The 72,089-nt window shown below is 39.0% G+C and overlaps 4 protein-coding genes across 4 annotated transcripts; 3 read left to right on the top strand and 1 right to left on the bottom strand.

Annotated features, from left to right (window-relative positions):
- Positions 1 to 8,342: 8,342 nt before the first annotated feature.
- On the top strand, positions 8,343 to 8,885 carry LOC110932547 (ethylene-responsive transcription factor ERF104). Its single transcript, XM_022175874.1, has one exon. The coding sequence runs from the start codon at positions 8,343 to 8,345 to the stop codon at positions 8,883 to 8,885; it is 543 nt and encodes a 180-aa protein (XP_022031566.1).
- A 38,338-nt stretch (positions 8,886 to 47,223) lies between these two features.
- On the top strand, positions 47,224 to 49,406 carry LOC110930676. The gene is made up of 2 exons (XM_022174028.2): positions 47,224 to 47,893; positions 48,651 to 49,406. Exons 1-2 carry the CDS (start codon positions 47,332 to 47,334, stop codon positions 48,776 to 48,778), a joined length of 690 nt encoding a protein of 229 aa, XP_022029720.1. The 5' UTR covers positions 47,224 to 47,331; the 3' UTR covers positions 48,779 to 49,406.
- Positions 49,407 to 51,730: 2,324 nt separating this feature from the next.
- LOC110932546 lies at positions 51,731 to 57,563 on the top strand. The gene is made up of 2 exons (XM_022175873.1): positions 51,731 to 51,831; positions 56,918 to 57,563. The coding sequence occupies exons 1-2, from the start codon at positions 51,731 to 51,733 to the stop codon at positions 57,561 to 57,563; spliced, it is 747 nt and encodes a 248-aa protein (XP_022031565.1).
- Positions 57,564 to 61,817: 4,254 nt separating this feature from the next.
- On the bottom strand, positions 61,818 to 63,725 carry LOC110930675 (homeobox-leucine zipper protein HAT4). Its single transcript, XM_022174027.2, has 4 exons — positions 63,484 to 63,725; positions 62,775 to 63,094; positions 62,587 to 62,666; positions 61,818 to 62,479 (listed from the first exon to the last, which is right to left on the bottom strand). The coding sequence occupies exons 1-4, from the start codon at positions 63,632 to 63,634 to the stop codon at positions 62,131 to 62,133; spliced, it is 900 nt and encodes a 299-aa protein (XP_022029719.1). The 5' UTR covers positions 63,635 to 63,725; the 3' UTR covers positions 61,818 to 62,130.
- Positions 63,726 to 72,089: the final 8,364 nt, after the last annotated feature.

The raw sequence follows: 72,089 nt of genomic DNA, 5'->3' as shown, positions 1-72,089 counted from the left end.
GGCCAGTTGTTTTGAACAGATAGACTAACAACACACCGAACAGTAACCATTTTGACAACATGGGAGAAAGTTTCCTCAAAGTCAATCCCTTCACGTTGGTTAAACCCCTTGGCAACAAGCCTAGCTTTAAATCTATCTATTTCACCTGTTGACTTATACTTAACTTTGAACACCCATTTACATCCAATAGGCTTAGTGCCACTACGGATATCTACTTTCAACCCACCTTTGATCTTTTAGGGCTTCCTTATAGGTGTGAGGTTCACTAATTTTATTTATATTTGCAGCAAAACATATATTCTCACTAGGTAGGTTGGAATAGTTAACAACTTTATCATAGCTATATTTGGCATTGCCAACAATAAAGTCATCAAATCTTTTAGGGGCTGTTGAGGATCTAGAAGATCTTCTAGTGGGAATGATACCCTCGGGAAGGTTTGACTCATCATTTACACTACTAGACTCAGCCCTCACAGGATCAGTTTCATTTCCTAAGGACTCATTACCCTCAGATATGTCATCAGTCCCTGATGATTGCTGAGTATTACTATCCACAGGGAATTCAACCTTATCACTGTGTTGCTGTGTCAGTGTAGTTGAGTCAGTGGAGACCTTCTCTTCATCATTGGGATTTAGATCACTTGAAAAATCAAAGGTATCAAAAAAGTTTAATTGATTTAGGTTATCTGTACCTTCTAGAATGGAATGTGATTCCTTTTTAAAGGGAAATGTGGTTTCATGGAAACTAACATCCCTGGAAAAGGTGAATTTTTTTTGTTCTAGACTCCACACCTTATATCCGTTTTTAAAATTTGAGTATCCCATAAAAACACATTTTTCAGCTCTTTCTTCCCGTTTATCTGGGTTATTTAAGATAGTGAAATAGCAAAGACAGCCAAAGATTTTCGAGTGATCAAGAGAAGGTTTGAAGCCAAACAGTTTTTCATAAGGAGAACACCCATGTAACACAGAAGAAGGAAGCCTGTCAATTAAGTAAGATGCTGTAAGAACACATTCAGACCAAAATCTGAGAGGGACATTGGATTGAAATAACAATGCTCTAGCAATATAAAACAAGTGTCTATGTTTTCTTTCCACGATACCATTTTGTTGTGGAGTATAGGTGCAGGAGGTTTGATGGATGATACCTTTTAGTTTGACAAAAGCAGTCATTTGAGAGCTGGTGAACTCAGACCCATTATCACTCCTAAACACTTTGATATTGGTTTCAAATTGAGTTTTAACAAGATTGTAAAAACTTTCTATATTTTCAAAAACTTCAGACTTATATTTCATCAGATAGACCCAAACAGATCTGCTAAAATCATCTACAATAGTAAGGAAGTATTTGTATCCTTCCACACTAGTAACCTTGTAGGGACCCCAAACATCTAAGTGAATGAGGTCCCCAATCCTGGAGGATTGATGGTCACTTAGGGGGAAGGGGGACCTATGTTGTTTAGCCTTGTGACATATATCACAAGGGTTAGAAATAGACTCAGATTTAAGTTGAAGAACTTTTAATACTTGTTCAGCTGGATGACCCAGCCTGGAATGCTCTAGCTTTGCTTTTTCAGTCATGCTTAGACAAGAAAAACTATAACTTAGAAAATTACCACATAAATATAAACCCTCAGTTTGTTTACCAGTCACCAGGGTTTTCTTTAAGCATGAATCCTGAATATAGCAAGAGTTTTCATCAAACACAACCTTAAGTTTATTATCTTTGGCAAGCTTATACACAGAGATAAGGTTCACACAATATTCAGGAACAACAAACACATCTTTTAGAATAACAAAGTTAGAAAGTTTAAAACATCCAATTTGAGTGACTTTGGCATCAGTACCATTGGGATGTTTAACAGTTATATTATATTCTGACACATCAACCAGATTGAACATATTATCACTAGACATAACCATATGCTGGTTTGCACCAGAATCAATAATCCAGTTTTGTTTTTGTGAAGAGAATAGTTTTGAGTTGAAACAGAAAATATTTTTATATTCACAGAAGGAATTGAAGCATTTACATCCTACATTGGACTTATTTGTGTCATCTGTTTTATTCTCATTAAGCAAACCTAGCAACTTAGAAAATTGATTAGCAGTCAGGGAGTTCAAAGAGCTAGAATTTTTATCATTGACAGCATTATTCATAGAAGGACCAGAACCACTACTAGCAGCATTGTTTGACCTACCCCACTGAGAGCTGCTTTGAGTAGGTTTTGATCTATAGTTGGGAGGATAACCATTCAGTTCAAAACATTTATAAACTGTATGTCCAATCTTGCAATGAGAGCATTTTCGATTTGGGTTGGGACCTTTATTGAATTTTTTCTTGTTATCATTGAAATTGTTAGATTTAGTAGCAAATCCTACATTGGGAACTTTAGACGCACTATTAGACCCTCTATGAGATTCCTCTCTAGAGATGATAGAAAATGCAGTTTTGATAGTTGGTAAAGGGTCCCTTGTCAACAGATTGGTTCTAACAGGTTGATAAATGTCATCTAACCCCATTAAAAATTGCATAAGTTTGATTAATTGACTGAACTCATTGAATTTAGCAGAAGCATTGCAGGTGCAAGAAGGCAGTTGAAGCATAGCATCAAATTGTTTCCACATAGTGTTGATTTTGTGGTAATACTCAGACACACTAGAACCATTTTGACTAACATAGTTGATTTTTTGATATAAGCTAAACACAACTGACCCATCAACTTTATCATAAGTATCTTTTAAATCATCCCACACTTCGGAGGCAAGCTTAGAGTAGACTTGACCAACATATAATTCATCAGAAACAGAGTTCAGAATCCAAGTGAGTACAATAGAATTACATCGATCCCACTGACTAGCAAGAACATCATCGCCTTTAGACTTACTACAAGTTCCATCAATGAAGCCTAGTTTGTTTTTAGCCATTAGAGCAAGTTTCATAGCATTAGACCACACCACATAATTCTCAGTTCCTTTTAGTTTTATGCTAACAATTGTGAGCCCACTAGAGTCACTAGCATGGAGATATAAAGGGTCACTAGCATCTAATTTTCTAACCAAGGTCACAGATGATTCAGTTTTATCAGGCATAATGGCAGAACAGATCAGACAAGATAAGTAAATAGATAAAACAACCAGAACAGATAAAACAACCAGGATAGGCAAGTAAACAAAAAAAACAACTAGAGAGCGCAGTGAATCAAAAAGACATCGGCGAAGCCTGGACAGAGGTCCGATCAGAGGTTCATCACTCAAAGGTGCCTCCGCAGACAATGACCAGGGAGCCACAACACAACTGACCAAACCAGACACAAATGCAACAGAGTGAACCCTCTCTATGTCCCAATAATCAAACTGGTCCAGCCTATAACCCGGTATCAAGAATGCCTAGACACAAACACAGTGATGCAAATGAAAAAAGATAAGGAAAGGAACGATCTCACAGTGGGTGCAAGCCAAGGAGATCAGATCTGCAACCTTCACTTAGGGTTGCAAACACTGACCCGGGAGCCGGTAAGACACAAGTCCTGTTGGTTTGCTCTATAAAGAGACCAACGAGGATCTTCTTCACCAAACAGAGGAGAAACCACGGATTAGGGTTTCTGATGTAGCGCCGTTACAGCAACCAACCACAAACTTCAAACCCTAGAAATTAGGGTTTCACACTCCCAGATCTACACCGTCTCCTTGAGCAGGAACACTCCAGAAACAGAGACCAGAGCACAGAATGCCGTAAACGAAGAAAACCCTAGGTCGGACAAGAGAAGGTCAGCCGGAGCTTTGTATCGCAGCGGAAGAAGAACCAGAGCCCAATATCAACCTTGGGGCTCTGATACCATGTCAGAACTTAATAATGAAACACTTTTATTATGATGAATCAAATACAAAGACAAGATGAATCTGTCATCACATATTAACAATCAAAACAAAGAACATAGATCTCCAACCGGATGATCTAAAACAAGAGAAGGTAAACAACCCTAGACTCACGAATGAACTTGTGAGGATAGGGTAACTCAGCAGAGACAAGTGAATGATGAGCAAGAGAAGATGAAATGCTCGAATGATAATGCTCCTCGAATCTTCTGCCCAATATATGGGTACTAAGCCCTAAACACCAGCTAATACACAGCTGTCATAAAACGGCTACAAGCCCAAGAGAAGGAGCCCAGTTGCAAGGCAAGGTCTGAGACAGGAGATGAGCCCAAAAACACCAAACCCCACAATGAAACAAAGGAAACAAATGAGAAAGAATAAAATATAAAAGCATGAGAAAATGAATAAAACCAGGCACATTTATACTGAAATATATTAGTATTTTAACAGATATAATACCCAGAAATATATGTAACAAAAACAATGAAGAAATCAAGTCACTAAATCAGGTTTTCAAAGAAACACAACCTTAATCCACTGGTCTTTTCAGGTCATGGTGTTTTTGTATGATGGGGGTGGTCGGCGACGAGACTCGTTAGCGCTATGAAGAGGAGGGTTGTTACGATTGAAATTAGACCAGCTCGATCCCTATGATCGGGGTGGTCTTTGTATGCGAGGTACGATTAACCCACTTAAATAGTTCTTCGGTAAACCAATTAAGCTCTTAGGATCCTGGCGTGTGTGATATGCATAGAAGAGAAACATAGAGATTGTTTATATTTTTTTCTGATTGTTATTATTTTGTTTTTAGTAAAAAAGCTATTTTGAAAAAGTGAAAATAAGTTATTGTCATAATTCAAACATGTTACAAAATAAAATTTTAAAACTCAGACTTGCAACTTTGAGACGTAAACCCTTGATGCGTAACCTGAGTGAAACCACAAGGGATTTTTTCCAGATTTACTGGGTTCTCATGTATTGGTGTATAGACATTGTTGCCTAGTGGAGATGGATATGGATATGATCGGGTGATTCCGTTGTTGACACGATGATACTCCAGTTGTCCGTCAGTGATCCAAATTTGTCGTTCAAAAAAAAATTAATGATTTAGTCTAACATATAAGATACCTCAAAGAATCAACGAATCAATGAGATCACTTGTGTGGTTGTGTACGAATACGTCCATTTACTGGGCCTGGGTACCAAACTGACAAACTTTCAGTTATAAACTCAGTTGTGTTCAATTGTTCATCATCAAAGTTGGGCCGTGGGTCCAAAATTGCCGGTTAAGGTAGAATACATTGACTGTGAACATTATGAGCCCTACTGACCAGTGGCTAGTGATCTATATTGGGCTTACCAGGCCCAAGAGTTGAACTTTACTGTTTTCATTTTATATGCGCTGTCTCATGGGCTGCCGTAGAACCGTTCCTACTTCCGAGCGACTGAGCCCATAAATGTGTGGCCCGAATCTTAATAAATTTTTTTTTTCTGATGTGTGATTAGGGGTGTCCAAACTGCTCGACGCTCGAAGATCGTTCGACGATCGTTCGAAAAAGCTCGGAAATTTGCTCGTTTGATTCTTTGCTCGGTTAAAACCGAGCCGAGCAGCTCGGTTCGGTTTAAAAACGAACCGAGCACGAGCATAGGTACGCTCGCTCGTCGCTCGTTCGGTTTCGATCGAATTTATTATTATATATATATATTATATTTATTAAATATATATATTATATTTATTAAATATAATAAACATATAGTAAAATATCCAATTCCAGCCCCTAAATCCAAATCCTCTTGTATTCTGTCTTCATATCTTCCACTTTCATGATGCTTCTTTTTAAATTATTAATAATTAAGATGCCAAATGTGCTGTTGTGATGTGTTTTGTTGGTGATCTATATATTTGTTAAATTGACAGCTTCATATGGGTTTGAATTGCTTCTTTTTCTAATTTCTCAATTTCTTTGACTCCTGGTTACAGGTAGATCAAGATTACATAATAGATCAAGATATGTGGACATATTTTTGCACCTGAAAGAGCCGAAAGAGGGGTGTTTTATGGGTTTGAATTGATGTTACTGTAACAAATTTTATGTTTTGAAATCAGTTTTTGATTGAAGATGTCTAGAATGACTTTAACACGTGTTTTGGAAGTTATTTTGCATTTTAGATGTTCTTAAACATTAAACATTTGAATGATAATTTGTGTTTATTTTTATGGGACTTTTTATGTTTGTATTTTGGCTAAATAAAACTGAGCAAAAGCGAACCGAACCGAGCGGCTCGGTTCTAAACCAAACCGAGCACGAGCATAAGATTTCCGCTCGATTACCTAAATCCGAACCGAACCGAGCGGCTCGGTTTCAAACCGAACCGAGCACGAGCAGACCTCCGTTCGGTTCGGTTCGGCTCATGAACACCCCTATGTGTGATTAATGGCATTTTGAACGCACGAGTCAATAAGTCGGTATCCGTTCCACCACTTCTTGGGTTGTTCCTTAAGTTGTTGTAGTGGTCGTTGAAGGCGGTCATGGCTTGATTTATTTCATGTCACTTAGAAATCTCGTTTTTACGATAGAAAGCTCGTCCCAAGGTTTTGTGATAAAGGTCGTATATACGCTTCCAAAAATCATCACTATGTTGGTTGTTACCTATTTAAAGAATTTATAAGTACGAAATGTTTTTTTATAATAAATATAATAAATATAATAAATATAATAAAAATATACCCATAACCGAATTCTCCAAAATTGAAAGCCAAGCTTTCGTCAACACAACTCTTCCTCGTTTGTACACGGATACACGCGACGAACCTTTTATGATTTTTCCTTCTCGGACTCGGTTTTCTTTTTATGGTTGCGTTTTCGTCACATAGAGGATTCGGGTGGTGATGGTTGAGTTTCCGGTACGGATTCGGGTGGAGGGGGCGTTTGGGATATATGAATGAGCGGTTGAGACATAAAAGGTGGGGACCCTTGAGCTTGCTTTTGATGTGGAAACATAAAAGATAGGTTCGCAAGAAGTTGGCCGTACGCCATTATGCTCGGATCGAAGTTGTGGACCGGTTGAGACCCTTGAGGGGAAGTGGTGTTCGGTACTTCACCTACGCCATAGAGGTTTGTTCGGATCGAAGTTGCGGTTGCGTATATGCATTATTTTTATAAAAGGTTGAGAGATTTTATAAAAAAATAAGATTGGAAAGAAAGAATGAGGTGAAAATGGTGAAAAGTGTTGAGTTTTTATATAAATGTGGTAAATATTTTTTTTAAATCAAAAACCTTTTTTTTAAATAATGTCGTTGGGGTCCAACGGCTATATGCCACCCTATTCATAACGCATGACTTTGACACACATTTATTCACAACACCGGTGGATAATTACACTCCCATCCATAAACACCACTCACAACGCCGTCGACGGTGTGGTGTGCATTGGCGGAGCTTGACCAAAAGTTTCGAGGGGGAGGGGGGGGAAGTCATGGGACCAAAATTCTTTTCCTATCGCTATGTTTCGGGTCGGATATTCGATTTGGGTCGGGTCAAACAATAATAACTCCAAATAAAACTACATAATCTTCATTCGTTCAAATGAGGTGCTCTTACTCAAAAAAAATGCTAAATATTGTTTAACAAAATAAAGACCAAATATTTATAATGATGCGAGATAAATGTTAAGTATCCGGACGAAGAATTATAACTCAGCCAACGATCTTTAAGATAAATGATAAGTACGAAAATATGAAGTAGTAACAAACTTTACTTAAAGTTTAGCCCGTTCACATCTTTTTTTTAACTTACTACGAAAATATATATAAATATTTTTGACAATAATCTTGGTAGGGGCAGGAGAATTTTAAGCAAAATAATTGGCGGGGCAGACCTATATAATTTTAAAATTTCCAGACGAAAAAACGGAAACATTACACTTCTAACCGAAAAATTAGGGGGGGGGGATGCACCCCCGGTCCCTTAAAAGCTACGCCACTGATGGTGTGTGCAATGTGGAAAGCATAAACGTCGTTGATCTACGCCCACACTGTATGGTCTAAGCGACTCAAATGTTCAATAATGAGGACACTTTGGGTAATTTTATTGGATTAGAGGTGTATGGGTAACCTCAAATCTAAACTCCGTGTCTAACGACCTTGTATGTCAAACTTCGATCGGTCCATTTGAATATTTACAAACCATAAGAAAACATAATGTTTATTCTATTATATTAATTAGTATTTATGATGTTTGATTTCATACTAAATTTGTCACCCTTCTAGTAAAACCATCACAAAACTCATGTATATTTTATTATTTTATCTATATGGAACCTTCCTAGCAGAGGTGACAATCTTGTAGACTATTTCCCTATAAATATTATATATTTTTCCACTCCCAGACTACTTCATTCCAAAACCTTTTACTCCCTACATCTTCTTCTAAGTTACTAACCAAACCTTACATTCACTAATCATGGCTACATCTGATGAACTTGCAGCTCTTCAATTCATCAGGAAACATCTTTTCGACGAATTCGACGACTCGCCAATCGACCAAAACTTCACCGATTTCACCTCTAACGATCACTGCATTAGCTGCAACTCAATTTCAACCTCAGTTTGTGAATCCACAGGCTCAACCAGCTCTACTTTTTCAGACAATAGTCAAAATTTTACTATGGAAGTTCCTGAAGTTGAAATAATTGATATGCTAACAACAACTTCAAAAAAATTACCTGTTGAAAGAAGGAGATATAGAGGGGTGAGACAGAGGCCGTGGGGGAAGTATGCGGCGGAGATACGCGATCCAAGGCGTCGTGGATCGCGGGTTTGGTTAGGTACGTTTGATAGTGCGGTTGAAGCTGCTGAAGCGTACGATAAAGCTGCGTTTGCGATGCGAGGTAGTAAGGCTATTCTTAATTTTCCACTTAAGGTTGCGGTTTCGAAGAAGATGATGGTGGATGATGATGATCCGGTGACGCTGTCGTCGTCAACTTGGACGGCCGTTTGGAAATAAAACGGCCGTGTTTTTCAACTTTTGGTAGCCGTTATTTTTTTTGAACGGTAGGATTTTATGATTATAGAATCCGAGCATGTATTGAAGTGGGAGCATGCATGTTGTTTGAAGTTAACGAAAATGAAAAGTTTTGTGCTTTGGATTTTCTATATTTTGAGAAATTCAATAGTTTGGGTTATCCATTATATTTTTATATTTTTTATTATTTTATGTTTTTTTCTTATGTATCGTAATTCACAAGCCTCGCACTCTTAAATAGACAATGACTGAATCCTAATGCAATTACACGTTCTCTAATACAAATTTATCTATGAGGCTCGGAGTGGTGGCCTGGAGAGAGCCAACCGTGACCAACGAGGACGTTTGTCCTTAAGGAGGGTCGATTGTTACAGACTCAAACCATTGCAAAGTATGGGACTTGTCCCACGTCAGCTACAGCGCAATCAATGTGGATTTATATATCAAATGGGTTCTCTCACCTACCAGACTAGTTTTTTAAATTAAGTTCTCTCATGTCATATTTTGAATTGAGTTCTTTCATGTGGTATATAAAAGACAAACCTTAACCCTCAACCTCACGGTAAAGGACACCTTTGTTGGATACTATGTATTTGAATTTAATATTAGAGTGTTGCAATTATTCATCTTTATGAATAAAAAGGCCATGATCTTTATTGTAATAGAAATTGACTAAATCTTAAACATATGAAAGTATCGGTAGAACATTCCTAACCGAAATATTTTCTTTCAACAACATGATCACCTTAACTCGAAGTAGAAGACTTTAATGCATAATTTGTTGAAAAAATCACACGAAACAAGAGAATTCGTTAGTCGGGATGGTGAAATTGGAACACAAACGTTCAATTCTTTGTCGTATTTTGATTAACCTAATGTCAAAGTCATCAAACCAAATGGATGCATCGTTGTTGTCACAATTATCGTCCACTTGCCTTAGGTCAAACAAATCGACCACCATGTCAAGGACTTTGATGCTCTTGTTATTGGCGTTCATCCAAATCAACAACAGATAACGATAACGAATATAATTTAAAAGGTTGTGTGTTATAATAAATAAAATTTGAAAGTTTGTCACATAACAATTTTTACGGGTTCTTCTGGTATCAATCAAAAATATATTATTGTTATTATTATTATTATTATTATTATTATTATTATTATTATTATTATTATTATTATTATAACTTAACCCATTTTAAAACTGAGATTTGGTTTGGGTTGCTGAACTATATTTTCATGAGTCAATTAAAGTTGAATACTCCAAAATGACGTTTGTTCAAGAGCTGACATCCCATCTACTATTTATGTGTGTATTATTATATTTTTGGTTAATTTGTATAACGTTATGAGTTATGACAATATGGACAACAAATATAGCTTATTTGAAAATGTATAAGTTTATCATTTGAGACTAAACGATGACGAAGGGTGAACAAAAATGAAGTATATTTTAATTGGACAAACACCTTTAAATAATGATGTTATAATATTATTGAAAAACAATAGTTTTTTTATCTTATATGAAAAAGTCTTTTAGCATAAATTTAATAATGTTATTTAAGTTTAGGTTCAAGGGTCTGTCATCGTTTTTAATGAAGTTTGTTTGTAGTTTCTGGGGCTAGCTTTTCGGGCTTTGGTTTGATTTAATGAAGTTTGCTTTTCAAAAAAAAAAAAAAAAGTTTAAGATTTAAGTTTAGAAGAAGGTCTTGGGTTAAATTCTCACGGACAATAGTGATTAAAAGAAATTCGTCGTTAAAAAAGTGTGTAATGAATGATAAATGACAGTTACTAGCACGATATGCATCATGTGAACAATCTTTTATTAAAATATGACTAGTTCAAGACTCAAGAGGTAAACAACATATTTAAAAGAAAACAAAAGTATCTTGATTTTAAACAAGTTCCAACCTTAATACAAGAAACATACAAAACTGAGTTAAGAAACTCCAACCTTAATACAACAAACATACAAAACTGAGTTAAGAAACGTTTGTGTAAAAATTAAAAAGAAAAAAAAATTAAGAAAAAAGTCACCCAATTAATTATGTCTCTCGGATCCTATAAATTAACTTTGCGTTCACTAGATTTTCTAATATTATAAAAAAAGAATTAATGGTTGGTGACATAAATCTAAATCTAATCTAAATCTAATCTAATCTAATCTAAATTTTAATAAAGGATTCCAAATAATTCCAAATGGCATTCTCTCTTTTCTCATAATTTTTTTTTTATATTTTTTAGTAATAGTTGGAATAACATTTAAAATTTTCTGAACAAATTATATGGAAACATGATTAGCCTCGATAGTATTTAACTGAGGAGACAAAAATAATTATATTCTAAAGTATATTAAAAATTAGAATTATATTTTAAGTTTTCGAAACAAACTAAAACATGATGCATATTTTAAAATTCTCTATATATTAAATTTGAATCATGTTAAGTAATACTAACATTATTTTGTCTTTTGTGTCTTTTTACACAGTAAAATTTAAGGTCTTTTATTTTTGTAATAAAACCTTGGTTAAAAGTTAAACAAGTTTATTTTTTATTAGTTTTTGTTTTACACCTTTTTTTTTCTGGATTTGCTCATCGTTCGGACTTAAAATTGTGTTTAATGGTCACATTTGGTCTCTTAGGTTTTTTCATTAAGATGTTAAAAATTCGTGTTTTGTTTTACGCTTTTTCTCAGTTCTGATCGTCGTTCAATTGCTACTTTGCACAGTTTTAGGCCCCGCCTCGCAACGCATGGTGATTAAGACTAATGAAAAATATATAAACTAGGTTAAGGTTACTTGTTACTGGTTTATTTTTTTGACTTTTAAATAATTATAAAATTTGGTTACTTGAAACGAATATTTTTTTTACTATTACCTTCTACTTCAAGATAAATTTAACAAAAGTAATCACTAGCATTCATATATGTTCCATTTCGGTCACACTATCTTTAATTATAACTAACAATAATAATTGAGTGACTTTACAATATCATCACATTAGTTTAAAATAATTGAGTGACTTTAGAGGGAGAAAATATTAAATTTATTTATTAGAACACTTAAGAAAGTTTATCATTATAGCCTAAAGTTTCTTCTTTTCTTTTATATTATTTACAGAAATTCATTTATTTATTGGTCCTTCTACAAAGTCCAATTGTTTTTTTTTTTAATATTTTTAAGTCATAATTTGATATTTAGCGGCAGGGGCGGACTCACCCTTTGGCCAAGGTGGGCGGCCGCACCTCTTGAAAAAAAAAATTAGTGTATATAACCGTACCTGTTGAAAATATGGTTGAACACTTCATCCGCACCCCCAACAAATAATTTCTATGTACGCCACTGTTTAGCAGATTGAAGTTGCGCGTCTGTCTATTATGTTTACCATTAAATAATTAATGATTAATGGAAAACATTTAGTTAATGAGTTTATAAATTACTTCCCAAAGGAAATATAAATTTTTATTTTGTTCTTTGTTATATGTCAATATAAATGTTTTCAGTAGCGTCTATGTTATTGGGTCTTGAGTTCGATTTCTACAATAGGATTTTTCTCAAATTTATTTAGTTTTCTTCTGAATTAGTGTATAGTCATTAGTGTCTAGTGGAGATGAATATGATCTTGTGGTTCCGATTGTGCCACGATAATATTCCAATAGTGTGTCAGTTATCTAAATTTGCTATTAAAAAAAGAAAGTTTTTAGTATCGGAGTTAATAAGGCATGCTATTCAAAAAAAGAAAGTTTTCGGTATCGGAGTTAATAAGGCAAGTATATGCATCATACAATTTGGAATTTGACTTGGACTTTTCTTTCGATCACATGTGAACTTTTCATTATATTTCAAACATTTTTTGACTTTTAGTTATTGACTTGGTCCGGTCAATATTTCATTTTTGACTTAATTATTAGCTACCTGTCACAACATCGACTTAAAGTTCACGAGATCCTGCAACCATACCTCATGATTAATGAACAATGACGAAGAACAATAAAAAAATAGCAAAACGACCAAGTCTCATGATATCTTTGTTTAATTCGCTTGATGTTTTCCTATGCCTCATTCTCTTGTTTCAAGATATCGGTTTCTTATATTTTATTTTGTTAAAATAACTAGCTTACAACCAGGGCCGGCCCTGGGGGTGGGCGGGGAGGACCACCGGCCAGGGCCCGTGATTCCGAGGGGCACATTCAGAGGCGAAAGTATGATGAGTTTTTCGGTTTTTCTAGAGGTTGACCGTATATAATTTTGATATAGTAGCTGAAGTTTAGGGAGAAAAGTGAAATAAGTGTATATCTAATTTGTTTTTCGTCTTAGACTTGCGTTCCGGAGAGTCGGATTTAGTTGCAGAAATGATGGGAAGAAGACGGCAATGTTGTTGTCATTGGGAATATATATTTAGGTCTAACTTGTGTTTTGGGCTTTTTTTTAGTTTAAGCCCAGTAACAAACATTTTCATTGTTATTTCTTTCAGAGATCCCTTTGATTATTTCTTTTCCAAAGAACAAATAAAAGTGTTCCATAATGAAGGAAGCATTGCAATATTTTTTAAGTTTTGATCATTTATATTTTCTTTATTTTACTAATTTTGTAAACGATATCTACTTAGTTTATTCAACTTTATTAGTTTATTTAACTTTATCTATACAATAATATCGATTGGTAAACAAAATTATTGTAAACTATATAAAAATATAAATTGACTCTGACCCTTCGGTCAAAAATTTCGGGTTCCATAACTAGGCACATTTAAAAAGAAATCTATATTATAATTTTTTTTTAAATAGTATACCCATATAAAACAACAAGTTATTGATAGGCTCGTTTACAAAATAATTCTTAAATATTATAAGTTAGCCCATTAGGTTTAGTTAGCTCAATACTCATTTGATTGAAAAAAATAATAATAAAACAAGGAATCACAATACATTATTTATTGCTATAACTACCGTTGTATAAAAAATATTTTCATTATATATTTCGTTAAAACCTAAGGGCATATTTTTTGGAGCTTGGACAGGGCACCTGAATTCTCAGGGCCGGCCCTGCTTACAACTCCGTGTATTACACGGATTGAATAACGAAAAATGTAAATTATAAACTTGTATATAATCCTTATTAATGAAATGACTTATTTAGATAAATTAGTAAAAATAAAGAACAATTATATTTTCGTTACATGTAAATGTGATTTGATACTTTATTAGTAATTATAGTTTATATTCAAATAATATATTTTACCTTAACAAATATATATGGTTAGGGTAAAATAATTTAAGGGAATTGGAATTTGAATTTGAATTCCATCTCTTAAGATGTTTGGTTCACAGAATTTGATGGAATTGGAATCTCAATTCCAATCTTCATGTGTTTGGTTGACAATGGAATTGGAATTGGAATTAGTCATGTATCCATGTAAATTCCTTTAACTAAAGGAATTCAAAATCCTTCCTATATGTGAAGGAATTGAAGTAAATTCATTGGAATCTGACCGTTTCGACCCATACTGGTTTCGATCCGAACTGTTTCGACCCGTACCGTTTTGACGCGAACAGTTTCGACTCGTACCGTTTCGACGGGAACCATTTCGATCCGTACCGTTTCGACGCGAACCGTTTCGACCCGTACCGTTTTGAATCAAACCGTTTCGACGCAAACCGTTTCGAATCAAACCGTTTCGACGCGAATCATTTTGTTATCTTCTTTGAAAGTTATGTTACCAAGTATAGTTGTTGCCTTCCATACTTTTACATTTGCATATAATTCCTATACAAATTCCAATTCCAAATCATTCCGCGAACCAAACGCCCCCTTAGAGAACTCAACCTTACAAAAGGTTTTTGAATTTTTTACAGAGGGTGTGAATGAGCGGTTAGAGACATAAAGTGTTAAACTTTTTGATTTTGGATTGAAGTGGTTAAAACCACACGTAGGGACTCAAAAAGTAATTTACTATTAATTAAATTTGAAATTATATGTTTGATCTCTAACTATATTAAATAATATTATACTTGTTATATTATTTGATACATATTTGTTATAGATATTATTATTTAAATTTGAATTTAGACGTTTATCTCTAACTAATTAATTAATAGTATATTAAAATAATATATAAAGATTGAATTGTAAGTGGTTAAACTCTCATGGATAAAGTAGAAAAATACTATAAATCTCTAAAATTTGGTGACGGGCGGATACTCTAATGTGAGTGCTCTAAATCATTAGATGCGTATCAAACTGGTGTAATTTCTCCGTGCAGTGTGACGAGAATTCGATATATCCACAAAACATAAAATACTGTTTATCGTACCTAATTATATAAAAATATCAATTAGTTAGGAAATTAGATATCACCGAAGCAGAAAACCATAAAAGTGAATACCGATACCCAAAACCAAAAACTATAAAAATAACTATTGGGACTGATGTTATTCGGTCGGTGTTGGCTTGGTTTGGTTCAGTGTGATATTATTACTCGGTATAGCTTATGATACCATTTGTTTCAATAAAACAAAATATCAAAATGTTATGTTCCAGAAAAAGCTGCAATAAAGCTGTCGTAATCGATTCTTAACGTCTTTGTATCCGTTGGAATCGATTAATTGCTATTAAAACTTTAAAATCGGTTTCAAGTATTTATAAGCACATCACCTTCAACCAAAACTTAGCCCCACTCAAATCAGTTTCAACCTTCAAGTTACAACTAAAATCGGTTATGGCATGCAACGACGAAGTGGTCATGGTTTTGGAAACCAAAAGAAACCCCCAAGTTTTGGAAGCACTTTGATCTGTGCCTGATGTCTAATAGCCATAAAATGGCACGTTGCAAAGGTTGTGGGAAGTTCATGAAGGCTACGGCGAACTCGACCCTTAAAAAACACACTGACCGTCATTGTCCAGTGACAAAGGTTGCGGCGAAGAAACTGAAGCCGGTGAATCATCCGGAACCGGTTCTTCGATGGTTTACTGTGTTTATGTGATGTTGGTTGAGTGTGTTTTAGGTTAATCTTAGGTTTAGGTATGATGTTTGGTTTTAATGTTTGATTTTAATGCATGGTAGGTAGGTAATGTTTGATTGTACGGTTTGGTTTAACTTTTAATGTAATTGGTTTTATTTAATTTGAATCCTGTCGGTTCTTTGTGTTTATAGAGGAACCGGTTCCGGGTAGGAACCGGGTACGACCCTATTTTTTTATAAAATGTGGAACTGGGTACGAACCTACGGGTTTTGTGAACCCGGAATCGGTTCTTCTATACATCGGGTAGGAACTGGAACCGGTTCCTGGTCGGGTCTACCGGGTCGGGTTTGGAACCGGTTATTACGCCCATCTCTAGCGAATGGTCTAAAGACAATGTTGTAAGTGTTTCAAGACTTCTTAGAATTTTTATGTTTGTTCGGGTCTAAAAATAAATCTAAACAAATCAAATTTATATTGGATTGGGTTGGATGCTGTGGAGTCATTATCCATGGTCGGAATATTGGGATGCAACAAGGAAGATATTCCTTTGACATATTTGGCGATTACGCTGCTGTCACACCCCAACCGATGCCAGAATCATCGGGGCGCGCACTGAGCGAAACAGATTGTCTAGAAGTTTCCATAACAACTATATTTACCAAATATTTAAAGCAACACGTCCCATACCATGTTATATATGATAATACAATTATTACAGAAAAGATCTAGTCAAATTGTTCTGTTCTGACAACTCAGATTCTTATTACAGACAATTGTTTATTGTTGACCTAGGTCTTTCCTAGCCTCGATTTCACAGCAAAGTAAGCAAATAAGCATCCTAACCACCTGTCACATACGTTAAAATAAAAGTCAATACACATAGTGTAAATGTGAGCATACAAGTTTAATAGATATAATAGAGTTCGAAATCGATTACGCATAACCAGCACGTACAAAGTGTGAAATGAGGCATGTTAGTTATCGATATGAACCTATCGATACCAATGACTGCGGGTTGACTGCCCAAGGCAGTTCGCGATACACACTCACCACTGTGAGCCATGTAACTAATTGTCCTTAACAACCCCTGAGTGAACAGGTGCTGAGTCCAAACTATAGCACTATCGTTGCTAAGGCAGGTAGACAACATTCCATGTGTAAACATAACAAACAAGCATTCATTAAGTCACGTATAACATGCGGTAACGGTTAGTGTTAAAAGTATTGCGTAGTGTGTTCGATGTGATTTAGAATAAGTAATGTATGTAACACCCAAAAGTGCATAAAGCAAAAAGGGATCGAGTATACTCACAGCTATTGGTGAATTGAAGGGAGCGCTAGAGAGTAAGGTTAGCCTGATCAGAACGATAGCATATGATAAGCGACGCGTTAAACGATACAAGTGCAAGTGGGTAGGACAACAGTTCGATCGGATGGTAGTCCGATCGGACAGCTGGTCGTTCAGTGACAGTCCGCTCGGATGGTCATCCGATCGGGTGGCCTTTCGAGTGGATTGTTTCCTCCTTTAAGAAGGATGTGTTTGTGTATGATGGCTTGACTTTTGAAGTTTTTGTTGTAGCATTTAGAAAGCATAGAAGTATCTCTACCTTTCAGGTCGGTCGATCGGACGAACGTTCGATCGAACAACAACCCGATTGGTTGGACGCTTTTAGTGAGAACAAGTTCCCAGCAGTTCGCTATTCGATCGGATTGTGGTCCGTTCGAGTGGCAAACCTGCTGGTATTGAACATGTTGAAAATTGTTTAAGTGTTGAAGTCAGAGCATGACATGGTCGAGTGGTATTCCGATCGGATGGTAATCCGATCGGTCAGCCCTTTGTTCAATGTTCATCCTTCAAGGTTTTGAAAACAAAGATTAAGTGTGGGACCAAGGTGTAGATCGATTGGGTGACAACCCGTTCGGGTGACAGTCCGATCGGAGGGTAGTTCGATCGGACGGTATTCCGTTCTGGTCGTTCCGTTCGCCTTACACTTGGTTATTTTGATAGTTTGTCGTTTTATCGAGATGTTTTGCTAACGTGTTAAGCAACAGAAACCTCGTCAATACTTGGTACTCCTGATCGGACAGGAACCACCCAAACCCGATCAGTTAACTGTTCAAGACGGTGTTCCATGTTCAACCCGAAATCGGTAAACCTCGTAGATAGAATCCAGATCTTGGACCAACCCAACCACATGAATGAGTAGGAAGTCGGTACAAGCTCTGATTCTATCAGTTTTGAGTGTATTGAGTGTAAAAGAGTTGAAAGAAAGTTGGAAACCATCCTTCAATCCTTTTCACTGTGAAAATGTCCAGATCTATGAAAGATCTTTGTTTGTTTATGTGGAAATCGGTTAGATTCAAGTTGTTCTTTGAAGGATTGAGGCCAAAACATGAAGTTCCTAAGAACACCATGATGACATCATCCTAGAACACCTCAGATCTAATGATTTCACGGTTAAAAGTTAAGATTTAAAAGATAGAAAGGTGTAGAATCGAGTGTAGATCAAAGATGTATAAGATTTAGGTTGAGAACTTACCGGAATTGAGAGAAATCGGAGAAAAAGTAAGGTTGAAGCGCTGGTCGGACAAAGAGTACCAAAAGTAGAAAGTTTGATGGTGACATGGGGTATTTATAGGGTTACCCAAAGTGGAAATGGTGGATCGATCGGGTGGCAGCCCGTTCGATTGGCTGGCCGATCGAGCGGCAGCTCGATCGATCAGCTGGTCAATCGGTTGGTCGCCTGGTCGATCAGTCAACTGGTTTGAGTGTTCGTTGCGACGAGTTTTGCTGTTCCGATTGCGATTGCGAGCGATGCGAATGCGATAGAGTTTCCTATTCAAATTACTTTTAATCCCAACTACTATATCTAACATATAATCCTCCTATTTCACTTGCGTTTAGCGTTTGCGATTTGATTGCGATTCGAGTTTCGATTGCGTTTCGATTGATCACTACATCATAACATAAATAAACATGCACAAGTAACACGTAAAAGGCACACACACGTATAACAATAACCAAAATGCGTAATTCGAGTTGCGAGCGCGATTGCGATAAGCGATAACATATGCGATAAAATAGCGATAAATATCGATTAAACCTCGATTATTAATAGATACTCCACATAATACAACTAACGTTAAGCATAAATTAGACTATCTACGAGTCAAAGAAGTCAAAACAGGAATTGAGCAAGGAGTGACAGATCGCAATTAGCAATCTTTTCTTCCTTTGACTTGAATCTCGACTTTGACTTTGACTTTCGAAGCACGGGGTGTTACAGCTGCGGACAAATATGAACAGACTTAACAATTGGAAACCGATTATTGAGGTATTTGATAAACGGTTATCCTCTTGGAAAGCTGATGTGTGTAAAATGCAACATATAAAATACATCAAATAAGGCATAAAACTAACCCTTTTTTAGTACTAATGTTGGAAAAAGAGTGTTTTTGTCTTCCTTTTGTATTTTCAGGATTAAATGAGCTCAAATTCACAAAAGAAGCAAAAAGACAGCTAAATCTAACATAAATACAAGAAAAGGAACATAAGTGGATTTCCCGACCCCTTAACAGCATCCTCCCAAGCAAAATAGAGAAGGCAGAAGACTGAACACGCCCCGTGCTCAGCCAGCACGGGGCCGTGCCCAAGAAGCAGCAGAAAAGACAAACCTATAGAAGCTTCTATTGCCCACCACGGGGCCGTGTCCAGTGAACACGGGGGCGTGGCGAAAGTACAGCAGGCGCATTAATTGTAATTGCGAATTACAATTAATGAGGAGAGAGAGTGTCAGACAGGCACGGGGGCGTGTCCAGCGGACACGGGGCCGTGCCCAGCCTTCTGTTCAGCCTATAAATAGGAGTGCTTGGTTTCATTGCAACTCATCCTTGGCACACCACCTCTCTCACACTTCATCCACCACCCACCACCACCATAACACCATCATCCACCACCATCATCCATTGTCCATCATAGAGTGTGTGAGTCGTCTCGGGATCCAAGATTGATCGTAAGATTTCTTGACAATCAAGGCCATGTTTGCCTAAGTCTCTTACATCACTTGGTGAAGACAAGTGTTTAGTATAATACTTTTTATTTTTAATCTTTTGCACTTTTTATTTGGTTTTGTATTAATGACTTTAATAACTAGTTGCTTATGCTGAAGGTGATCTTTCCTTATCGTTTGTTCGTGGTGTCTTGGCATTATTTTACTGTCTATATAAAATAAAATATTTTCACCATTCATATCTCCACGGTCTATATGGAGGTATGTTGGCTACCTGGTCGGGGGTTAAGGGAACGGTTTGGTAAGGGTCTTGCCCTTGTTCAGCGTTTAGAGGTCCTGCAAGGGACCTGGGTCAAATTTAGTAGGATCTCCTTCAATGCCCATAGGTATTGGATGGCGGGGATCCAAACTCTTTGACCCCCTCATAAGTTAACTACTATTAATACTATAACCCGGCTATTTAGGACTGTATCCCTGCTGACTCAGACTACTTAGTCGAGGGTAACGTCACCGCCAAAAGCGGGGCCTACCATAATTTGCATTAATAACTTAATTCATTATCTTCCAATAATCCAACCCTTTAGGATTGTATCCTTGCTAACTCAAACTACTGGGTTGAGGGTAACGTCGCCTTCAAAAGAGGGGCCTACTACAAGAACTAAGATAATCTCTTAAACAAGTGCAAAAGTGCGAAAATAATCAAAGGTTATACTAATACACAAGTCGGATCCAAGTGATTCATCTTGTCTATCTGTTTTTATTTTATTTTTATTTTTCAGCATTTAGTTAGTTTTCATTTTCTTAGTTTAAAAATCATTTCTAACTTTTTGATTTGATTAGACGTTGAGGATAAACTGGTACTAAAAGCTCTTGTGTCCTTGGACGACCTCGGTATCTTACCAACACTATACTACGTCCACGATGGGTGCACTTGCCCATATGTGTGTTTAGTGTTAGTGATTATCGTGTTTTATAAATTTAAAACTTGGCTAAAAGTGTAAAAAGGGCTTAAAATATACATCAAAAATATATTACACTACACACGCATTAAGTTTTTGGCGCCGTTGCCGGGGACACAAGGATTTTAAGAAAGTTAGGAATCAACGGCCTAATCATATTTTTATTTTTCTTTTTAATTTTTAGGATTTTCTTAGTTTTTTTAGCTTCTACAGAGCTCAACACGGGTCGTGCCCGCTGAACACGCCCCTGTGCTCAATAATTGGAACTGGCAATCCTGTTTTAAGTCAGACAGTAAGCTGAACACGGGGCCGTGCTCACTCAACACGCCCCCGTGCCCAAGATTCACTTACTGAAAACAGAACCGTTAGATCCCGGCGGTTGGTAATTTCTGACATAAACATGAGTGATAGTAATTCTTTTTACTTGCGGCACTCTTATGGTACGTGGTGTCAATTATGTGGAGGCGAACATGAAGAAGTAAAATGTTACTTTCTAAATTATAGGCCCCACTACATAGACCCACCGATTCCTTATAACCTTAAGAGGGGCGAAAGTAAAAATAAGCACTATCTCTCCCTCGAATGCGCCCAGCCAGATACTCTAGGGGAAATGCTCCTTGACGAGTTATTTCAACTAGAAGAACTAATTCTAAATTGGTCAAAAGAGCTTAGGAAGGATTTTATTGATCCGCCCCAAGACGATGACCATGAAGAAATGTTGGGATCGCATTCCGACAACCTCGTTGCTCCCAAAAATACCTTCATTCCTAGCGAAGACTTGGACGATAGTCGTCCCTGTGCCGATTGTGCCGTGAAGGACTCTCCATCGACTTCGTTCGGTGCATACATAGACCTGAGCGATTCGGCATACACCTTCTTTAACGAGAGTCCGGGAAAGGGTTGGACTTGTCCACCTAGAATGAAAATAGGAATTACCCTAACCGACAACCTCTTGCGTTCTCGCCTTAGTCTAGGACAATTAAGGTATCTTAGGCACTTTGGGGTTGTTCCAACCAGTCAAGAGCCACCCGATACTATTAGGTTCCTTAAAAAAAAATTTAGACAAACTTCATAAAACAGCCTCTCGACACGGGGCCGTGTCCAGCCAACACGCCCCCGTGCCCATCAAAAGATTCCTTTCTGATCCTTACGTCAGAATACGGACAAACTGTGTCAGAATTCTATCTGAACACGGGGCCGTGCCCACTGAACACGGGGCCGTGTCCAGGATGCTGTCGTTTTCTATAAATGCAGCCAAGAATTCTGCACATTTAGACCAGCTTGGGACAGAGATTTGAAGGAATCTTCTCTCAACTATCCTAGGTAAGTTCTAAAAGAAGGTTCCAACAACCCATCTTGTCCTTTCCTCTCTTAACCATTTCCTTCTTCTTCATCTTTCTCCAAGAACCTCCATTAAAGTTTGAATTTTTCAAGCTTTGTTGTAGGGGTTGATGAGTTTTGATCAGGGAATCTTAGTAAAAATATGTTGTAAAACATTGTTTTAAGTTACTAATGTTTAAAAAGACCCCACAAGTTCAGAAAATAACTTAAAACTTCAAGTTTCCTTGCTTCAAAACTCTGCAGAAGATGAACACGGGGCCGTGCTCATTGAGCACGGGGCCGTGTCCGGTCTACTGTTTCAACAAATAAACTATCTTTAGTTTGTTTTTCGTAGAATGTCGAACAGTGAAAACAGTGAAAACAGTGAAAACAGCATTCATCAGACAACCGAAGAGGACGGAGGCCCTCCATTGAAGCTACACTTGTGCATTACGTAATAGCATTAAGGGAGGCCCTCGATGAAATAACGTCAGTAGAGGAGGTCTTAATCGACCGTATTAACGATCTTACGGTGGGACTCGAGAGTAGCTTCCAAGAGATTAACCTCTTGCACCAGAGGTTAAATATTCTTGTTGCACCTCCGATGGAACCGGTCCTCTCTCAACAGGATTGGAACCTTGCGCTCGGAGATAACAACCCTACCGGGTGAGACGACTTTCCGGCGGAACCTCCTATAGAACACCAACAAGAGATCCCAGTGGAAATCGAAATCCCTCAAACTAATGCCAATGAGCCTTCTTTTCTCCTTCCAAGGGAGGTGGAGGAGTGGCTCGCCGACATGTGAGGAAAGCCACACCCGGAAGAAGGAGTTCTAAAAGGCCATGTCTAACCAAGACTATTAGCTTCTTGGAAATTTTGCTAATTAAAATAAAGTACAGGCTAGAACTCCATGGTTTAATGCTTCTTTGTTTTCTTATTAAGTTTAATATAAGTTTAGGACTATGTAAGAATCTCTCTATGATTTCAATGAAATGATGGTTTTAAGTTTGAATGGTCTATAATAAATAAAACACACTCATGGTGGAAAAGGATGAAAAAGGGAACGAGAAACATGACCCCATCCACAAGAACAAGGCAACCCGACAACAATTTCTCCAATACAGAAGGTTCAACACGGGTCGTGTCCAACCAACACGACCCCGTGCTGAACCCCCTGCAGAAAAATGCCCAGTTCAGGTAACTGGACACGGGCCGTGTTCACCAGACACGCCCCCGTGTCCAGGCTTCTGTTTCTTTTCTTTAATTTTCGTTACTGGCACCTGAACACGGGGCCGTGTCCGGTCCCCACGGGGCCGTGTCCGGTCCCCACGGGGCCGTGTCCAGACTGCCAGTAACATAAAATCTTTGCTTTTAACACCTTATTACACATCTAATCAGCCTAAAAATTTATTTTTGGGACACATTGAGGACAATGTGTAATTTAAGTGTGGGGGGGATGCTAAAACCTTGAAATTTTGCAAGTCCTAATAACAAGCCTTACACAAAACTCTATTGGAACCGCTAAACACCCCAATTTTTTTCAAAAATTCTCATTTTTTTTACTTGTCTAAAGTTTAAGTTAGGAATCCTAAGATTAATAAGGTTATATTTTTACAAGTTTACAACCAATAGCGTCGTGATAAAAAGAACCAACATACGAAAATTACGAAACGGCATGACAAGCTTAGTTAAAATTTGATTATATATACTAGATCACATAGAAAAACCCATTCCCACAAAAAAGTGAGTTTTGAGCCTTTATTGAGCATACAAATTTACATCTTTAGACTAAATGCTCATTTTTCGTTTCTTGTGTGAATAGCCGCTTGGTTCTTACGACTCTAGAACTTGCCACGACAATTCATTCCCGGTCCTTACCAACTTAAACCCAAGTAAGTAAATGATGGAGGCATTAGGACTAACCCTTTTTCTTTCCACACCATTATTTTTAATTTTTTTTACCACCTACCCAAAATCCCCCTAGTTAACCCCTTTGAGCCTAAACCTTTCATTTCTTTACCCTAAAACCTTTTTACCCACCAAAAACCCTTTTTATTTTTACCCTTTATTTTAGTAACAAGCTCGGGTTTCGTGTGACTAAAAAAAAAATAATAATGAAGTAGAAATAAACAAACAAAGCTCTTGAAACAAAAGCTTGTTTGAAGAAATACTTCGAAATAAAAAGTCACTAAAACAGAGTGTTTTACGAAAACCGACGCTTTTTACGCTTTTCGCCCTTTTCCACTAACCCATTTACCCACCTTTAGCCCAAGCCTTTACCCAAAAAAGTCCTATTGATATTTACAAAGGTAACAAGTTAAAAAGGAGGATTGATTGCTTGGCAAGCTTATGGTAGGAATAAGTTCCATGCCGCTCTCGAGTGATCACTAAAAATACACCTTCGGCCGAGTGTGAGTGACTTCTCCCGTGAGGTATGTGAACTTGTATATAAATGGAATTTTAAAAAGGCATGTTATGCCCAAATAAGTAATTTTTCCTATGAAATGTTCTAAACAAATCATAACGAATAGGATTGTAAATAAATAAAAATAAAACCCAAAAAGATCTTGGATTCCCGACACTCTATGACAAGCCAAAACCTTCTCTTCTACCCATTCCATTTGGGAGTGTAAGCCACATATTAAAGAGTTTTGCTTGAGGACAAGAAAAAGTTCAAGTGTGGGGGTATTTGATGTGTGTAAAATGCAACATATAAAATACATCAAATAAGGCATAAAACTAACCCTTTTTTAGTACTAATGTTGGAAAAAGAGTATTTTTGTCTTCCTTTTGTATTTTCAGGATTAAATGAGCTCAAATTCACAAAAGAAGCAAAAAGACAGCTAAATCTAACATAAATACAAGAAAAGGAACATAAGTGGATTGCCCGACCCCTCAACAGCATCCTCCCAAGCAAAATAGAGAAGACAGAAGACTGAACACGCCCCGTGCTCAGCCAGCACGGGGCCGTGCCCAAGAAGCAGCAGAAAAGACAAACCTATAGAAGCTTCTATTGCCCACCACGGGGCCGTGTCTAGTGAACACGGAGGCGTGGCGAAAGTACAGCAGGCGCATTAATTGTAATTGCGAATTACAATTAATGAGGAGAGAGAGTGTCAGACAGGCACGGGGGCGTGTCCAGCGGACACGGGGCCGTGCCCAGCCTTCTGTTCAACCTATAAATAGGAGTGCTTGGTTTCATTGCAACTCATCCCTTGGCACACCACCTCCCTCACACTTCATCCACCACCCACCACCACCATAACACCATCATCCACCACCATCATCCATTGTCCATCATAGAGTGTGTGAGTCGTCTCGGGATCCAAGATTGATCGTAAGATTTCTTGACAATCAAGGCCATGTTTGCCTAAGTCTCTTACATCACTTGGTGAAGACAAGTGTTTAGTATAATACTTTTTATTTTTAATCTTTTGCACTTTTTATTTGGTTTTGTATTAATGACTTTAATAACTAGTTGCTTATGTTGAAGGTGATCTTTCCTTATCGTTTGTCCGTGGTGTCTTGGCATTATTTTACTGTCTATATAAAATAAAAGATTTTCACCATTCATATCTCCACGGTCTATATGGAGGTATGTTGGCTACCTGGTCGGGGGTTAAGGGAACGGTTTGGTAAGGGTCTTGCCCTTGTTCAGCGTTTAGAGGTCCTGCAAGGGACCTGGGTCAAATTTAGTAGGATCTCCTTCAATGCCCATAGGTATTGGATGGCGGGGATCCAAACTCTTTGACCCCCTCATAAGTTAACTACTATTAATACTATAACCCGGCTATTTAGGACTGTATCCCTGCTGACTCAGACTACTTAGTCGAGGGTAACGTCACCGCCAAAAGCGGGGCCTACCATAATTTGCATTAATAACTTAATTCATTATCTTCCAATAATCCAACCCTTTAGGATTGTATCCTTGCTGACTCAAACTACTGGATTGAGGGTAACGTCGCCTTCAAAAGAGGGGCCTACTACAATAACTAAGATAATCTCTTAAATAAGTGCAAAAGTGCGAAAATAATCAAAGGTTACACTAATACACGGGTCGGATCCAAGTGATTCATCTTGTCTATCTGTTTTTATTTTATTTTTATTTTTCAGCATTTAGTTAGTTTTCATTTTCTTAGTTTAAAAATCTTTTCTAACTTTTTGATTTGATTAGACGTTGAGGATAAACCGGTACTAAAAGCTCTTGTGTCCTTGGACGACCTCGGTATCTTACCAACACTATACTACGTCCACGATGGGTGCACTTGCCCATATGTGTGTTTAGTGTTAGTGAATATCGTGTTTTATAAATTTAAAACTTGGCTAAAAGTGTAAAAAGGGCTTAAAATATACATCAAAAATATATTACACTACACACGCATCAAAAGCGAAAACTCTTTCGATCATGGGCGTCTTACTTTGATTCAAGCGGTTTCGGAAAGTTTACTGTTTATTATTTCTCCTTATATAAAGCTTTGGTCGGTATTATAAATATTTTAGAAACAAAAATAAGAAAGTTCCTTTGGGTTGGGTCAAGTGAATCAAATAAAATTCACTGGGTAGCGTGGGAGTGGGTCACTCTCCCAATAAAGAAGGAGGGGTTAGTAAACTAAAGACGTAAACAAAGCTTTATTGGCAAAAAGGGCTTTGAGGTATAGAGTGGAGAACCAAAGTGTTTGGAGGAAAGCTGTGGAGGCATGTCACTATAATAATAGATGTTGAAGTTTTTTTCCTCTCAATAAGTCGATAATTGGATGTTGGAACAATATTGCAAAAATGGAAATTAAATTAAAGGTTAGTGATAAATGCTTACAATATTTTATAATAGGTAAGGTGGGGCATGGGATGGATTGTCACACCTCCAAAATCCACACGCGGAGTACCACCGCTTGGAGGCGTGACGTGACCAGGATCAAGCCACCAATCATATTGAACATGTAATTAAATAGTAAAAGTTATCCATCAATACGAAAGGTGTTTATCAAAACCAACATAAGTAAATGTAGCGGAAGCATTAATGTAGAAAACCCAACATAAGTATTAACGTTTGAAATGTCAATAGTGTTTAATAATTAACCACGATTCTTTGCCCACAACGACTCGCCCCTCCTTGTGCAAGCTCCAAAAGTACCTAAGGCCCTGCAAGGCATGCAGCAGAGAGTCAACAACTAGTTGAGCGAGTTCACAGAAAGTAAATGCGTAAAGGTAAGTTCATGAGTATCAGGTGGCTCTACTGGGCCGATACAGGTTTCTATTGGTGGGGGCTTCCCATGTTATTTATCCACTAGACTATGCGTAACCATAAGTATTCTTCACAACCGAGAACAGTAGCGCGTATGGGGTTTACGTAGGTTTTACGTAAGTATCCTTCACAACCGAGGATAGGAGTACGCGGGGGTTTACGTAGGTTTTACGTAAGTGCCTGACACAACCGAGGCAGTAGTGAGTATAATAAGTTCACGTAGGTTTTACGTGAGTATCCTTCACAACCGAGGATAACGAGTAGCATAAGTATACGTAGGTTTTACGTATGTGTCCTGCACAACCGAGGACGATGGTATGGTAGTCTAGTAATGGTATCCGTATAAATCTATTCAACCTTATCCTTTCAATCCCATTCCCAACACCCCGGGAATCCCATGCCTTGGTAAGAGTGTGAACTCACCTTGGGTTGCTCGGCAGATACACAGACAAGTTAAATCAAGCTATTTGGTGGTCAACCACGTCCTACCATGGTTACCATATAAGTTAGGTTCGTATTCAAGTATAGCACGTATGTTCTACACGTATTGTACACAAGTATAAACATGGCATGCACAAGTATTCATAGCAGTCCAATAGCAGACACGTAAACAAGTTCAAGTATCCGGCCCATTCAATTGGGCTCGTGACAGTGCAAGTCCAAACAGTGTGCATGTGTAGCTGGTCTCGAGTCGAGACTAGGGATCTCGAGTCGCAACAAAAGGAGGTCTCGACTTGTGCCTAAACCACTCGAGACTAGGTGGTCACGAGTCAGGTCTCGAGTCGCAACGGAACTCGCAATGCAGGTCTCGGGTTGTCATGCTCATGTCGAGATCACACGGTCTCGAGTCGCATTCGGACCCGTAACCGTGGTCTCGGTTTGTGTTGTTTGTGTTGATAAGGTGGTCTCGAGTCGAGACTGAGGGTTCTCGACTCGCAACCCTGGTCGAGACAACGTGTAACAGATTTCCATCTTTTGCAGCTCAATCAATTCCTAAATATCAGCAAACATCTTGGCAATTTCGAAAAACAGATCAATCAACACAATATCCAAACATACGGTTAACCTAATATCGATCAAACAGGCCATCACATCATGAACTCGTATGAACCCTAACCCAATCAACATGAACAATATTCACATGAACAATAATCTATCCATTTATATGAACATCAACCTATATACGCATAACCGAATTTCGTGTGCATAATTTTCCATCGTTTACTAGCATGCATAACCCTAATGTAAACATATACAATCAAAACAATCACAACATCATCTAATAAAAACTAACCGATTATATCATCAACATCACCAAGCATGAAATCGGTAACCATATACTAACCGGGTTAGAGGATTGAAACAAGTGAGGTCTCGAGTGAACAAGGGTGATCCGAACAAGGAATGATCTTCGATCGCCAAAGGGTTGTTGCCGTCGGTTTGAGAGAGAGAATGAGAAGCTAGGGTTTGTGAACTTGTGTGTGTAATGGTGTTTGGTAAAAATGTGAGATGGTTACAACCATCTCATGTGTTATGCGTATGAGGAGAGTGGGCCGAACCCTTTCTTGGGCTTCCCGTTGATCTGTGTGCAAGGAATAAAGCCCGAATGAGCTTGTGCGGTCGTGTGTGGGTTGTGCGGTTTGGGCTCGATTAACACAACATTCAATAACATACAAACATGCACATAATATCCAGCATAACATTCAATAAAACCAAGTTCACATAATTATATAACGTTACACAAGATAGGTCTAAAGTACGAGTTGTCACATTATCCCCAACTAAAAAGAAATTTCGTCCCGAAATTTGGTACGCACTCACTGAGGAAGCTAGGTAAGTTGTATCGTTCCCTGACTTTCCTGGGGTGTCACATCCTCCCCCCGTTGATCTGGAATTTCGTCCCGAAATTCCGCAGTAGTAGCTTCAGCCTCAGTAGTGGTTGCATTGGTTCCGAATAACTGGGGGTACTTTTCTGTCATCTGGTCTTCGCGTTCCCAGGTGTACTCTGGGCCACGTTTGGAGTTCCAACGAACTCGAACAAGAGGGATTCTCTTGTGTTTGAGGACCTTCACATCCCGGTCCGTGATTCCAACTGGTTCCTCGACGAACTGCAACCGCTCGTCGATAGTGAGTTCCTTAAAAGGAACTATGAGGGTCTCATCTGACAGGCACTTCTTCAGATTCGACTCGTGAAAGACATTGTGAACTGCGCCGAGTTCAGCTGGTAAGTTTAGCTTGTAGGCCACCTTGCCTATTTTCTCAATGATCTCGAACGGTCCGACATACCGCGGATTTAGTTTGCCCCGTTTGCCAAAACGAACCACACCCTTCCAGGGTGAGACTTTGAGTAAAACCCGGTCCCCGACCTGAAATTCCAAAGGCTTCCTACGCTTGTCTGCGTAGGCTTTCTGACGGTCGCGTGCTGCCGCCATGCGTTGTTGTATCTGTGCAATCTTTTCTGTGGCGTCCACTACAATCTCTGGACCCGTAATCTGACTATCCCCCACCTCTGCCCAACAGAGAGGTGACCGGCATTTACGTCCGTACAATGCCTCGAATGGAGCGGCTTGTATGCTGGTGTGATAACTGTTATTATACGAAAACTCCACCAAAGGGAGATACTTTTCCCAGCCGTTGCCGAAATCAATAACACATGCCCGAAGCATGTCTTCAAGAGTTTGGATCGTTCGCTCAGACTGCCCATCCGTCTGAGGATGATATGCTGTGCTCATGTCTAATCGTGAGCCGAAAGATTTGTGCATCGCTTGCCATAGTTCTGATGTGAATCGTGCATCCCGATCCGAAATGATGGAGGTGGGCACCCCGTGCCTCGAAACAACTTCTTTGAGATAGATTTCTGTGAGAGTGGAGAACTTATCCGTTTCTTTTATAGCTAGGAAGTGTGCAGACTTGGTGAGTCGATCCACGATTACCCATATGGTATCATTCCCACGCTGAGATCTAGGTAGGCCTGTAACGAAATCCATGGAAATTTCTTCCCATTTCCATTGCGGTATCTTGGGTTGCTGAAGTAGGCCCGCTGGTTTCTGGTATTCCACCTTGACTCTCGCACAGGTCAAGCACTTGCTGACATAGGTAGCGATGTGGGCCTTCATGCTAGGCCACCAATAAGTAGTTCTGATGTCGTGGTACATTTTGTCCGAGCCTGGGTGTACCGAGTAGCGAGACTTGTGAGCTTCATCCATTACAAGCTCGCGTAGACCGCCATAAAGGGGGACCCAAATACGCCCCGTTACATAGTAGGCGGCGTCTGCCTTCTGTTCTAACCGCTGTCGTGAGCCGCGTAGGGCTTCAGCCCTGACGTTTTCTGGTTTCAATGCTTCTGCCTGAGCATCTCGTATCTGTGCAGGGAGGCTAGACTGATGTAACACCTCGAAAAATTTCGTCCAATAATGTCTTGACACGTGTCATAAGGTTCCAGTATGTGAAAACAAACTTTAGAGGGACTAAAAGTGACAAACGGTGAAAACTATGGAACGTAAGGGTCCAAAGTGTCAACAATGGATAAATAGACTCTATGATAGCCCTACATAATGTTCATAACCTTAAACGGATGGTTCATGGATCATACGACTCGGAAATTGCACGAAAGTGAGGAATTACAAACTATAGGGGCCAAAAGTGTCAACATGTTGAATTTATACCTCTGAGTGAACTTTTGGCAGACCCGAAGCTTTTTAATGCTAAAATATACTCACTAGAATATGTGATTAAAATTTCGTGAAGTTTCGATAACGTATGAGAAAGTTATGGCCAAAACCGTACTTGAGGGGTTAAAAGCGTCAACGTCGAATTTCATGGCTTTTCGGTTGAGCGCAAAGTTATCCGAGGACATTACCATGATGGTAAATGTCCCAAGATTCTTAAAAACCAGATTCGAGGGTTTACGAGTCAAGATTCATGGCCAAATCATCGCAACCAAAGTACAGGGACCAAAACTGCAACAAATGGGCAAAGTTTGGAACTGCAGACCCCAGGCGCCCGCCTGAGGCCCTACGCGGGCCGCGACCCAGCGCCCAGCTCCGGTTCTTGCGAACAGCAGCGATTTGGGTCCGAAATTGTGTGCATTCCAGCTGTTTTTCACCTCCTTTTGCTCCAATTAAATGTCTTGCATGGCTATGGTAACAGTGGCCTCTCTAAAACCTCTGAATCACTCCTTAAATCAGATCCAAAGCTCATTTTACTAAACACTTGTGTTGTGAACAAGAACTTCCAAATTTGCAAAAGCTCTCAAGGACTTCTGGAGCATTTCTGGACATCAAGGCCGACTCCAAGTGTTAGCAAAGCATCAATAGGACCTTTGTAAGCTTCCAATTTAGTCCTTAATTCGTTCTTGCATCGATTATTAGTAAAAGTCAAACTGATTGTTCATATACTTTGACTTTCTGATTAAACGAGTTTCACTCAGTCATTTCTCAAATTGAAACCAGATATATGTTGGTATTTATGTGGGAAACAAACCCTCAAAAGGGTATTCTCTGATTCCCACTTATTGCATGCTAATTATCGAGTCAAAGGCATTCTGAAAAAGTCAACAGAAGTTGTTTTTGCAAAAATAAGCTTAAATGGTAATGTTGATGACATGCAATCCGTTTGATCATTAAAAATAGCTTTATAATGAATATAAGAATGTGTTTTACTTTGATCAACTCGACAATCTTTAGTATAGATACGAATCGGAACCGAAAGTCTTGTAAAACGACTACTTCGTAGACTATCGATTCGGATTCGTACATGCATGTTTGAGATCTGTATTGGAGAGTATTTTTGACCATTTTTATTTTGGTAAAACTTTCTGGAATTTTGTTGATTGAGTCTATACTTAGCCGATTCATTTGCATGTTTCCGATTATGCTTAAAAGTTGACTATTTTGCCCTTTTTGATATAAAACGTGATTTTTTGGAAAAGTGAAAGAGTAGAAATCTTTATTACTAATATATAAACTTGCACCGAAAATTTCGGATCAGTTGGTGGTCCAGATTTGAGTTATGGCCATTAGCGTAAAACTATGTTCTTAAGTTACATAAACGGCCCTTTTCGCGTATAACCCATTTCTGGCCACGTTTTGATACAAAACTTTTTACCCACTGATGTTATATAATATTTTGGGATTTTAGATGATTTTTATTTAATTTTTGGCTGATCATATCTTAGATCGCTTAGTTATTTCGGCTTATGTCGGTTTTGACCGTTTAAGCCATAAAATGAGTTTTATACATTCTTCTGACCCGAAACCTTTTCCTACTGATTCTATATGTTAAATAAATTATTTTAAGTATTCTGGAAATATAAAAATCCCAGATTTATTTTGAAAACCCGGAAACGGCGTTAAATCGTATTTTAAGCATTTTTAGCGCATAGTAAGCGTTATACTCATTTTAAACATATAAGACTTATACCTACTGATGTAATTAGCATATTTTCATATAATAACAGTAAGTATAAGTATATGAACTCAGATTTCCAGTTTTGGCATTTTTAGCCCTTGTGAATTTACTAAAATACCCCTACGGTGCATAGTTTGATTTTAAATGTTAAGTTTGGTATATGGGTCATACCCTACTGTTATAATATGTTAAATGAAGTATATTTACAGTATATTTACTATTATTCCGGGCAATATAGAACATAACTTACTGATGTTATATCATATTTAAAGCATATTATCTCAGGGAACTTGCATTTGACTCTTTTGGCTACCCGTAACACCCTTTTTGCGTTCGGTTCGGTTTACGTAACTAGTTTGCGTAAATTGACCGAAACGGGTCAAACGTTATCATTTTATCTCAAAATCCAGAATGTACTTAGTATACCCATATTATACAAGTATTCAAACTTGTCGGGTCTAAATCACATTTTATCCGGTCTTTCGCTTAATCGTGCGTAAACCGTATCATCCTTAAAAACTAACCGGTCAAAGCTTAGGCTTAAATAAAAGACCCGTTAGAAATCTAATAGGTTATTATAAACCTTTGTTCCAGATTAGGAGGCCCAGTAAAAGCTACCTACACTTACTGTTTGTGATTCATACTTGCTCAGGTAAATACATTTTGACTTATTTTCCCTATACGGGCTTGGGGTACGGTATTTAAAATACCGCTTGATCGGGCGCACAAGTCCTGCGCCTTATGGGTGTACAGTCTTGAATAGCTTGTGCGACTCGTTTAAACAGTCTTGTCTTACTTTAGGCTTTGGGGGGTTATTGACCGTGTCCCGGATATCCTTGGCATTATCTTACGAGATGGCCACGACCAGAGCACGGGGTGTAGGCGTACACCCAGCGTGTATAACTCTTTAATGTGGTGTGTCATTTAATCTTTAGCCCGGACAGCAGATCCCGGGCCACCATATGTACGGGTACATGTAAATCGTTCACAAGTTTATATTGCATAAATATCCCAAGTTAATAAAAATTATTTATGCCTTGTGCATTTAAATTAATTTTCAATCATTTTCAAAATGAGTCAGTCGATTTGTATTTACCAGTGTAAACTGACGTATTTTTCCCAAAAGGTTAAGTGCAGGTACTATACGAAATAGGCTGGCTGTTTCCTAAGAGCGTCCACTATAGTCTCGCAAGCTCGGACGACAAATAACTGTTGAACAATTTATTCTTATTTTTATTTGATTCGCCTGTGGATCCGTTTCAACTACTTATGATGTTTATTATGTCATTTTAATTAAAGTTGAAATGTATCTATTCTGCTTCCGCTGTGCATTATTATATTGTGTTGTTGTCTATGACGACGCCAACCACGTCACGTACCCCACACCGGGCCCACCGGTGACACGTGGAGATCGGGGTGTGACAACTGAATCGTAAGCTGCAGCGCTCGCACGCGCCGAGGTAAAGTGTCTTTCCGACTGAGAGCATCAGCCACAACATTGGCTTTGCCTGGATGGTACTTGATGACGCATTCGTAATCGTTCAGTAGTTCAACCCATCGTCGTTGACGCATGTTCAATTCCTTCTGCCTGAAAATATGCTCGAGACTCCTGTGATCGGTGTAAATTGTGCACTTGGTACCGTACAGATAGTGTCGCCATATCTTGAGCGCGAAGACAACAGCTCCCAGCTCTAAATCGTGCGTCGTGTAGTTCCGTTCATGAATCTTAAGTTGGCGTGAAGCGTAAGCGATAACCTTATCCCGTTGCATCAATACACATCCAAGACCCTGGATGGATGCATCACAATAGACCACAAAATCGTCCGTGCCCTCTGGCAATGAGAGGATAGGTGCACTGCAAAGTCTATCCTTTAAGTGCTGAAAAGCAGTTTCCTGCGTGTTGCCCCAACGGTAGGTGACACCCTTCTGTGTCAGTAGTGTAAGCGGCTGGGCAATCTTTGAAAAGTCTTTAATAAACCGTCTGTAGTAACCCGCCAAACCCAAGAATTGGCGTATTTCCGTTGGCGTACGAGGTGCAGGCCAGTTCCTGATCGAGTCTACCTTGGATGGATCGACATGGATCCCATCCTTGTTTACCACATGGCCTAGAAAGTGGACTTCACGAAGCCAGAAGTCACATTTCGAAAACTTAGCGTACAGCTGTTCCTTTCGAAGAAGTTCCAGAATAAGTCGTAAATGCTGCTCGTGTTCCTCCTGACTCTTGGAGTAGATCAGAATGTCGTCGATGAAGACAATGACGAACTTGTCAAGATAGGGTTTGCACACCCTGTTCATAAGGTCCATAAATACGGCAGGCGCGTTCGTTAACCCGAACGGCATGACGAGAAACTCGTAGTGACCGTAGCGAGTTCGAAATGCTGTCTTGGAGACGTCCTCATCCCGGACTCTCAGCTGATGATAACCAGACCTCAAGTCTATCTTGGAGTAGTAACACGACCCTTGCAACTGGTTGAATAAGTCGTCTATGCGTGGAAGAGGATAACGGTTCTTCACCATTACCTTGTTCAGTTCCCGGTAGTCTATGCACATCCTGAAGGTACCGTCCTTCTTTCTCACGAACAATACTGGAGCTCCCCAAGGCGAAGAGCTTGGACGAATGAAGCCCTTTTCCAAGAGCTCTTGTAGCTGCTTTGACAGTTCCTCCAATTCTGATGGAGCTAGACGATATGGTGCGCGAGCTATGGGTGCTGCTCCTGGAGCGAGCTCGATTTGAAATTCGACCTGACGATGAGGCGGTAAGCCAGGTAAGTCTTCAGGAAACACCTGAGGATAGTCACGTACGACTGGAATGTCTTCCAATTTCTTTTCCTTCACTGATGCATCTGAAACGAGTGCCAAGATTGCGGTGTGACCCTTCCGCAAACATTTCTGAGCCTTCAAGAAAGAGATGATGCCCACCACTGCACCACTCTTGTCACCTTGAACTTCGAGAGGTTCTTGACCAGAACGGGGAATGCGAATAATCTTCTCACTGCATAAGATCTCTGCCTGATGTTGGGATAACCAATCCATCCCTATGACGATATCGAAACTTCCCAAGACTATGGGAATAAGGTCGATGGAGAAAACTTGACCGGCTAAGACGATACTACAACCCCTGACTATCTGCGTGGTGTAACACCTCGAATTTTTGTGTCCAATAATGTGTTAACACGTGTCATTTGTTTACACGTGGCATTGATATTAAATAAAGGATTAATATTGACAAACCTTGAAAGTATATAAATTCGAGGGTTATAAATGTCAAACAAGGGTAAATATACTGTATTAGTAACCCTAAATGGTGCTTGTACCTTCAAACGAATAAATCATGGATCGTACGGGAGCGAAACGCGGAAGAAAGTGAGAGATTACAAGCTACAGGGGTTAACTGTGTCAACATGTTTAATTATACATCTGAGTGACCCTTTAACGCTCCCGAGGCTTTGTAACAGTATTATACGCTCATAAGAACATATTGTATAAATTCCGCGAAGTTCCGTTTTAAAACGAGAAAGTTATAATCAAATTCGTATGAGAAGGGTTAAAAGCGTCAACAATGAAAGTTAAGGCTTTCTGAATAATTAATAAACTAAATGGGGACTTAACAACGCGGGTAAATAACACGAGGTCCTTAGTTGTAATTAACCGAGGGCCAAACCGCAAAGTTACCCCTTCGAACCCGAAAGGTCAGGTAAATCATTACGAAAGATTTCGTTATTAATTACCAGATTCTGATAATCATTTCAAAAGATTTAAAATTTCTGGAAATCTAACCTCTTGCGATCCGCGTGAAGTTTCGGGTTAAGTTGAGGTGGGCCGCGAGCCACCTAAGATACGCGCTTGAAGTTTGAATCTCAGGCGACCCGCGTACAAATGCATGGGAACTCCCATGCGGGCCGCATTAGACGCCCAGATGCAGAATGTTTGTAGTTTCTTGCCTTTTGAGCTTGTGAACGATCAAAACGCCAATAAATGAGGCATGGGCACCCTATACTCGACCCATAGCTCTATGGGACACCTGCCCATCATCCATGATCAGTGTAGATTGTTGGGTAATGATCTTGAAGGCTTTATTGCACTATAAATAGCCACATTGAGCTCATAACATTCACACAACTCAAACACTCAACTACTGATCATTCTAAGAAGCTCTCAAGCATTCCTCTCTGCTCTCTAAGCAAGATACAACTTCTGTAAGTCGTTCAAATCCATTTTGGTCTTATATTTCCATAGATTTAGCTTATAAACTCAACCGTCGTAACTAACGGTTGTCATAACGATAACTCACAAATGGTCCAGTGAATTGTCGGATCAGAAGTAGTTTTGAGTTGGTATTTATGTGGGTAATAAACCCCTAAAAGGGTTCCCTCTGATCACCACTCTAACTATGTCAAATGTCGAGTCAACCGTGCACTTAAAAAGTCAACAGAAAGTCATTTTGCCGTTTTGTACATAATCTGTAATGTATACATTATGAAACCTGTTTTGGCACTCATAAAACATGATATTAAGTATATAAACTTGTTTACGCTCGTTTGAATCGACCATTTGCTATATTGACCCGGTTCGGAGCCGAATGTCGCAAAAGTTTGACTTTTGCTTTGACTTCAGTTCTGACCCGTTTTAGTGAGGTATAGATATGCCTTAGGACTCTCTTAGGACCAGGTTACATGGTGGTATAAGCCTCTGTGACCGGTTCATGATTTGTCCGAGTCTTTTACGCAATTCCGTTAATCGCCTAAAAGTTGACCGTAACGGCCTTTATAAAATAAAACGAGTATTTCGGACACGTGAACGGACCATAACCTTGCTTGCTAAATTATAAGCATGTCCTTAAAGTTTCACGTCAATCCGAGGTCTAGAATGAGAGTTATGCTAAATAGCGCAATTATAAGAAACTTTTGTAATAAACGGCGCAATTAGCATAACGCCTATCTAAACCAAGATTTCGTCACCAAAACTTTTACCCACTGATATAAAATAATATTTTTGGAATTTTGAAAGATTTTTAATAATTTTTACCTTGCTCATAACCTGCGGTTATGGCTACGGTTCGGTAAATACCGAATATGCCCTTTTCGGCCAAAACTTGAGTTCTACAAGGTCTTTTGACCCGATTCCAATTGCCATTGATTTTAAATAATAAATAAAGTATTTTAGACTTTACAAACTGATCGGGAAACTCAGATTTCCTGTAGAACTCGAAAAGCCCTTTAAAAATCTTTAAAATGACCGAAAAGCCCCTACGGGGCATAATATTAACTTAAAACTCGTTACGGGCATCACGGAAGGTATCCTACTAATACCACAACCTTTTTAAGGCATATTGACTTAGGAAATAAGCGTAAGACTCTCATGGTTAACCGTTTCGCCTATTGCGCGCACGGTTCGGCTTATGAAACTAGTTTTCATAAATTAGCCGATACGGGTCAAATTATATTATTTGGACCCCAAAATCCAGAGTGTGAACCTTGAACCCATATAAAACAAGTCTCTGAACTTGTTTGAGGCAGAATCACATTCCATTCTCGGTTTTCGCCTTTCGCGCGATTAAACCGTATTCACATATCGGAACCAACCGGTCTAGGCTACGGCCATTATAAAGACTCGTTAGGATTCTAAGAGGTTAATTAAAAACCTTCGTTCCAGATTAGGAGCCCAGTAAAAGCTATCGGTGATTTAATCAAATTAAGGAGATATACTTGCAAAGGTAAATACTTTAACTTATTTCCCCTATACGGGCTTGGGTTACGGTATGTTAATACCGCTAGATTGAGCATTATATTTTTCCATCGCTTAGGTGGTTAATTAAATAATATGATCGGTTCATTTAAACAGTTTTGTTTCTTAAAAGCCTTTGGGGGGTTTAATGACCGTTGTCCCGGATATCCTTGGCATCATTTTACGAAATGGCCACGACCATCGACATCCCGGTGTAGGCGTACACCCGGTATATATTGTCGACATTAAATTAAAAGACGTAGCCGTTGGTTTTTATACTACGGTTTTACGCAATGTGGTGTGTCTATAAATCTTTAACCCGGCACGACCCGGGCTACTGAACGCATAAAAGAACATGTAAAACGTTCACAAGATTTTAATAATTTTCCCAAGTTATAAAAGAGTTTGTGCCTTGTGCATTCAAATCAATTTTTAATAAACATTTTCAAATGTGTCAGTTGAATGTATTTACCAGTGTAAACTGACGTATTTTCCCCAAAAAGATTAAGTGCAGGTACTATACGAAATTGGCTGGTATTAGCTTCCTAAGCATCACGAATAGTCTCGCAAACTCGATGCCGTATCTGAATGAACAATATTTTTATTTTGATCCGCTGTGGATACATTCGACTTCTGTAATATATTTGATATTACAACCAGAGGTTGAAGTATATATTTATCTTTAAGCTTCCGCTGTGCATTTATATAATTGTGTGGTTTGACTATATTGTTGCCAACTACGTCACGGTAATCCCCCACCGGGCCCACCGGTGATACACGTGGAAATCGGGGTGTGACAGGTTGGTATCAGAGCCAACATTGAGTGAATTAAACACTATCCTATTGTGTTTAATCTCAGTGACACAATTGCACATACTTGAGTCTAGACAAGAACTTAGGACAAATTCGAATTTGTTATTCCAATTTTGTCTTTTTCTTTTATTATTGGTATTTAAAGTTTTATAAAGCAGGAAAATGCCACCTGTTATATTCCGAGGAAGAGGAAGGGGAAGAAGAGGCAGAGGAGATGTCGTGACGCATCACGACCACGAAGCTGGACCGTCAGGTACAAGACCTCCATCAATGACAAGGAGCGAAGAACCACAACGACGAAGAGATCTTTACGAACCTGCGAGGCATTCCACCTCGCACAGCTCGACGCCATCGTACCGGCACTCCTTTGGGCCAAACTCAGAGAATGATCCCAACAACCCACAACCTTCCTTCATACCTCTACAACGTTCGGTATCGCACCGAAATTACGACGACCCTACTCCATACTTCATAGGTCAGTTTAATCCAGCTGACTACATACAGGAACCTTCAGGCTTTGTTCCACTAGGGCCACAAGATCACTTCTCCGAAGACCATATGGATGAAGATACTGATCCAACTGAACCTGCTCGTGGTACGCCCACGCATCCGATAGAAGTCTCTGATGGGTCATCCTTCCATGGCACACCCTATCAGGGGCCAGACAGTTTCCAAGCGTTGTTTGACCGACATGAGTGGTACTACACACCACCTCAACAGACCTCACAACAACCGCGACATCCACAGGATCCCTCTGAGGATTCACGCTTTGTGGCAGTTACGCCACCACCTCCGCCACCGGCGCAACCAGTAATGCCTGATCCGCCAAGGCGTAGGAGGACGAATGCTCGTATGTCCACCCGAGGAGGAGGGGGTATCCACTTCAGCACCCCTCGACACTCTAGTAGTACGTCTTAATAAGTTACCCATTTTCAAAGACATGTAACTTGTATCCGCACCCGAATCAAACAAAGCAGTAACATAAATGTTGTCGAGAAGAAACTTACCCATAACGACGTTGGGATCATTCCTGGCATCACCCTGCCCTAACACAAACGCACGACCCCTTGCCTCGTTGCCGTTGTTGTTTCCCCCGTTGTTGTTGTTGCCATTGCCCTGATTGTTGTTATTGTTGTTGTTGTTGTTCCTGTTCAGCTGAGGACAGTGCCTTTTGAAGTGACCTTCAGCACCGCAATGAAAACATCCCTTATTGCCCTGATGCTGATTATGCTGTGCTTGGGGTTGCTGCTGATTCTGGTTCGCAGGTCGAGGGCTTCTACAATCCTTGGCCTCATGACCCATCTTGAGGCATCTTTGACAGCGACCCTTGTTACACTGGCCACTGTGGTGTCTGCCACAATTGTTGCAGTTTGGGAGGTTCCCTCGATATCCGCCCTGCCTGTGACTACCTGAAGAGTGCTGGCTGGGACTCTGATAACTGTCAGTCTTTCGCTGCTGGGCCTGAGACTGAACTGAAGCTGATCCCTTGCTGGAATCCCCATCCCATTTTCTCTTGCTGTCACTGGGAGTAGTAGGAGTAGCTGAAGTAGTAACGGTAGCAGTAGCGCTGATACGTTTAGGCAGTCTGTTCTGATCCACTGCCTGGTCAGTGATGCGATGAGCGAGGCGTTGAATATCCTGGATGTTGTCAAGATTAGCCGAGGTAACATGGCTCTGGATCTCTGGCGCCAACCCTTTGAGATACAACTCAATGCGCTTAACTGGAGGGTCCACCATAGTTGGACACAGCACGGCCAGTTCGTTTGACCTTTTGGTGTAAGCTTCAATTTCTGATCCAGTCATCTTCAGATGGTACAACTCATCTTCTAACTTGTGAATGTCTTCTCGAGTGCAGTACTCTCTCTTGATCAGTTCCTTGAAATCATTCCAGGGTGTGGCGTTAGCAGCTGCCAACCCTAAGATCTGAACTTGGGCGTTCCACCAAGTTAGTGCTATTCCTTCTAGCGTGCCAGTGGCGTATTTCACCCTGCGAGCCTCAGGGCATTCACACATCTCGAACACAGACTCGAGTTTTTCGAACCAGTGGAGGAGTCCAACCGCTCCTTCAGTGCCACTAAATGTACTTGGACGACAGTCCATGAAGTTCTTGAAAGTGCAGACTGGTTGCTGTGCTGGTTGACCTATTGTGTACGAATAGGACAAAGTTTAATTACAAGGGCTAGTTTAGGAGTGTAGGATCTAAAGATCCTAGTGTGTGCTTTAACCACAGGATATACCTCCTGCTTGTGCGGCTGCAAGTGCCGCAGCAACTTGAGCTTGAACGAGAGCCTCTAGCTGGGCTTGAGTCATGTTAATTCGTCCAGACATGATCTTCATTGTAAAAGTAGCGTAAGTGAGAATGGTTCGCGAGTAGGGCGATGACAGAAAAGCGTAAGCACGTAGGTATTCTCATGTAATAGTATCATGTGTATCTAAGTGTACTACGAGCAAAGTTCTATACGTTTCTAGCAAGCAGGTAATAAACATAAACCTTATTACCTAGGATGTCGAGTCTTGCACGTGGAGCGAAGCGTCGTTGTGGATCGTTGAGAGCACTGTTCTGGTTATAGTCTGGTTTTAATAAAAACGTTTTCCCCATATTAAAACCGAGTTCTCTATAACCAATGGCTCTGATACCAATCTGTCACACCCCCAAAATCCACACGCGGAGTACCACCGCTTGGAGGCGTGACGTGACCAGGATCAAGCCACCAATCATATTGAACATGTAATTAAATAGTAAAAGTTATCCATCAATACGAAAGGTGTTTATCAAAACCAACATAAGTAAATGTAGCGGAAGCATTAATGTAGAAAACCCAACATAAGTATTAACGTTTGAAATGTCAATAGTGTTTAATAATTAACCACGATTCTTTGCCCACAACGACTCGCCCCTCCTTGTGCAAGCTCCAAAAGTACCTAAGGCCCTGCAAGGCATGCAGCAGAGAGTCAACAACTAGTTGAGCGAGTTCACAGAAAGTAAATGCGTAAAGGTAAGTTCATGAGTATCAGGTGGCTCTACTGGGCCGATACAGGTTTCTATTGGTGGGGGCTTCCCATGTTATTTATCCACTAGACTATGCGTAACCATAAGTATTCTTCACAACCGAGAACAGTAGCGCGTATGGGGTTTACGTAGGTTTTACGTAAGTATCCTTCACAACCGAGGATAGGAGTACGCGGGGGTTTACGTAGGTTTTACGTAAGTGCCTGACACAACCGAGGCAGTAGTGAGTATAATAAGTTCACGTAGGTTTTACGTGAGTATCCTTCACAACCGAGGATAGCGAGTAGCATAAGTATACGTAGGTTTTACGTATGTGTCCTGCACAACCGAGGACGATGGTATGGTAGTCTAGTAATGGTATCCGTATAAATCTATTCAACCTTATCCTTTCAATCCCATTCCCAACACCTCGGGAATCCCATGCCTTGGTAAGAGTGTGAACTCACCTTGGGTTGCTCGGCAGATACACAGACAAGTTAAATCAAGCTATTTGGTGGTCAACCACGTCCTACCATGGTTACCATATAAGTTAGGTTCGTATTCAAGTATAACACGTATGTTCTACACGTATTGTACACAAGTATAAACATGGCATGCACAAGTATTCATAGCAGTCCAATAGCAGACACGTAAACAAGTTCAAGTATCCGGCCCATTCAATTGGGCTCGTGACAGTGCAAGTCCAAACAGTGTGCATGTGTAGCTGGTCTCGAGTCGAGACTAGGGATCTCGAGTCGCAACAAAAGGAGGTCTCGACTTGTGCCTAAACCACTCGAGACTAGGTGGTCACGAGTCAGGTCTTGAGTCGCAACGGGACTCGCAATGCAGGTCTCGGGTTGTCATGCTCATGTTGAGATCACACGGTCTCGAGTCGCAACCGGACCCGTAACCGTGGTCTCGGTTTGTGTTGTTTGTGTTGATAAGGTGGTCTCGAGTCGAGACTGAGGGTTCTCGACTCGCAACCCTGGTCGAGACAACGTGTAACAGATTTCCATCTTTTGCAGCTAAATCAATTCCTAAATATCAGCAAACATCTTGGCAATTTCGAAAAACAGATTAATCAACACAATATCCAAACATACGGTTAACCTAATATCGATCAAACAGGCCATCACATCATGAACTCGTATGAACCCTAACCCAATCAACATGAACAATATTCACATGAACAATAATCTATCCATTTATATGAACATAAACCTATATACGCATAACCGAATTTCGTGTGCATAATTTTCCATCGTTTACTAGCATGCATAACCCTAATGTAAACATATACAATCAAAACAATCACAACATCATCTAATAAAAACTAGCCGATTATATCATCAACATCACCAAGCATGAAATCAGTAACCATATACTAACCGGGTTAGAGGATTGAAACAAGTGAGGTCTCGAGTGAACAAGGGTGATCCGAACAAGGAATGATCTTCGATCGCCAAAGGGTTGTTGCCGTCGGTTTGAGAGAGAGTATGAGAAGCTAGGGTTTGTGAACTTGTGTGTGTAATGGTGTTTGGTAAAAATGTGAGATGGTTACAACCATCTCATGTGTTATGCGTATGAGGAGAGTGGGCCGAACCCTCTCTTGGGCTGCCCGTTGATCCGTGTGCAAGGAATAAAGCCCGAATGAGCTTGTGCGGTCGTGTGTGGGTTGTGCGGTTTAGGCTCGATTAACACAACATTCAATAACATACAAACATGCACATAATATCCAGCATAACATTCAATAAAACCAAGTTCACATAATTATATAACGTTACACAAGATAGGTCTAAAGTACGAGTTGTCACATGGATATTCATTTTTGGATCAATGGATGGGCAACCAATCGCTTAAGGATAGGTGGCCCAACCTTTTTGGTCTAAAGGAGGATAAGACATGTAGAGTGGCAGAAAGGTTGTCTTTAGATCAAGATTTGAACGAGGGTGCATAGCAATGGATTAGAGAACCGGAGTCAGAGAATGAGATGAGAAAATGACAGCCAAGCCACAATGGAGGAAGTGTCTTTATCAGAAAAGAGAGATATGTGGAAGTGGATGGGTGACGACTCGGGTATCTTTTCGATTAGGTCAGTCAAAATATGAAGGAAGAGGACTTGGGGGACGTTTCGACAAATGTTTTTGAATGGTGTAAATGGTTGCCCCTTAAATGTAATATCATGGCTTGGAGGGCGAACCTTGATAGACTAACTACTAGGGTAAAGTGGTAAACTTGAAAAGGAGAAACATGAACATGACAACAGTTTTGTGTGGTTTTTGTGAAGAACATGAGGAAATAGCGGAACATCTGTTTACGGCTTGCATATTCTCGAACCAAGTTTGGATGAGTTTTGGCGTTTGGTGTGATATACTGGCGCTTTTCATCTTCTCGGTTAGACATCTTATGGAAGTGCACATATTTTTAAACAATGGGGAGAAAGCTAAGAAGATCACGCATGGTCTGATTATTATAATGTGCTAGTGTATTTGGAAAGGAAGAAACCAGATGATTTTTCAAGATATAAAAAAATAGGTCGCAAGACGTCTTGAGAGAAGTCAAATATAGAAGTTTTGTTTGGTTAAGGAATAGGTCTTCTTATGAGGACCTTAGATGGGAAGAATGATGTAAATCTCCTTTGTATATGTTGTAATTTTTGGCCTTTTGCCCGTTGAGCCAGAGGCACGCTTTGTATGTATTTGCCTCTTGCCCAATTGGGTCAAAGGTGTGCCTAATAAAGTTTAATTTCCAAAAAGAAGTTAAAGGAAACAATCTAAAATTTAATATAAACTCACGCATATGTGATTAACTCTAAACTTTATTATGACTCACTCGAGTCCGTATTCTTAGGCTGGACGGTATGGAGGTTCGTCCTCCACCGTCCCGGTCCGGCGCCCTTCCTCCCTCCATTCCCCCCCCCCCCCCCCGTCTCGTCCTCTCCGTATTCTTCTTGCCGTTCAGGACGTTCCATATGAGGACAAAACCTCCTCACACACACATATATACATACAATATATACATATATTTTAGGATCGTCCCCCATTTCCTTACCTCCATCCTCTTTGCCTCATCCTCATGCCCATCTTACGTGGCGCTTACGTGGCGGACCATCCTTGATCCTCTAAGGAAGGACCATCACCATACCGTGTATCCTTATGTATTATCTATAAGATTGTTTCAATGCATCTAGAAATAAGCTAAACATCTTTATTTTATAATCATACCAAAAAGAAACCCTCAAACTTTAAAGGATTGTTTTATTTTCATTTTTTATCAGGACCTAAAGAAGACGTACTTTTTTGTTTATTGGTTTTTGGAATTATCAACCGTAATAACGTTAAAGCTACGGATGAATTTTTTTTGACAGAACATGAATCGGTTTGCAACAAGTTTAAATTATATAGTATAGATGTGATTGTTAATTTAGTTTCTTGGTTATAAGATTCTGTTGAATTTTCTGAAGAACCGGAGTCCTTAGAACAATGCCATTGGTTTACAAAATCTAATGGAATTAGAAAAATTTAGTTATGATTTTCAATAAAAAAAGTGGGTAATAAACTAAACGAAAATCGCAATCAGACCTTACCACATGGACCATTGCGTAATTTACTTTAAACTAAATTAAGGATGAAAATTGCGTCGGATTGGCTTGTTGAAATATATGACCTGAACATGACATATATATTTATTCGTGTAAGAATATCAACATTGATCAGATTATGATCAAACACCGCGTGTTTAACCCATTCATGTTGGAACATCAAAACAAATATAAATCAAAAGAATTATAATAAAACATATAAAGATGTAATGTGATATGATGTGATGAATGGTGTTATGTCAAATGATTAACTTAATCGTATCACATACACAGTTTTTGGTGGGTTAAATGTTTAGGTTTATACCGAAATTTGCACATATTTAGTTTCTTTTATGCGTATTTAAAGATGGTCTAGTTATTTTATATGAATCAAAATTTGTTATAGTGTGGTGGTGTAAGGTGTCTCCCCTTTATCTAAAAGACGGAGGGTCCAAATCTTACAAAGTTTAAGCATTAGAGTATTTAGGAATGGGTTAATATGTGGTTAAAAAGAAGTATAAATCATGTACCTTTAATAACACAGATAGTTAACTGTATCTGTGAATGTATCACATAGTACCAAATTGCCAATAGGGCAATAGGTCCCTTCTTGACTAGAGGGCTGTAACTTCAATCTTCCACTTTATAGTTCAATTGGACTTTTAAATTGAAGGCCCAAGCCCAAATACTAGTTTACTCAAAAGGGATTAAAAGGATTCAATTCAACATGATTTTTTTTCCCAAAATATGTTGGTTACTACACTAAGTGTTGTAAAAATTTCGACTAGCCTCTGATTAATCTCGATTAATCACTAATCAGAGTTCACCGATTAATCGCTAGGCGGTCAATGACATCCTATTCTGGCCAAATTTTGGCCAGATCCCAGCCAAATTTCGATCAAACCATATATATAATCCAGTCAATTACTAAAAAAATGGGTCAATAAGAGGTTAAAACAGGTTTACTAAAAAAACTATATATAAAAATGTGTGTGTGTGTATATAGCTAAAAATTACTTATAGAAATCTCGATCCGACTAATTCCGATTTATCTCTATTAATGCCGATTAATCGCTAGTCGGCCCCCAAACTTTTCGCTAAGTAGTGGAGAGTATGCAGTTTTCATATAGGAATTTTTTGGTATATACGTTTTCGACGCCCCGATTTTATAGAAATTTTTGGATATATACGTTTTTGACCCCGATCGGAAATCTCAAGCTTTGCCACTGGACTACACTAACTAACCCATTATTATCACGTGTACTCCATTCATACCAAGTCACACCTGCTTGTGACCAAGTCTCCCCAAGAAAGCAGTTAAACAAGCCCCCAAGAAAGAAAATAAACACTTCACAGTTGAACAACTCCTGCTTCCCTATTCTACCTTTTCAAGTTTCTTGATTTTAATTCTAGCATTTCTAATGGAAGCTTGCAAGTTCTTCATTTTCATTTTCTTGATCTTTACATTCATGGAGATTCTTGATGGCAAAGTCACCTCTAATGTTTGCAACCATGACAAACCACATATCCAATTTCCATTTAAAGTCAACTCCATATGCAAACACAATCAAACCATGTTGAAGCTTCAAGGTTACAGTTATTTGGGTGCGAAATCCGTCTCCTATGATCCCAACAAACTCACTCTATTCGACCCGAAAGATTGTGTTTTTGAAGTGTTCTTGAATCTCAATCTTGAGTCTACACATTTTTGGTACTATCATGTTGTTAAGAAGAACTATACTTATTTGAACTGCTCGACCGATATTTTGGATTCTTTTGAACCGGTGCCATGTTTAAGTGGTTCTAACCACCGTGTTTATGTCGTGGAGTCACCTTTACATGTGCCCGCTTCTTGTGAGGTTGTGAAAACCGTCTTGATCCCGTTCGCGTATAGTTCTTTCGTCTCGGATGACAGTTTTGGTCTTGATTTGACTTGGGATTCTGTTGGTTCCAAAGATTTTGGTTTTCTGTCCATTGGAGAAGGTAATGCCAAAGACGCCTTGACTTTGCGTTGACTTTTGAAGTCAAAAGTCAAGAATTTTTACATAACATTTAAATAGCCAAATTTATCATCTATTAAAAGTTATTATTATTATTTCTGTACCTGTTTGAATATAACTAGTTTTATTTTATTAATAATAATAATAATAATAATAATAATAATTATTATTATTATTATTATTATTATTATTATTATTATTATTATTAGGCTAGCTTTATTGCAATATTTTTATTGTAATGTAATAAAAATATATGGTTTAGCTAGGGCCGAACCTATAGTATAAATAACCCAGGTTTAGGCATAGGGTCTCCAAAAAATAAAGCCACCAATTAAAAGAAAATTATGTGCTGCTATTAATATTAGTTCAAATTTATTGTTTAGATTTCTTTGATTTCTTATATGAGCAAACCACTTTGTGTTGTAGTTGTGTTAGATTTTTGCTTGGTTCCAAACGCGGATAAAGGAGAACCGTTTATAATAATCAAAAAAAAAAAAAGAAAAAGAAAAAAAGGGTCTCAAAATTTCATTTCCCCTTAGGTCTCCAAAAAGGTTGGAAGCGGCCATTCAAACAGATAAAACATTATACATAATTATCTTCTTTTTTCTCCTCTTTTAAATCTAATATCTCATATTTTTACTGTTTAGGTTACTAATCTAGTTTACTTTTTTTTGCAGTAATATCTCATATTTTTACTGTTTAGGTTTCTAATCTGATTTACTTTTTATTTTATTTTGCAGGGTTCAGTGTTGTGATTTTGGTTTTTGTGGTTGTGGCATTAGGATGTGTGAAGGTGTATTGTTTGAAGAAATCACATAGCAAAGAACATGAGTTGGAGATGTTACTTAGTGATCACGAAACCTTGTGACCATTGGATTGTCAAATGGAGCCAAAAAGGTTGTCGTTAGGATTCTAGAAAGGGAAAATTACCAAAGTGGCCGTTTGACCAAGCCATTTTCCAAAATAGCCATTTGACCGGGCATAATGCACCCTCCCATCAAAGTGAACTCCCATATTTATGCACCTTCAATCCAACCACCAGCTAGCCGACACGTGTCCCTGAAGCCTGAACCGGCTTTATGCCGCGTCGCCTGGCAGCCGAGCCGCTTCCCCCCAAGCCAAGCCGCTTCACCGCCTGCCCACAAGTACAAGCCATGCCGCCTAATTTACAAGCCAAGCCGCGTAAAGTACAAGCCGAGCCGCGACAGTTGCATTTTTTAAAAAATATCAAAATATATAAAAAAAACATCAAAAAAACATCAAAAAATATAAAAAAATATCAAAATACTCTTTCTCTCCATATATTTAATAACTCGGTTGAATATTGTGAATAATGGAATTCATTTTTTATCTCTTTTCTCTTTATTTTTTATCAATTATTAATTTAATAATTTAATATTTTATTAAATTAAATAAACTAATATTTTAATAAATTATTTTCCGCCGCTATGTTAGATCCTTTGATTTGAAACTTTTATTATTATTAATTTGCATGTATCATTATGTTTTTTTAATTAATTTTTTTTTAACAATTACTTAAAAAAATGCACAAGAAACTAAGAAATATCGTTTATATAATTTTTTAAATAACTAATCATGATTTATATCGGAAATTTGTATATATTTTTATCGATAAGAGTTGAATTAGAAATAATAAACATTATACTTAAATCAATATTATACAAAACGGGCTTATAAATTCTAAAAATATTACAATATTAAATCCTAAAAATATTACAATATTACACAACCTACTTATTAAATCCTAACAATATTACACAATCTACTTATTAAATCCTAAAAATATAAAACTACATAGCATTAAAAAAAAAACTACAAAGTAAGATAAATATTAAAGTGGTCAACCAACTTAAAATCCGTATTCTCTTCGTGCCTAAACTCGACCCTCGCGATATATACCCGATCATCGTGGCTCAACCCAGCCGCCGGGACATGGTTGTAGTAACGTTTAAACCGATCCAACTTCGGTTTAAGATCACGCCATTTGTGTTGACACGCGTTTAAGTTGTGTCGCGCGTTGCCGACGTGCTGTTGATAGTGTTGAAACGCTTGCCCCCAGTACGCGGTTTGTCCGCGTTGTAAATTTCGTTTAGCGTCAACGATAGCTGTTACTAATGCTAGTTCTTCTTCTTCTGTCCAATTAACCATCTTGTGTTTTTTTTAAGTAACAAACTTAATTAATGTTGGTGGTGAATGGTTTTTTTACTATGTTGGGAGACTAATGAATTGTGGCTATTTATAGCCAACATTGGCCACCCCACACCGCTACCCCACACCCCCCCCCCACACCGCTACCCCACACCCACCCCCCCCCCACACCGCTACCCCACCCCCACCCCCCAACCCCCCAACCGCGGTAATAGCTATCCCCCACCAAAAAATTGTGCTATTTAAGGTTTTTTTATGTTTTTAAATATTAAAACTTAATAGGTTAGTTAAATTAAAGGGGTATTGATAGTTAATAAATAAACTAAAATAGAAACTACGAGTGACGAAAAACTCGGTGCAAACTCGGAATTCAACTATTTATTTAATTTTAATTAGAATATTTAACTCTAATGAACAACAAAATACAAGACGAAAAAAACCCAGCTAAATAGTAACAACATCTTCACGCGTGTATACTTCACCGCCATTGTTAACGCTTCGTCTTGAAGATGCCATGCTTTCAAACCGACTCTCGTCGTCAACCCAAATGTGAGTCACGGTTCCCGGATTCGCCCGCTCCAAATTGTAACAATAGATTGGGAGTTCGGCAAAAGAATCTCTGCTTGTACCTTGCAAGAGTTCTAAAGCATGACATTTTCCACGCCATGCTTGCATGTAACTAATATCAATTCCTAAATTTTGTTTAAAATCAGACTTTATCTCGTTTCCGCGATAAATTCGACCACCGTCTTTTAATTGAGGCACTAAATAATGACCCACAACTTGGGGGTTTGCCTGACGAAAATGTGGGTGTGTGAGCGTCTTTGAACAAGTGTGTTTATCGTTAAAATATTTAACGTAAAATGCGCTATCACCAGCAAAGCTGTATGCCCTAAAACGCCACTCACAACCATCAACACAACATGACACTTCGTACCGTGATTTAGACGATCTATCAACTTTAAACTCAAATCGTTCTATCAAACATTTTTTACCCAATTCAAGTTTCATTTCCTCTTTGCTATTAAAAATGTGGCCTGGCTCAAACACAATAGAAGATATGCCTTGGGTATTACTCGGTAAATATAATTGGGTACAGTTTTCATTAATTTTTTTATCACTATCATCAAAAGATAAATTCAAATCAGGAACTTTGAAATTGTTTAAAAATGCGCAATCAGAAGACTCAACACCGGGTTCTTGAATGACATATAACTGAAATAATTCAAATGGTTTACTATTAGCCAAATTAAAGAAAAAAACAACATCATTATCATTCATTATATCTATCGGATCTGTAAACGAAGACATCCGGTAGGATATCCGAGTAATATTTTGAATATCACACATCTTTCGAATATAACTTAAAAAAGTGATGTAGGAAAAAGTAGTTTCAACTTCTAAACCACGTCTAGTAATAAAATCGTGACCGGCAACATACTCGATGTTCCCGTTAACAACCTCCCACTTACCCCCGGTGTATATCACACACTTAACACCCATGAGTTATACTAAACGTGACCAAACAATGTATTACTACAAAGATAACGAGAAGACAAAACACAGATGTGTGTAAAAGACAAAAAACAGATGTATATTTATACATACGAAATTATAAATAAAAAAACATGTCTAGCGGCTTGGAATTGGAATGAAACGGCTTGACCAAGGTGAAACGGCTTGGCGGGAAGCTGAAGCGGCTCGTTTGCAGGGTGTAGCGGCTTGGAACTTTGATGAAGCGGCTTGGAACAGGTTATAGCGGCTTGGAGGTGTAGCGGCCTGGAAGTCTGATGAAGCGGCTTGGAATGGGGTAAAGCGGCTCGGCTTTAACATGAAGCGGCTCGGCGAGGCAGTCCTCATAGCGGCATAAATCAGGTGTTCTGCGAAGCGGCTTGGCTTGGGGGGGAAGCGGCTCGGCTGCCAGGCGACGCGGCATAAAGCCGGTTCAGGCTTCAGGGACACGTGTCGGCTAGCTGGTGGTTGGATTGAAGGTGCATAAATATGGGAGTTCACTTTGATGGGAGGGTGCATTATGCCCGGTCAAATGGCTATTTTGGAAAATGGCTTGGTCAAACGGCCACTTTGGTAATTTTCCCTTCTAGAAAACTAGGTTTTAGTTGTATCATTGAAACTTATGTGTCAAGATTGTTGATGGAATCCATCAAAGTGCAAATTACCACAGTACCCTTTCTCTTTTTGGTTTCCCAACAAAGGGGCGGGGTCACTTTCATCTCCACAAATGAATTGTAAAAAGGGAAAAATTACGGCATTAGCCGCTTGATCAGGCTGTTTACCAAAATAGCCATTTGACCAGGCTTTATGCACCTTCAAGTGTAAGCCCATTCAAGTGAACCCTCTTTTTTATGCACCTTCAATCCAGCCACAACCAAGCGGACACGTGTCCCTCTTACCTGACCCGGCTTTATGCCGCTACACATGTCAGCCGAGCCGCTACAAGTACAAGCCGAGCCACTTCGCCCCCTGCCCCACAAGTACAAGCCGAGCCGCTAGAAGTACAAGCCGAGCCGCTTCAGTAGTATTTTTTAAAAAAATATCAAAATACGTCAAAAAAATATCAAAATACATCAAAAAAATATCAAAATACTTTTTTCTCCATATTTTTTTTTATTGTTTTCAAGCCAAATAAACATTACTCAAAATTACTTATCTTTTTATTAATTTGCAGGTATCATTATTGGAGTTTATATCGGCAAGGAATTGGAAAACATGCGACAAATATATATGTGGCCTGGCTCGAACACAAATATATATGTGGCCTGGCTCGTACCGTGTTTTAGACGATCTGTCAACTTTAAACTCAAATCGTTCTAACAAACATTTTTTACCCAATTCAAGTTTCATTTCTTCTTTGCTATTAAAAATGTGGCCTGGCTCGAACACAATAGAAGATATGCCTTGGCTATTACTGGGTAAATATAATTGGGTACTGTTTTCATAAATTTTTTATCACTTTCATCAATCGATAAATTTAAATCAGGAACTTTGAAATTGTTTAAAAATGCACAATCAGAAGAATCAACACCGGGTTCTTGAATGACATATAATTGAAATACTTCAAACGGTTTACTCTGAGCCAAATTAAAGAAAAAAAACAACATCATTATCATTCATTATATCGATCGGATCTGTAAACGAAGACATCCGGTAGGATATCCGAGTAATATTTTGAATATCACACATCTTGCGAATATAACTTTAAAAAGTGATGTAGGAAAAATTGGTTTCAACTTCTAAACCACGTTTAGTAATACAATCGTGACCGGCAACATACTCGATGTTCCCGTTAACAACCTCCCAGTTTCCCCCGGTGTATATCACAAACTTAACACCCATGAGTTATACTAAACGTGACCAAAGTATGTATTCAAACAAAGAAAACGAGAAGACAAAAAATACATGTGTGCAAAATCCAGATGTTATATATATACTTACGAAATTATACATAAAAAACACATGTAAAGGCTTGGGCATGGGTTGAAAGCTCATAAATTCAAATGAAACGGCTTGGGGGTATGTGGCATGCTGAAGCGGCTTAGATCCAGGGTGTAGCGGCTTGGGCATGGGTTGAAAGCTCATAAATTCAAATGAAACGGCTTGGGGGTAGGTGGCATGCTGAAGCGGCTTAGATCCAGGGTTTGTAGCGGCTTGGGATGGGGCGAAGCGGCTCGGCTTGGCCATGAAGCGGCTCGGCTTGGCAGTACCATAAAGCGGCATAAATCAGAGATTGGTCGAAGCGGCTCGGCTTGGGCATGAAGCGGCTTGGCTGGGGCAGGTAGCGGCATAAAGCCGGTTCAGGTAAGAGGGACACGTGTCCCCTTGGTTGTGGCTGGATTGAAGGTGCATAAAAATGAGGGTTCACTTGGATGGGCTTACACTTGAAGGTGCATAAAACCTGGTCAAATGGCTATTTTGGTAAACAACCTGGTCAAGCGGCTACTGCCGTAATTTTCCCTTGTAAAAAGTATATTGTTCAGGTGATTAGTCACTTAATGCACTTAATTTCTTAAACTCAATTTCAATTCTCACTACCATTAATTTGAAGCACGTTGGTGGTGGTACTGAAATTTCGCCAGTTCAAAACCGAGCCGAACCGGATTTTACCGCTGTGTGCCTTCGCGCGGCGGGCTTTCCCCGGAACTGATGGCTTGGTGACTCGGGTATGCATCCAACTCTGACCGTTATGAAGGAGGGATGCATTTGCTCGATTGATGACATTCCAGAATGCTTATCTGATAATTTAGTTGGTCGTTCAAAACAATATAGGTGTTACATTAACTCAAAGTAAACGTATTTAATTAGTATGTGGTAATTGTATTTTAATAAATGAAATAAAAGTTTAAGGTCACTTATACATGTTATTAAAACCTTGGGATATTGGATTTCAATAATCTCAATTTTTAGCAATTGGCCAATAATACTCTCAATTTTCGATTTGTACCATACCACTCCCAACTTTCAACTTATTTTCCTCTAGCACTCTCAAACTAACTAAACACTAAACTATTTAGTTTTTTTTGCTGATGTGGCACTTATGTGGTGATGTGGGATCTGACATGGTATTTTTTTGATGATGTGGTAGTTGACATGGCATTTGAGTTGGTTGTTTTGATGACATGGCAGCTGATGTGGCATCTGACATGGCTTTTTTGATGACGTGGCATGTGATGTAGCACTAGTTTTTTTGAAGACCCGGGTACGGGTGTGACTGGGTAATGCCATGTGTAGAGGTGCATATAACCGGGTTTTTTGAAGACCCGGGTTCGGGTATATATTCGGGTACGGGTATGACTGGGTAATGGTTTTTAGGGTATTGGCAATACCCGGGTCGGGTTCGGGTCCGGGTATTGGTCTGAAAAACCATACCTGGTGTACAGGGTTCAGGTAAGGTTCTTGTTCGGGTTTTCTATACCCAGGTATTAAAATACACTATTTGCAGATATAAAAAACCCGGTTTCCAGGTCAGGAATTAAAAAAACCCTATATGGGTATGAAAAAACCCGGTGTGAGTATGAAAAAAAACCGATGTTGGGCTTTTTATTTCATATTTTTTTTTATATTTTTATGTTTTGTTGGGTTTATATACTTTAACATTCATAACATAAAACTTCAGATATATTAGAAACTTAAGAATATTACAAGATTACATATCATAAAATTGCATACATGATCGGGTATAAAAAAACTCGGTGCGGGTATTAAAAAAAACGGATACGGGTATTAAGGGGGTGTTTGGGAGTGCATATAAAACTCCTTATTGACTTTTTGGAAAAATCTGTATGGAGTGACTTTTTAGAAAAGTCAATTTTCACCTCATATACACCCTCATTGCCATACATCATTTTAGAGCTTATGACTTTTCAAAAAGCTAATAAGTCAATAAATTGTTTCACAAAACCTTAGCCAAACATGCCTTAACAAAACCCAGGTATAAATCAGGTAGAAAAAACTCGGGTCCGGATTTTCTTTTTCAGACTTAGGTTTTTTGTGCACCTATACCCATGTGATAACTCCATGTGGCAATTAATACTCTAAAACTGGGCTGCATTCGCTGCGATGAGGCCCATTATTGCTTATGATTGACCCACTAAAGTTGGACCTATAGTTGACAAGCAGATGGTTGATCCCCTAGACTTCGATCTTACTCATCTTAGGACCCACATGGCCATATTAACGGTTCATTTTGTTGTCTACCGCCCATTCATGTGTATCGATGGGCCGTTATGGAGTCATCCTTATTGTTAAAATCTGCGTCTGATAATAAAGACGAAGCGACTCTCAAGAGTCGAGAAATTACTATTCACTATCCGCTGGACACTGTTCAGGAATTCCACGGTCTCCAGGGCTAGGAAACCAAATGTATCAAAGGCTAATTGGATAAACACGTGTTGTTTCTCTAGACAAGCTTTCTCGTGTTTAGCGACTTTGCCTGATTCCACCTTCAACGCTTCCTGGCCAGCAACAAACCCATTATCCCTAAGCCCAATAAGAGGGGATAATGGTTTATCAAAACTAGATTAATATACACATAACAAAAGCTTGTTAACAAACATCAAAATAAAAACCAACAAAAGGCGACATCGAAGACTGCTTTAGCCAATAACCATCCGCCACTGAAACATCAACATAAAAACCTTGACATGGCATCTGATTTTGCTGATGTGGCACTCGTTTGGTGATGTGGCAGCTAATGTCAGTAAACTGGGTTAGAGTTCAGTTAGTTTGGGGGTGATATCGGCCATAAAGTTGAAAGTTGAGAGTGGTGCGGTACAAATCAAATGTTAATAGTGTTATCGGTCAATTGGTGAAAGTTGGGTATTTAAATCCGATATCCCAATGCAAAATGGTGACGAGAATCAGCCTGGTATTTTTCATTTCGGGCTGAAATTTGTTCAGCCTTACTCAACGTTTGCACTATAAAAGCAATAAACTGGCTTTTGGGTCATATCTAGTCATCTAGATAAATATAAAGTAAAACCCTACCAACACATAACATAGAAATATTTATAATAATATAAATGTTTCATGTTTATATTACTAATATTCAAGATGTTACATAACCATCATATTGATAGGGGGGGGGGGGGGGGGGGGGGGCAACATAAAAGAGACAATTGCATTTTGACACAAACACTAACGCTTTTAACGTGTTTCTCATTTGTAGTCATTAGGCTTAGAAAACTTAATATAGAAACACCCGGTTACTATTTTTCCTCCTTTTCCTTTTCATTGGTTAATTCTTATATTTGTCGCGTGAGCACGGGATTGAATTAAAGTGGGAATGGAGGTCGCCTTTATCTTCCGTGGAGTTATCTAACAGTTTTCAGCAATTGATTTTGCTGTTGGAGAATGTTCAGCTTGCGGATCGGAATGATAAGTGGGAGTGGACGTCAAGCTCGAGTGGGGAGTTCTCGGTGAAAGTGGTGAAACGTCTGCTTTATTCGGATCTTGAGGCGGTAAACTGTTACGTTATGGATTGGTGTCAATGGACCCCAGCCAAATGCAACACTCACGCTTGGAGAACGGAAATGGATAAGATCCCTACCGGAGAAGCGCTAAGGAAAAGGAATATACAAATAGAAGACACGCTTTGCCCCCTTTGTAGATTGGACGAAGAAACAACGGATCATTTATTTATCTCGTGCTACATAGCCTCTTCTGTTTGGAACGGGGTTAGTGCTTGGTATAAAATTCCAAACATATTCGCCTTCTCGATTAAAGACCTTCTCGGGATGCACTTGGAGCTTAGAGCGTCGGAAAGGAAGAAGGTTGCGGTTCAGGGCATCATCATCATTGTTTGTTGGAGTTTATGGCGTGCTAGGAACAACTTTAGATTCGCTAATACGCCGGTTAAGATTGATAGTATTTTGAGTGAGGTTAAAGCCTTGAGTTTTCTTTGGTTTTCGAATAGATCGAAGTTTAAGGGGGTAGAGTGGGGAGAATGGTGTTCCTTTGTAAATATGTAACAGTGTGTAGTTTTGTGTTTGTCGTCCCGTCTTGGGTCGGTTGTGTCTTTTAATGAAGTTTACTTTTCAAAAAAAAAAAATCTTATATTTTGTATACGTGAATATAGAAAGAAATTTGGTTAATTTTTATATTTTGTATAGTAAATATATAAAGAAATATTAAAAATTCATTATATCAAATCATTGACTATTTGACCTAGAGTTATGAAATGCCACCAATAACAAGTGTATGAAGACATAAAAAGTCCGAATACACATGGTCTAAAGTTGTTCGGGTTTGACGTATGTTTTTTATTGAAGTTCTCCTTTAAAAAAGTTATATGACTTAATAAAACTAAGAACCAACACATCATCATGGACTTGAAAATCATTCTCAAGATTTCCAAATCTCTCTTTGACTAAAAAGATCGATCATTGAATGTGATTATAATATGAGAAGTTTAATAATTTATATGTTGACTCATTAAATGTGAAATTTATTTATATTATAAGTTTATTTTTTCTTTTTTTTTTTTGAACGGCCAAAACTCTATATATGTATATATATAGACCCAGCAAGAGGCTGGAAACTCAGAGTACACCCCAGAAAAACGACAAAAAGAAAACAAAAACGTTACAGCAGATCAACAACATCAAACAATAACCAATTTTCCCAATTCAGCGGGGTGAGCTTGGACCGTTGTTTGAGCCAGATAAACGTGTCTTCTTTAACCAGATCGACCGTCTTCACAATAGGCAGAAAGGTACCTTCAAAAGTCTTCGAATTCCTGGCCTGCCACACTCGCCAGGTAGTCGCCATAGCCACCATCATTACCAACTTCTTCCACGTCTTGTCGCCCGGACTGTCCTGTAAAGCATTAACCAAGACCCGAAAGGTGGAACAGTCTTGCGGGAAAGGGATTTTGAGCCAAACAAAAATGTTCCACCAAATGCTCTTAGCAAACAAACAATCGGCGAACACATGGTCGGTCGTCTCCGGTTTTATACCACATCGAGAACAGATAACATCCTGCAATGGCAACCCTCTCTTGCTCAGCTCGATCTTTGAAGCGACTCTCCCAGCTAAGGCACGCCAAAGGAGGAGGTTACACTTCGGCGTCGCCCACGAATTCCATTTGAACTCCGACTGAAATGAGTGTTGGCTGGAAGCAAAATCAATTTCCTTTCTAATGCTTTACAGGACAGTCCGGGCAAGGTACCTTTCTGCCTATTGTGAAGACGGTCGATCTGGTTAAAGAAGACACGTTTATCTGGCTCAAACAACGGTCCAAGCTCACCCCGCTGAATTGGGAAAATTGGTTATTGTTTGATGTTGTTGATCTGCTGTAACGTTTTTGTTTTCTTTTTGTCGTTTTTCTGGGGTGTACTCTGAGTTTCCAGCCTCTTGCTGGGTCTATATATATACATATATAGAGTTTTGGCCGTTAAAAAAAAAAGAAAAAGTAAACTTATAATATAAATAAATTTCACATTTAATGAGTCAACATATAAATTATTAAACTTCTCATATTATAATCACATTCAATGATCGATCTTTTTAGTCAAAGAGAGATTTGGAAATCTTGAGAATGATTTTCAAGTCCATGATGATGTGTTGGTTCTTAGTTTTATTATTTTCAAAATTTTGACATTGGTTTAATCTCAGTCAACGTTTGCATTTAAAATATTTTTTTTAATAATAAAGATACTTAAGTTATGACTTATGAGGTAGTGGTGGAGTGGTTGCGAAAAGACTTTGTGTTCCTTATGACCCAGGTTCGACTCTCACTCTCCCCATTGTTTTCTGCGGCATCCAGGTGAATGATGAATACGGGTGGCGCCGGTTCGTCTTGGATGAGAGACGAGGTTTTACCGATTATTCCACCGTCGTGCCTTCAGGCGGGTGGAAGTCGGGTTTCCGTGCATCTGGGAGACCCAAGGGGCTGGCGGCGGTCGAGTAGTCGACCTTGGCTACAGCGCCCAATCTCACGGTGGTTGACGCATCGTTCCTTGCCGTTAAAAAAATAAAGATACTTAACGTTGCTACTTTCTTCTAGTTTAATCTTTTATCATCTAATTATAGTGAATATACAGAAAATAATTTTTGATTTTTGATTCCACTAATCTTTTATCAACAAATTATAGTGAATATACACAAAATAATTTATTATGTTTTTTGGTTCTACCTTTTATGTGTTGTGTTTGTTTACTTATATTAGGATGGTACTATTTGGACTACTTTCTTATATTTGTTGTATAGTAATATCATTCTAAAAAGTATATATATAAACTTTAAATTTAACATGACATTTCTAATTATTTTGTTGTTAACTGTGTGTGTGAGATAGAGAGACTCGCCTAACAATGAATATATTCATGTTTACAAATAATTTTTCAAAGTCAATAAACCATGTAAAGATGTGGTACATTCCAAGTCAAAAAGGTTCATTAGAAAATGATTTAAGTAAATTATGTGTAGATTTTCAAAATTGAATTATTGGAATTGACTTCAAAATATGATATAGAAAAAACTTCACTGTTAATTTCATTTTATTAGTTTCTTTCTTTTTCAAAGATAGTGTTTGAATGATAAGTGTGAAGACAGAAAATGACAAACAACATGTAATTTAGATTGATAATTTAGTTGTGTTTTGGTTTATATTACATGTGTTAAGATTAATATTTTCTAATTTATCATATATTTCACCAAAATACTTGCCAAGTATTTTTAAATAGTTCATTGGTTTATTATTTTGGTACAATAAATAACGTGTTTACTTTTTGGACAACAATTATTTAAGTTATCTTTAAGAAGTTGTTTCACATGGATGCCTCTATGGTTAGAATTTGACATGCGTTTGAAACAACTTATTAGCTTATCAAAATAACAAAATAAAGTAAACACAAACATTGTCACTCTTGTTATAGTTTGATACAACTATAAGTTGAAAAATTCTATATCAAAATACCATTAACTATTAAGCAATACCAAAAACCTGATTTTTGGTGGTTTGTCAATGGGAAGACTCCTTAGATGATATGCAATGATTATTAAAAACAATAATAAATCAGTGTCTACAAAATGGTTAAACAAAATATTCGTGTAGATTAATTTAATATGAATTTATTTTAAATTATACTTACAAAAAGTTGATGTTATTGCCGGTCACCTAAAATTAAAATGGGTAGAATATAACATCATATACCATTTTGATTGTGAAATTAATCTTAAAAGTCAATAAACTTGTTACCAAATCATCTTTATCTTCTTGTTTATATTGCCAAAATGCCTAACACCAACTAACATTATTTCTCTCAATAATAAAGTCAAAAGCAACTTCAACCTCCTTTCCCAAAATAATCATTTTGTTTGCCTTAAAACAACAATCTTGTTTGGATGAATATACCTGAAATTCAAATTCCTAGACATTCTATGCAAATTTTTAATCATAAGACAATTGACATGATCTATATAATATTTTGGTAGAGTGAACACCAATACACCATTTTAGATATTATGAGTTTATATTGAGAGAAATTATACCATCTTCAATACATGTCTCATCCTCTCCTAAGATAATGTCAAATAACACACTAACAACAAATTTTTACTTCACTTAATACTTATTTTTTTCATACAAGCCATTTATCTTTCACATATGCTTACATTTTCCATGCTATCATCACTTTTTATATTCATTTTCAATAACCAAGTTATTTTTAATAATAAACTATATAACTTCCGATATCGTACATATAAATATAATTAAATACCTCCGAATATTACATACTTGAAACATCCTGCTATCTTGTTCGTGCCATTGAAAAAAAGCTAGCTTGTCTGAGAACTAATCTCACGTCCACACGAACGCTATGTCTAAAAGCCTGTGGAGTGTACACAAACGTCCATTACGCATGGTCTTATACAGATATATTTTTATGTAATATTTATTTTGTTGTCAATAAAAGATTGATAGTTTTTATTTGAGTAGTATAAGACATAATATATTTTTTACTAATCATTAAAGTAGTGGTTTTGATCAACATGTTTAATTTCTTTTTTTTTTTCTATTATTAATGATGAGTAGTTTAAAAAAAACACCTAAGACTTGAATATAAGTTATTAATTATTGATATTTAAGAGAATATCTCAATGATTCTGAAGCAAGTGACCACAACTCAGCTATCATCATTTATATTGATTATCCATCTTTTGCTCTTTGTAATTATATTTTAGAAGTTCAATTTTCTTATTAAATTACAACTCCAATATGATTATGATAATTGAGTAATTAACAAATAACTAATTAGTAAGGAGAATTTACAACCCTAATAACATGTCTCTTCCTCCCCTTACAAACAATGAGTCTTGTTCTTTTCTTCTCTTAAAAATCTGGGAAGAAGAGTATTTTATAAACACTAAAAAAACTAACTTTTACAAAACTAACCCTCAAAGTAAACATAAACCCCACATTTAAATTGGTCAATTAGACCAAATCTATAGATCCTAATTAACCAACCAAACCCCAATCATACATTATGCCTTTTCTTCACCAAGCTAAAATGACTACAATGCCCTTTCGACCAATCATGCTCGAGGATGGAGTGCGCTCATTTGTCGATGAACGACCTGGTTGGTAGGTGTCGGCCAGGGGTTGAACGGTAATGTTCGGTGCTGGTTTTGGTTCGTAGTTGTAACATGACCCCGGTTGTGTTGGTGGTTAACCGACTTTTCCGATGATGGGACCGCGACACGCTCACACGAGGGGCACATGGTGAGGGTGGTTGGAGGGGCCATTTGCATATAAAATTGTGGTGAAAGTTTTAAAGCCCGCAATTCTTGTAATTCCTTTTGTAACCTTCGGTTTTCTTCGGTTAAATTTTCGCAACAACGTTTCAAGAACTCACAATCGACTTCCGTTTGCTTCAATTTCGTCCTGTAAACCCATCAAAGTAATCAAGTTTAGTAACTTAATTCGTTTCCAAAGACATAATTAAACAAAAATACCGATAATACCCTTTCGAGAAGAGTAAAATTACTAACCTTGCCCTTCGGTTCTGAAACCAAACTTCCACTTGACGAGGTCTCAATCCGAGCCTCTTAGCCAAAGCCAGCTTTTGTTTCTGTCACAAAAGACCAATAAATTATGAGTACTAAACTACTAATTCTGACATTTCTCTAACTCTAGTTATACCGTAGTTATACGGTACAATCCTTTAAAACATACTTACAGGATTCAGAGTATTATGCTCTTTAAAACTTTCTTCTAGAACCGCGGACTGGTCTTTCGATAGCCGGAGTTTCTTCCTCGAGTTGTCGCCATCTTCATCATCACTAATCCCTCGAGACGACGCTCTCTCGCCGTCGTTCTCGTTCACAATAACATCTCTTTCACTCCTCTTCCCACTAATACTCGATATCGTGCTATTCGGTGACGAAACACCCGCCTCCTCCTCCGCCTCAGCCGCCGTCGTCGCCGGAACCCTATTCACATCAATTCCTTTCAAAAACGACCTCGTTTCGACTCTAAACGCATCAAGGTTGTGCCGATCTGCATGCAATTGTTCTAATTAGTAATTAGTTTCCAGATCTAACAATTTCACTTCAATTAATTATTCTATAACACCTAACCGATGTAGATCTGAAATTTAATTACCTAACCGATCAGTTGTTTTTATACTGTACCGGATTGGGCTCAGAAACGGTTTAACCGGGTGTGTCAGATGGTTTAACCAGTTCTACCGGACGGTTCAACTGGTACTACTGGCCGGTTTGAACCGGTTTTTAAAAACATGAGTTTTTTTATCAATCCAACTTTCTGAATAATTTAAAATAGAGACGATTACAGACTAATGGCAGGTAGACGAGCAACAAGTTGTGCCGCTACCCCTTCTGGATAGCGGTTAAAGGTTGTTGATCTTTTATTAGATTGTAAAATACCTGACGAAGAAGACGGGTACGAATCGGACCAGTTGATTGTTCTGGGATCGAAAAGCGGCATCGAGCTCATGTGCGATGATGACGGATGGGTATCGGGGGCTGCCGGAAAGTTTAAGCTGAGGCTCAAGCCTAAATCATCCTTGTTAACCATCGTAGACACAACAAAAATGGTTGAATTGTTGTGTTGTGAGAATTGCGGATCAAGAGAGAGATTGAGAGTGTTTTGACGATGATGAGGAGGATGATGTATGGGGTTATATAGAAAGATAAGACCATGTGACGGCTTGTAGCTTGATCAAGCCGTATAAGCCGAGCTGTTTTGTGTGTGAGAGAGAGAGATGGGGTGTGTGTTTTGTTGTGAAGGGACAAGGACTTTTTAATGACTATATGTGCATGCAACCAAGTGCTTTTTATTGTTTGACCGTTGACACTTTTATTAACTAATAATAAATGGTGGTATTTAGTATTTGCTTTTACCTTTTTTGAAAATGTGTAATTTTTTAATAGAGTAAATTATTTTTTAAGTTATTGTGTTTTAGCGATTTTAACTATTTGGGTTCAAAATAAAAAAAGTTTAACGTCCTAAATTCCTAATCGCTTATTTTATAAAGTTTTAAGTCCAATTTTGTTCATTTTATAATATTTTGAGTCCAATTTGTTAAAAAAAATTGGACTCAAAAGGTTAAAACTTGACTCAAAAGGTTATAAAAAAACGTTTAGGAACTCAGGACGTTAAACATTTTGAGTTTAAACTCAAATGGTTAAAGCCACTAAAACACAATGACTCAAAAAATAATTTACTCTTTTTAATAAGTTACTTTTAAAGACAACGTATGTAAGTGTTTGAACGCAAAGTTTGACTAAATGTATTTGTTTAATTGTTGTTTAACATATTGAGAAGAGACGTACTTTTAGAAGGTAACTTCCGGGTTAAAATAACTATATTTTAATTACTGTTTTATGTTCACTTATGTTAAACAATTATTTTGTCCATCTAGTGACACAATTATACTCCGATAGGTAGTTCGTCAGTGATTCAAATATGTAACTAAAATAGACTACTTTTAAATCATAGATTTAATGACTATGTTTAACTTTCCTAAAACTAGAGATATGCTCGTAAGTTATAGCGGGTGTCATTACCGTGACGATCCAAACATATCATGTCCCAACAATATTGATATCACATCGATTCCAACTAACATCGGTACTATCAAAACCAATATCTGTTTGTACGATTTTCATCAATGTAAAACATGCATCCATTTTCCTTTGGCATTTCGCGACTTTAAGACTAGTGGGTATGGGGGCCGGCTGAGGCCCAGCTAGGACCGGCACCGGTCCCCCACACCACCCCACCCCAACCCCCCCCCCCCCCCCGGTCCTCACCAGCAGCCCACAGCCGATTGCGCCGGTCCTCCCTTCTCCACCCTTCTCTCACATATACCTATACATACATACATATATATACACAAAGAGGTTCATCCCCCACCCCCTAGATCCATCCCCTCCAAACCACTTCTACGTAGCGGTGACATGACGGCCCATCCTTGGAGGATTTGCCTCCTCCATACCTTCCAGTCTAATTCACTAATCCTACTAGTTTTTTATTTTTATATAAAAGCATAGAGGAAACATGGAGTTGTACACTTGTAAGTTGTACGCAGGAGCATTCACATCCACAGGTATCAAAGGGACATTAGCTGTGGGACCCGAAACAATATAGGCTCATCAAGTCCATCCATTGTGTCATCATGAGTGGATTGATGATATTATGATTGGATCCAACCAGACAAATCAATATCCACTCCACCTGCTGTGGACCCTACCCACACCCTATCATCAAATTCTCAATCCCCACTTTACCTTTTATTTTCCTTAGTTAGGGGGGCCTGGCTTCTCTTACGTTTTGAGATAACCTCTTTTATCAAAATTCTCTAATTTTGTTTTTGTTAGTATTAATTTATAGAGAAAAGTGTTTTTTAACAGTAAATTTCTTGTGTTACTCTCCAAATTAAAAAGCTCTGATGCCGCACTCTTGCCAGACTATGTTGTTTTAACTGTGTTTACATTGACGTCAGAGTTTGGCTTGGTCGTTCCCCCGAGAAACCATATCGCCGACTGCCACTTGACAGACGTGCCATCTCAAGAGCTAATTAAACACCCTCTGGCGTAACACACGGTGAGACGAAAAACCCGGTGGGATCAGGATAGAACCTGACACCTCTACAAGGAGACTAGACTCTATTCATCATTTACGAATCCACCAAAGTGACGTAAACGGGGATTGAACTAGGTCTTCACTGGAGAACCCAAGCCTCTCAACCACTAAGCCACAAGTGGTGAATTTATAGAGATACGTGTTACAAAAATAAATAACTTCAGAGCTTGAAAACATAAAAACAAAATTTTTTTTTTTTTTGAAAAAGGGCGAAATTTCATTAAAACGAATCGAGCCAGAGGCTCAAAAAGACAAAACAGTACAAGAGTTATTCAAACATAAATAGAACAAAATTACAGTGGAAAGTCCGTAAATTTGAAACCCCTCCATTTCTCCCAGCTTATTTCCGAGTGACCGGCTCGAGATTTGACCCACATATAAGAGCATGCCTTTATGTCCCCTATCACTTTCGACACGTTAGGAGGTTTGAGTTTGAAAATAAAGTCGTTCCTTGTTCTCCAGATGTTCCAGCATGATGCAGCTAGAATCACATATATAGCCTTTTTTAGAACCTTATGAATGTTGCAAGACGATATATATTCGAGCATTTGAAAGAAACTTATCATGAACCGAGGCAGAGGTAAGTCGATCCATTGGAAGATAACGGTCCAGATTTGTTGAGCGAAGTCACATGTGATCATTAGGTGGTTCACTGATTCCGTAATACCGTTACAGAAAACACAGTTCGGTGAGGGAAGAGGGACGTTGCGTGTAGCCAAAGCTTCTCTGGTAGGGATGCGGTCAAGAACAATTCTCCAAAGAAAACAGTTCACTTTCTTAGGAATCCAGTGCAGCCATACAAGCCCTTTTGTTTCCGGAATGAAACTTATGTGATCCAGTTCCGCTCTAAGCGATTTTACCGTGAAGGCATCACATCCAGATGCCATTTTCCATAGCCAAGAATCCGTCCCAGATCCAAGTGTTGTAGACTGAAGCAATTCGACACAGGCAGCCCAATCGGCTTGCTGGGTTGAGTGGGTCAGATCGTTTGCACTACCCCATAGCCAAACTATTCCTGAATTAGTTGTTGTATACCTTTGAAGGACCATACACCTTTTCTCCGATTCAAGAGCATAAAGAGCAGGGAATACTTCACGAAGAGGTCTGTCGCCAACCCAATTATCAAGCCAAAACAGAGTTTTGTCACCCCTTCCCATTTTCGGTATCATTCTTCTTTTAGCATCTATGACAGGATTTGATGAAACTCTACCCATGTTGATGATAGATTTCCATATGCCACCAATTGAGCTTTTTAGCGGGATGCTGGACTGCCATCTTTCACCACCATGTATGGCCGTGATTATTTTTGCCCATAGAGCTGAGTTTTCATTTTTGTACCTCATTCTCCATTTGACCATCAAAGCTTTGTTTGCGGATACTAGGCTGCCAATGCCTAAACCCCCGTCCTCCTTGGGTGCAACCACCTTGTACCAAGGAGCCCAGCTGATCTTGTTTTTATCCGTACATCCCCCCCATAAGAATTTTCTGCGTAGACGTTCCAGATGCTTGATAACTTGTGCCGGTGCGTTAAACAACGAAAGATAATATGTGGGTAGATTGCCAAGGACTGCTTCAATGAGAGTTACCCTACCCCCAAAGGATAGTGTTCGTGCCTTCCATAGGGTGAGTTTGCCTTCAAACCTTTCTATTATGGGTTTCCAATATTTTACCAGACCCATGTTTGCTCCGACCGGAAGACCGAGATAAGTAAACGGAAACGACCCCGTTGTACAATGCAAGATGGAGGCCATGTTACCAATTTCTTCATTAGAAACACCAATGCCATAAAGATGACTTTTGTTGAAATTTACTTTGAGACCGGACGATAGGTGGAAGCATCTAAGTAGTCTTGCAAGATTGTTGAAATTTTTTTCCGACCACTCCCCTACAAACAAGACATCATCCGCATATAGAAGATGTGAGATTGTCGGCCCGTCGTTTGGTGTTTTAACCCCATCAAAAATGCCAAGCAAATTTGCCTTAACCGACACAACATGTAGTGCTTCCATGGCTAGGATAAAAAGTAGCGGGGACAATGGATCGCCTTGACGAACACCCCTTTGAACATTGAATTCAAGGGTTGGGGAGCCGTTGACTAAGATGGAGGTTCTGCTGGTCGATAATATGCCAAGTATCCATTTTCTCCAGAGAGCTGGGAAGCCCATTTGTGTGAGGACAGATAGGAGAAAATCCCAGTTTAAAGAATCAAATGCCTTTTCAAAATCAACTTTAAAGAGTAGCATTTTCTTCTTGCATTTCCTGCCCCATGACACCAATTCATTTATGATAAGCGGCCCATCCAAAATGCTTCTACCCTCAATATATGCAGTTTGTGTATCGTTTACAAGACTACTAATAACTTTTTTAAGTCTGTTGGCAAGGACTTTCGAGACCACTTTTGAAATACAACCGATGAGGCTAATGGGCCGGAAGTCTTTTATGTGGTTGGGATTGGCGATCTTGGGTACCAGAGTGATGAAACTTGAGTTGCAGCCCCGATTTAAAGTACCGTGAACGTAGAAGTAGTCAAGAAGAATGATAAAGTCCGTCTCAACAAGCTCCCAAAAATGTTTGATGAAACCGAAAGTGAGGCCATCTGGGCCCGGTGCCTTGTCGTCCCCACATTCCCAGACGGCATCCTTAATTTCTTCTTTAGAAAACCGTTTTACCAACATTGACGCCTGAACCGAAGATAGTGTGTTGAGACCACTACTAGTGAAAGTGGGTCTAAGAATCTCATCCTCAGAGAATAGCTTTTGGAAATATTCTTTTATATTCGTTTTGAGCTCGTCTGGTTGTGATACCCAAATTCCATCAAATTCAAGCCCATTAATTCTGTTGTAGCTTTGATGTCCTTTCACTATTCCGTGAAAGAACGAAGAGTTTTCGTCACCATCTTTTAACCACTTAACCTTAGCTCGTTGTTTCAAGTCTGCCAAGTTGTTGTCTTCAATTTCACCCAAGCGATTGATCCAGCATTCCCTATTAGCTGCCTCCTCTTCAGTTAACTTGCTGCTTTCAGCTTTAATGTCTAAAGCTTCAACCTTTTTCATGAGATCCAGTAGGAGTTCCCGGTTTTTGGATTTATTGTTTATGACCCAAGGTTTTATAGCCAACTTAATGGCCTTGAAACGTTCAGCTAGGAGCTTATCAGGGGGTCCGAAAGGTGCAATCCCAATGTAAGCCTTTTTTACCAGATCCTCTATGTCAGCTTCCTTGAGCCATGAATTAAAAAACCGAAAAAGGGGGGAGCCAAACTTGAGATCAGAGCAGGTAAGAAGTAAGGGTCGATGATCGGAGCGATACCTGGGGAGACCAGTAAGAGTAGCCGAGGGCCACGTGGTCAGAAAAGTGTGACAAACAAGCATACGGTCAATTTTGCTAAACCGTTTACCGTCATCCGAACGATGAGTGAAAGAGCATCCCGTCATGGCATATTCAGAGAGGCCAACATCACGGATGAATCGATTGAAATCACTAGCTGCAAGTGGGTCAAATTTTGAATTCTTCCGTTCTCTAGGTTCTCGGACACAATTATAATCACCTAAGAGAATCCAACATCCATTCAGGGAGTTTATAAGGCCAGCCAGAGTTGCCCAGAGGTTTCTCTTAAGAGTAGCATCGTGTGGAGCATATATGTTGACAATATTAATTTCAGTCCCCCCATTTCTCAGAATACCTGACGTTGCTAGAAAATATCGGTTTGACACAGAAGATAACCGAATGAAAACCCCAGGATCCCACATATTTAATAAACCACCCGATCTACCTGAAGAATCAACTGATTCAAATTCAACCGGCGAATTTCCCCAAAACGAGCTGACCTGAAGGTTTACCGAGTTGGAAAATTGCGTTTCTTGAATAGCAATAAAACTGATATTGTTTTTCCTCCTCAATTCCTTAATGCGTTCCAGTTTCAAGGGGTCTCCCGCCCCTCTTATATTAGCAGCCAAATAATTCATTGAGGACCAATCGTCACCTGTTCGCCATTTATCAGCTGCTTCAGCCTGTCCGCAGCACTTGACATATTGAACCCCAAGCATTCACCTACCTCTGCTGTTAAATCAGCTTCCTTTTCTACATCGGTTTTTTCCGGAGGGTTTGCACAGCTATCGTTGGTCTCTGGTGGGTATGTGGCATTGGGTTTGTTTTTTTGTTTGGATATCTCACCGATTTTTGGGGCCCATAGGGTGTCCTTCATTCTCATAGAGGGAAAACGAGCTTTAGGTTTCCGCATATTGCCTTTCCGGCCAACTGTCGGAGGTGGTTGGGGTTGTGCAGCGGTAAGGGGAGCAGGGGGGATATTTAGGTCAATAGGTTGTACAGAAGTGACCTCAGTATTGAGGAGGTCCATAATATTGAAAGGATCCGGAGAGGTTTGGTTCAGGTCAATATTTGGGTTGGGTCGGTGTGGAGTAGAAGGGGAATTGGGCTGCCTGGGCTTGGATGGCGGGGTGTCAGGAATAGTTGGGCTACCGGTGTTATCATTAAATAGCTCATTTAGGCCCACATTAGAATTCTCAGCCCAAAGATCAGCTTGTCTATTACGGTTAGGGGGAGGAGGAGGGGGTGTGTCATAGGGGCCCACAGATGAGTCATCAGTGTTGGGAGTAGGGTTACCATCAATTTGACGGCATGATTTGGAGAGAGAAGTGTCTTGGGATTGTGAATTCGGCGTACGATCTTTCCCATGCATTTGCATGGATGATGATGACTTTTCCAACTTTTCATCTTCTACGTTGTTACCCCCCGACGGTTCATGATCTTTCACCGGAGTTTCCGGAGTTTTTTCCGGCGAAACCTCCCTGCTTGTGACCGAGAAATTTGGGACCACAAAAGTTTCTTCATCCGATAACCAGATCGTACGTGGGGTATCATCCCACATGATAGTTAATTTACAGTTAATTCTTCCGATGGCCTCTGTGAGGATGCAGACCCGGCTAACCGAGAGATCAAAATCCATGGCCGATGTCGTTGATGAAGAGACGACCCTGCCTTTTAATGCTCCGATCTGATCAAACACAGTTGGATCCCACAGTTGTAATGGGACACCCCTTATTGATACCCATGCCAATCGCTGAAAAGGAAAGTGTTGTCCCTCCCATGGATTTAGTTCAGTGAACCATATTGACCAAAGCCCGTCTTTGTTGTTCATGAAATCCGTAGCCAATTCCTGGTTCGAGAATACAAGTAATACCCTGAGGCCACCAAGGTATTGCAGTGAAAACCCGTTTAGGTCAACAGAATCCAATAACTCTCCCAAGTGTTTCAGGTCGTGAGGGTTTCTAATAAGGCCAATGAGTGATCTATGCCTCCAATTACGAGAAGCTTCTCCTTCTTGAAGATGAAGTTCCGGAGTAATTTCCGGGATACTTGCATCTTGGAAACCCGTCGACACAAACGGTTCCTTGGTGTTTATTGCCGCGTCGTTTGGTAACGTTGGCTTGGTTAAGCCAGATGTTAATGCATCTCTGTAGTTGGATGGACGCACGTTGTTATCTGATGTTTTCCATACCTGGGTTGGTTTGCCTTTATGTTGCCTTTCCGTCACTTTATTCAGCGGGTACTTCTGGTTTGGCTGCCTATCTGTCTCCTTCACAAATTTTGCCTGTCTGATATAGATCTTGCTTTTGTCAAATCTGACAGATCCCAACTCCTGTTGCAATGCAGCGATGTCTTTAACTTCCTCAAACCTAATGAATCCAAACGTATTACCAAACTTATCCTTTTTCCTGGGAACATAGGCATCCGTCATGTGGCCAAAACCTTCGAAAGCCTCCCAGAGAAGAAAGCTAGAAACTTTGGCTGGTAGGTTTCCGATGAAGAAAGTCGTTTCATTTTTTTGCCGCCTGTGTTTGTTGCCTTGTTTGTCTCCAGCATCTTTGATAAGCCGCCTACCTTTGTACCTTGCAACATGCCACTCCTCTTCCTGATGCTTGTCATTGTATCTTCCGTAATCATCGTTTCCCCAGTTAGCACGTTGCCGGTTATCTTCATATCCCCAATAGTAGTCTTCATGTTTCCATCCTCTGTCGTCGTATCTCCCATAATCTCCATATCCCCCGCCGCTGTATTGATTCCGTTGCCTATTGCCACCCATCTCGAGTAATGAGATCTGGTATTAGAAAAGGAAGGGAGAAAAAGCCAGTCAGAACGAACGAGCGCAAAACAGCTCTGCTAACAATCTCGTTATGATCGAAGGGGTGAGGGTCCTCCGATCAATCACCGGCTGTTATACAGTGCCTGGGCTAGAACGGTCGGAGAGGCTGGGAAGAACCAATCGATACGAACGGGCGCAAACAGCTCTGCTAACAATCTCGTTATAATCGGAGGGATGAGGGTCCTCCGATCAATCACCGGCTGTTATACAGTGCCTGGGCCAGAA

Source organism: Helianthus annuus, chromosome 3 (assembly GCF_002127325.2).
Source record: "Helianthus annuus cultivar XRQ/B chromosome 3, HanXRQr2.0-SUNRISE, whole genome shotgun sequence".
NCBI classification, from domain to species: Eukaryota; Viridiplantae; Streptophyta; class Magnoliopsida; order Asterales; family Asteraceae; genus Helianthus; species Helianthus annuus.
This window is presented reverse-complemented; position numbering and strand designations above follow the sequence as displayed.

Coding starts and splice junctions, on each gene's coding strand:
- LOC110932547 (XM_022175874.1), top strand. CDS start 8,343: ATGGCTACATCTGATGAACTTGCAGCTCTTCAATTCATCAGGAAACAT.
- LOC110930676 (XM_022174028.2), top strand. CDS start 47,332: ATGGAAGCTTGCAAGTTCTTCATTTTCATTTTCTTGATCTTTACATTC. Junction 47,894..48,650: donor TTTTCTGTCCATTGGAGAAG/GTAATGCCAAAG, acceptor TTTATTTTGCAG/GGTTCAGTGTTGTGATTTTG.
- LOC110932546 (XM_022175873.1), top strand. CDS start 51,731: ATGAAACGGCTTGACCAAGGTGAAACGGCTTGGCGGGAAGCTGAAGCG. Junction 51,832..56,917: donor GATGAAGCGGCTTGGAACAG/GTTATAGCGGCT, acceptor GTTATCTAACAG/TTTTCAGCAATTGATTTTGC.
- LOC110930675 (XM_022174027.2), bottom strand. CDS start 63,634: ATGGTTAACAAGGATGATTTAGGCTTGAGCCTCAGCTTAAACTTTCCG. Junction 62,667..62,774: donor AGCATAATACTCTGAATCCT/GTAAGTATGTTT, acceptor CTTTTGTGACAG/AAACAAAAGCTGGCTTTGGC. Junction 62,480..62,586: donor TTTCAGAACCGAAGGGCAAG/GTTAGTAATTTT, acceptor ATGGGTTTACAG/GACGAAATTGAAGCAAACGG.